The 72,089-nt window shown below is 44.7% G+C and overlaps 1 long non-coding RNA gene across 1 annotated transcript; it reads right to left on the reverse strand.

The window, feature by feature from the left end:
• Nucleotides 1-26,710: 26,710 nt before the first annotated feature.
• Nucleotides 26,711-34,464, reverse strand: LOC146869471 (uncharacterized). The gene is made up of 2 exons (XR_014959822.1): nt 33,077-34,464; nt 26,711-29,854 (listed from the first exon to the last, which is right to left on the reverse strand). It is a non-coding gene; the product is annotated as an uncharacterized LOC146869471 (long non-coding RNA).
• Nucleotides 34,465-72,089: the final 37,625 nt, after the last annotated feature.

Below are 72,089 nucleotides of genomic sequence, written 5' to 3' on the forward strand. Positions count from 1 at the left end.
TTTACCTAATCTGGCTATCGGGCATCCTCTAAGTCATTAGCTTGTCAAAATCAAATTGACTGTCTTTTGGTCAATAGCAGCAAAGCTCTTCACGTAGCACGCTACAGTCCCAAAGACTGGACAGGACCAAAGACGTGCAAGCACTAGTCGGTGCCCATAGATTTAAGAAAGTTCGTAGTTCATCGGTTATTGGGCAGCATTCAGTCCGTCCAAGAATCAGGAACACATCAGTCACCCTAGGCAGTAACGTCACTGTCGTCTTCGTCTCGCAAAAAGGAAGTTTTTTTTCTCTCTATTCTACCATGGAATTTATATTGAAATTAAGGTAAAGAAGATACAAATTATAAAATATGGACAGTCGTGATTGGTGGGTTTAGATCGTCCGGCAGAGTCTTTTCGGAACTTGGTACAGTTCAAAGTCCGTTCTAGTTCCTTCTTAAGAGTCCTTTGTGTTTCAGTTTAGCTGCAATCCCACCGTGGCTTTGTTCAGGAACACTAAGGTACAGGTCATGATGAGGCCACAAGGATGTTTTGTCGCAACTGCGCACTTCACTCCAAACCTCGTGGAGCAGTGACCATTCCCTAGTGTCGCGTCAGCGGCCATAATGGTTTTTAGGCCCAAAGGATAACTTAAGCAAAAACAAGCACAAAAGAGTAATTAATACATGGAAATAATAAATCTAATGTTAACCCCTTACTAATCCTTCTAGGTGTATGTATTTATCTAGCATATAGCAACATTTAAAGCGTTCATATTCACCCATTAGTTGTCATCTCGGGCAACATTATAGAGACATCACAAAAGCAACATATATCATGCGGTATTCCATTTACTACATATGCTACTGTGAATATGTGTACGGATTTTAGTCATAAAGGTTATTTGGCCATGCAAAATGCAAATCCCACGTATAATTTTGTAAATTAATAATGTTGATTAGAAAACATGCAAAACTCATTTAATACTATTCTGTTTAATAGATTATTTAATTAGTATATTCATGCAGAATAGGGGGGGTATACAAATATTTGTGTACTACCCGCTCCATCAATCCCCCCTTTGATGATTTTATCATCACACCATTAATGTTTATGAATTTTTCATGGAGTTGAAATGAATTCTGGCTTTTAATTTACATCTGTTTCCTCAGTTTCTTCTCTTCTGGCTGTCTTATACATATTTTCTTCCATCTCTTCGAATTCTACTTCTTCAAACTCTCTCTTGTCTCTTATTCTGTCTTCTTTTCAAATTTTCTCCTTTTAATTTTTTCTGGATTTTCTTTTTTTTGACATAGACATCCTAATCTTAATATTAATACTATAAAAATCATACATGTTAATGGAAATAAGATTTTACCTAAAAAGGTACTACCTAAGTTTACTGAGAAATCTTTAATAGAAGATATTTTCTTCCCAATATTTTCGCAAACACTTTCAACCTCCAGTGGTGCAATTTCCTCATGCAGATCAGTTATATTTTTAATGTAAATTTTCAAATCTTTACTTTAGTCTGGAATGTAAGTACAACAATGTTGAACTTTCAGCATTCCACAGACTCCACCCTCTTTTACCAATAATATATCAAGGGCAAGTCTATTTTGCATTACCATGGCACGCATGGCAACCATTTCAGTATTTACCAATAAAAATCCTCCAGCGTTGCTTGTTGATAAGCGATCCACTACTGTTAATAGCCTTCTAATTTTGTTTGCATTCAGAGATATTCCCACTGCTGGTATCAATGCTCCAAAGATGTCCCCTACAATTTCTGACCAAGATTCATTCTTTCTACGTGCTAGGTAACTACCTAATTTATGTACACCATCTTCTCCTCTTCCCATGTGGAATATCTTTGGAAAGACCAGACCCACATAACATGTGCCATACCAATGGTCTGGCAAACAATAGTATGCCTTGTTCCCGCAGAAAAAATATAACTCAGGAAAAACTGGATAATTTCCTCTTTTAAATCCCCATCCACCCATGATTCGGTATGTATCATGGCATTCACTGTTACCTACAAAGTAATTATCATATGCAGTTTGATTCCTTCTAATACATAATTTTCCTTTCTGAGGCCAATCTAAAGCCTTAGTTGGACTTGCTTCTCCCTTCAAGTGTTTTTTCATTTCAACATCCCAGACTGTCTTTTCCACTTTTCCCTCAGATGCTTTCTTTTGCATTTTCAATCTCCTTTCTTCAACCATATCCAAGAACGTCTTTTCCTCTTTCTTTAAACTGCAAGTCAGATTATTTCTAAATATATATTCTAATGTTAGTTCTTTTGTCTCTAAGAAAAATTCACCTAATACCTTTGCAGGTTATACCTTATTTAACTTGTTAATTGAAGGTACTTGTGAAAATATGTTATCTACATCTGAAAAATAATATTCTAATTTCCCTGTTTTGTAAAACAGGGTAGCTATTACACTACATGTTATTCCATAAGTTACTGGAAGGTGGTGGTAAGTCACTCCCTCTGATGCAGGTAACTGCATTGAAACGTAGCAGTCCCTTACGTCCATTATCTTTACATATACATACAGTAATTTCGAAAATACATTGTTAGAAAAATCAGTTATAGACCTGTCTTTATGCAAATAATTTCTGTCTATTTTAGTCGGAAATACCTTTTGAAACTTTTCTATATTAATTTTGTTTTCACTATGTCCTTCTATTGTTTCTATGGTAACCTTAAATGAGATAATCTGAGCTAGTACACTCCACAAAAGCATTAATAATCCTGTACAACAACACGTTTTACACCATCGCTTCAAGAATACACATCTATCTTTTCAACTATCTGTGTTTGCCATTTTTGTATGAATGATCAGTGTCTTTTGACTGAGCCTCTTCTACTTCACAACTAGTTTGTCTAAACCAAAGCTCTAAGCACCTACTTGGTCCTTCCAGTTTTGTCTTTTCCCGTATTTTATTGTCTTTTCATTAGCAGCTTTCTTGTCTTATTCAGTTTGGCATTTGAACGTCCTTCCCTTTTCCTTCACAATCTTGATGCAGCACTTCCTGAACATCCGTTTCTTCTCCAATATCAGACAAGATAACTCTCAGGATTTCCGATTCTTTGTCTTCCTCAACCACTTCTGGTAGTCACCTCTGGGTTTTCCTGGCTGTCCGCCTCTTTTATTTCAGGCAGGGCCACATACGTCCATTCCGGTGACTTATACTTCTGGTTAGGTTTTCTTGTTCTTTTGCTTTCCTCTATTACACTTATTTCTTCATCGTTTGATATTTCTTGACTAGATACTTCATTTACCTGTTCAGCTCTTGGTAAGTTTACTCGTGTTAGTCGATATCTCAGCCTTTTTATCTTGTTCGGCCAAATTTCATCTCTTGCCGACCTTTTCAGTTTACTTCCTTGATCATTCTTTTCAGTTCTCCATGCTCTTTCTCAAGACTCAACCTTCTGGTACTTCGTCTTCACTTTCCTCCGATTCTGTTTCAACTTGCTTTTTACTTTCAACAGCTTTTCTTTCCACCACTTCTTTTGTTTTCCCTACTTCTGTCCCTCCTCGGGTTTCTTGCGCCCAATCTTCCTGCTGACTACTTGTCCCTTCCTCTAACTGGATGTTGGAGTTCCCTACACCTCCTCGGGGGGTCTCCCGCAAGAATCTTTCCCTCTCTCTCTGTTACTGGCACCTGTCCATCTACCTTTGTTATTTCATCTGGAACTTCCTTTTCAACAATCTCCTTAATTGTCTTTTCACTGTCTTTTTCTTTTCTCGAACATAAAGTCACTTGTTCAGTCTCGGAGTCTGAGCTGGTTTCAGAAATCTGTAAACTTCTCCTAAAAGAAATACTTCTTGGGGCAAGAGTCAGATCTGGCTCTGTTTCCCCCCCCCCCCCCCTTTCAGGATTTTCCCTTCTCGTTTCTTCATCATCCAATTCAGAACTTGTTTCCGATTCATCGAAATATTCTGTCTCTTGGTTATCCACTGGATTTGGGATCCTCAATGTGTGACTAGCGTGAATTCAGTTCTTTATTCCGGCACACTTCACAGCTGTTGTCGTGGTCAGAATCGCCTGTAGTGGTTTTCCCCACCGTGGGACCAAACCGTTCCTCCTTCTGTGTACTTTGATTCTCACCCAGTCCCCTGGACTCAGATCATGAGCTTGCTTCTTTTCAAGGGTAGTGGCATCCGCTCCAACCTGATGAAACACAGAATGAACTGCGTCAGCCAGGCCCTTACAGTAATCCAACACCAAGTCATCAGTTATAGGCAACAGCTTGTTGACTGGTATGAATACATGACTCATTGCTCTTCCCATGATGATTTCATGGGGACTCAACCCTGTTGTTCTGTCTGGTATTGATCTGATAGTCATGAGTACTAGAGGCAAGGCCATTTCAAACCCGTGGCTAAACACATTTTCCCTATTCTGTTTTTGATGGTACCATTTACTTGTTCCACCACACCAAAAGCCTCTGGGCGATAGGCACGATGTAATTTTTGCTGTACATTCAATGCTTCACAAATTAATTTTTCGATCTCATTATGAAAATGTTTTCCTCTGTCTGACTCAATTGTTACTGGGAACCTGAATCTGGGAATGAATTCCCTCAAAAGCATTTTTGCCACTGATTCCATTGCTTCTTCTTGTTGGGTATGCTTCTACCCATCTAGAAAACAGACCATTACTAGAACATACCTCAACCAGTTACAGGGAGGCATTTCAATGAAATCAATCTGCATTCTGGTGAAAGGCCCTCCTTCGCGACCTATTGTTTCTAGACTTACCAATGTTTTTCTTCCAGGATTGTACTGCTGACATATAAGGCATGTTTGACAAAGACTCTCTACTACAAGTCTGAACTTTGCATTGTACCAGGTTTGTTTAAATTACCTTATTATGGCATCTCTCCCTAGGTGTCCCTGTCCATGATAACATCCGTGCCATGGCAGACACCATGCTATCAGGCATAACTGGTCTTCCATCCCGATAGACCCACACATGAGCCTTCTCCCTTAGTGCACATCCTGCTTTTACCCACTGCTTCATTTCCTCATCTCCTGCTTCTTCCTGCAATTGCCTCACTTCCTCCCAGGTACCCACAATGTTAGTAAACATTAGGGTGCAAGAATTCATATCTCTCTCCGCCTGATTTATAGAATTATGATTTCGTGCACAGTATTGGGCCGTATCGTTGGCATATTTGTTGCCGACTGTAGGGTAATCTTTTGATTGGCTATGTGCAGCACACTTTACAAGAGTCAATTGCTTAGGCAGCTGTATCGCCTCAAGCAACTTCCCAACCACTTCAGCATTCTTTATGGGAGTTCCACTGGAAGTCCGAAATCCTCTCTGTAGCCATATTTGGCCAAAATCGTGCACAACACCAAACCCATACTGGCTATGTTATCACAGTCACTCTCACATTCCTTCCTATCTTGCCTGCTCTAGTCCAAGCAACAAGCTCAGCTACCTGGGATGATTTTACTCCCTTCACGTAGGATGCTTCCATTACTGCTGCAACTGTACATACTGCATATGCTGCACTCAGCATTCCGTCATCTGTTCTCAAGCAAGATCCATCCACGAACATCACAATCACTTTCTGGCAACGGTACATCTTTTATATCAGGACGTGGTTTGGTACAGAAATCGAGTACATCTAGACAATCATGATCTACTTCGTCTGACTTCAACATTCTCAGCATCAGGCAACAACTTTGAAGGATTCACATTCAAGCATCTCACAAGGCTCACATTTGTTGCACCTAATATGACTTTCTCATATTTAGTTAGCCGACTATGGGTCATGAACTGAGTACGACTCCTTGTTAAAAGGATTGCCACATCATGAGGTACGAACACTTTCACAGGATATCCCATCACGATTCCTTCACTCGGTTCCAAACTCCTACAGGTAGCAGCCACTGCTTTCAGACAGAAGTGTGGCTCAATGATTAGAGCGGCAGACCCTGATGCAGAGGTCTAGCCCGGGACCAGGGTTCAATTCCCCGCCTCGGCGGGTCTTGGGCTCAAAAATTCCACGGACCTGATAATTCTCGCCTCGGTGCCTATTCCAATCATGGAGTCCCACTCTGCAACTCTGGGCAATAGCTTGCTTAATCTCCACAACGGCCCCCACAATGCTAAGGATACCTGGCCTCCACCTTGGGGGTGCCCAGGAGTGGACGCCTCACAGGGAAAGCCAGGATGGGTTCCACAGCGGTATTCGTACAAGCGCCGTGAGACCCTTGCGGGTGAGTAGTGCGCTATACAAGTATCAAATTTACATTTTACATTTACATTTACACCCAGGTAAGGCTACAGCTACTGGGTCTAGCATAGATGAAAAGTATGCAATTGGTCTTCTGTTTTCCATGTTTCTGTATTAATACAGAGAGTGCAGATGCATTCCTCTCACTGCAGTACAACTCAAACTCCTTTTCATAATCAGGCATACCTAATGCTGGCCCTTCACACAAACCATCTCTCAATCGGTTAAAGGCTACCAATTCCTCTTTATTCAACTCAATGGGATCTCTCACCACTTCTTGTCAAGCGTACCAAAGGCTTTGCAATTAGGGAAAAACCACTAATCCACTGACGATAATACCCAACCATTCCAAGAAACATTCTCACCTCTATTTGCGTCATGGGGGCTCTCATTCCTTTTATGATTCTGTCTATTGTTATTTTTCTCAGTCCTTTTTCAATGTTATGGCCTAAATGTTCTACCTTTTGACAAAATTGTAACTTTGATGGTGACACTAAGTCCTCCATCAGCCAAATGATTCAGCAAGGCTATGGTGTCCATCACGCAAGCTTCACGAGTTTTCGACGCCACAAGCAGATTGTCGATTATACTGTACTAACACTGGATTTTCGGGCATTTCTAGGTTTTTTTAAGGACTTTTTCAATATCTGATTAAATATTGAGGGACTTTCTGTATACCCTTGTGGGATTCGGCACCAAGCCAAAATACGTTCGCCAAAACGAAACGCAAACATTCGCTGGCTGTTATGGGGCTATGGAATGGAAAAGAAAGCATGCCATAAGTCACTCACTGTATACCATTCTGCATCATGGGGAATCTGATACAAAATCACAGATGGGTTTGGTACAATGGGACAACATGACACAATGATTTTGTTTATCTTTCTCAAATCTTGTACTATCTTGAACTTTCCATTAGGCTTTTTCAGTCCCATGATTGGTTAATTACATGGACTACTCATTATTTCTCTCAAAATGCCTTGTTTTGTCATTTTTTCGATTATGGGAGTAATTCCTTCAATTATCTCATGTGTCAATATTATATTGAGGAACATTTGGATAGCTTATTCCTTCTTTCACTGTTATTTTTACTAGGTCCACATTTCTCATTAGTCCTACATCTTCTCCTGTAAAATCCCAGACGTCTGCTTTTACAGTCTGTTTCAACTCTCTTGGTAATTCATCAGGGTTAAATACAGCATAGGCTTCAGTAATCTGTTTCCCTGGTTGCTATAGTCATTTTATACAGTAAGTCTTCATCAGGGGTCTCGTGCTATACCATCAGGGGTACAAAATATGGTGCAATTCATTTTGCACAACAAATCTCTACCTAACAAATTCACAGGACTTGAATCGCACACAACAAAGCGGTGCATTTTGGAAAATTTCCCTATATTGACCTTTACTGGTTCTGTGAGATACGTTTTGATCTGTCTGATGGATACTCCAACCACTTGGATTGTTTCATCCGAGAGAGGAAGATTCTTAACATCAGCTGACCTAACAGTTGATCGAGTAGCACCAGTATCTACTAGGAAAGTAATATTTTCATTATTCACTTTTCCGTCCACAAATGGGCCTGTCTGGTCTACTTCTAGAGTTGCGCCAAGTACGCACTCTTCTTCCTCTCCTCGGCACCGTCAATAACCTTCTTCTGACTCACTCTCATCGCGTTGTAGCCAGTACTGCGATACAGCGCTAGTGCGCGGCAGCTTAGTTACCTGTTCTTCGTTGTAGGATCCGGTCTCATTACTGTATTTCTGTGAGTTTACGCTCTGTGGAAAAGGCGGTTTTGGCACCTGATTCTGTTGGGTAACAACCTGCTGCTGTCGCTGCGGTTGACCACTCACCTCATTCTGCACCTGTGGATTCAATAATGCATTTTCTTTATTAGTACTTGGGGAAATTTACACTCGGATTTCCAATGCCCTATTCTTCCGTAATTATGACATGGCCATTTCTTTTTAGCTTCTTCTATATTAAAATGGCCCTTGCCTTTCCCAGGAGTTAATTTTGGTCTGGGTCCTGTATTTGTTTGTTCCATTAACTGAGCTTCTTGTCTGTCTGCTACCTTTACTTGTGCCCACATAGCTTTCTCTTTTAATTTACGCTGTTTGGCTTCAATTTCATCACTAAAATATTTTGCATGTCTTAATACTTCATCTATTTTCTTATTTTGCCAATCTACTGTGTGTTGCTTGATCATTTCACTAATTTCTGGACGTGACCATATACAAATCTGTATACAAAATGACTCCAATCCTTTTCACTCAAATTTTCATCACCACTGAACTGCGTAAACGCAAGTATTAATCTCTCGTAATACGCGTGTACGGACTCCTTACTTTCCTGATGAGTTCGGTCAATTTTTACCCAATCTGTTTCTTTAGTAGGTACCTTGTTTTTAAAAAAGGTAATTACTTGTTCATATTTCTTCATTACCACTGGATATGGGGCACCTGTCTTTGGATCTCTAGGGTATTCTTTTGTAGGCCAGTCTTTCACTATTTTAGAATCTGTCCATAAATCTGCTGGTACTGTTATGTCAAAAAGGCTGTTCAAATCAATCCACAAAACCTTTGATAATTTTATAAATCTGTCCACTTGCCTATACCACTCGACTGGCTTTTCGTGTAGTCTAGGGAAATCATTTGTAAACGACAAAATATCTTGCCTAGTCCAAGGAACATGTACATATCCTCCTCCTGGAATTTCTCTCATAGGGCGTACTGTCACTGCTTTTTCTTTCTCTCTCACAGGCAAAGCTGCAAAAGTTTTATCTGAGGCATCATCTTGTTTTCGGTACCACCTGCTCCTCCTTTTATCCACATCTCCCCATTTTCTTAACAAGATAATTATTTCCTTAATCTGACTTATTCGTCCTGTGGTATTCAAATTTTCAATATCTTTTTCAGTGAAATCTATTCGGTACGGTTTTTGTAGAGACTTTACCTTTTCAATATCTATACACATTTCGTTTGCTACTTTCAATCTTTCATGCAAATTTTTTGCTCTCCAAGTTATACTTTTGCACAGAAATAGTAACTCCTCATCCTGATAAGTTTTTAACTTCTCTATGGGGATGGTTCCTACTATTAATTCTTCCAGCACCATTCGTAGCTTGGCCACATCTATCGATTGAGATTCTCTGTCTTTTCTCTGTAAACTCCTCAACCATTCGCCTAATTCTTCCGAAGTAGGACCCACTGGTTTCTCTCCATTACTTCGTTCTAAGTCTTTTGGATTCTCTATTACTGATTCCAAAGTCATTGAATGTCTTTCTGCTATATTTGGACTTAATATCAGGTTACTAGGAACATTTGACTCGATCGTACTCCTTGTTTGTCTCCATGGGTTTTCATCTGAACTTTGCTTTGGCCTCTCAATCTGTTTATTCCTGTTATAAGGGACCGTTAAACAATGTTCTCTATCTTTCTGTTTATCAAAAATAGGCATCACCGGGCCTACTGTCACAGGAACAGCCACAGCTTCTACATTTTTAGTCAATTCCCTTATCTTTTCATTTAACTCTAAAATAGTTTTTGCTAATTTTGCCAAATGTTCGCCACTCACTTTATCATCTGATTTTCTCTCTATCTCTCTAAGGAATTAATTTTCCCTAGTTCTTGAGGTACTGGTTCAGTCTTGATGATTCGCAAAATTTCTCTCATTGGGGCACTTGGAGTCAATATTTCAGATTCTGGTTGATACGGGGTGGATTTTTATAAAACATGTCGTCCAGAACATCATCCTCCGATTCATTCACTCCATACCCTCCTTATTCTATATTAGATCTCTTCTCTGTTCATTTTCTACCACTGTTTTCTTCTGCATGTCTCACAGGAAACAAACCATTAGCCATACTTGCACTTCGCCATCTCCTCATTCTGTCATCATGATTTTCATGCCCATATCTACCAAACATGTATCTATATCTTCCGCCACTCCTCTGTCTCTCTCTGTCATGCATCTCATCTTCACATTCTGTCAGTGCTTCAAACTGTGTTGGTCTAGGTCTTGGTTCTAGATTCATCATTTTCTCTCTCAAATTTCTCAAAACCGCTAAATTAAAGGAACCATGCTCTGGAAATGCCAAAACTCCATCATCCTTTGTGTACTTTACCCAATTATCTAACCAAATACAAGTATGATATCCGTATTTCGCAACCATAAAGGATGCAGGTGTTTTCGGTGGGGGAAGCAACTGTCCCTCCCTAGTTACAATTGGTTTATCCTTTTTAAACAATTTCTTGATTTTCCCAAACCAGGACTTTTTCTCCTTCTCCGGTGGATCGTAATACATCATTTTTGTCTTTCCGTGTATCGCTAGTCTTTCCTTACGACTGTTCTGTTTTAACCAATCGTAGTGCGACTCACACTAACGCACCAATCCGGAGCATCTATGTCACTTCTGCACTTCTCCAATCCCAGCGCGTCTCACACTTATACACCAATCAGCAGTGTCCACGTCACCCTGTAATTCTCCACTCCTAACGCGGCATACACTAGCACATCAATCAGGGGCGTCTGTCTCTTACTGACTATCCAATCCCAGCGCGGCTTTTCTGACGTCAGCTTTTCTCGCTGTCGCAGCTCCTGCTGACCCCTCCTTTACAAAAATGTTATCAGTAACTTTTCTTACGTTCTTTTTACTTACAAATCTGTTAGTAACGACATAAAAACGCCACCATTATCTGTTTCGCTAACCAAAGTATAGTTAGACCTTTTTCACAAGACTTCCGTCTTTCCCGAGAGCAGCGCTTACCTCTGCCCTACTACGGAATCGTTACTTCCGTTGATAAAGTAGCACATCCCTCTACCTTACCCTTCTAGCGAGCATCAGCTAACCGTTTCTCCAGAATTAAGACACTTAGTTGGAGACCCAATGCTCCTGATAAATAAAACCAGAGTTTCACAATTATCCTGAATGCTATTTCATTCACGCACTTTCATACGGAAAATGTAGTTCATTCACACAGAATTCTGTCTTTCCCGAGAACAGCGAACAGTCTGTCCTACTACAGAATTATGACACACGTTAATAAAGTAGCACTTCCCTCTACTTTATCCTTCTAGTAAGCTTAGGGAACACCTATTACCTTTCCAGTGATAAGCGTTATCAGAGCTCCTTCTGGACTCCTAGTACTTAAGACCAAAATTTCACAGGCGACCTTCGCTACCATACACTTCTTTCATACAGAAAATGTCCCTAATGGCAACACACGATGATGTTACCGAATGCGTCGTGCAACTCCAATCGTCACACGTTTTCCCCTGTGTACCTACAGGGCAACCTCAATTCTGTCTTTCTCGAGCAGCGCTTACCTTTGCTCTACTACGGAACCGTTACAAACTTCCGACTTCCTACATCCCAGAACCCATCAAACCACATAGAACTCAACGTGACTCAACATAGTGTTAATACATAAACCAATACTAATCAATAATCAAACAATTTACAAGCAATAATCTCCAAACCAAAACAATACAAACCATAACTCTGCTACCAGGAAAACTGCTGGAGCGCGGAACCTAGATAACGGGGAAATGGACGAGACACGTACCGATATCCTCCCTTCGTCACAGACCAGATATCACACTATCGCTTTCACACATGCAGTCATTGGTGGGGCCCCTAACACCAACATTCACACGTCACTTCACACTGGTCTGTACATACAGGAGAGATGAGCGGTTCAAGCGCTCGACATAAAGGAAATGCCTTATGACCCATAAATAGAAAAATAATTCACATATCTATACATTAACACCCTTTCTCCTTCAGATCTCAATCTTAAAACATCAAGTCGCTCCTCCCATGTGATCGATGGATCAAATTAGCTGGATTGGTTGATGATGATTTTAGAACCAGCTTCAAGATTTCGACCTCACCTCCCTCAATGAATCACAAACGCATTGCTTGTTAATCAATACTTTGTTTATCTATTTTATCGTAAATGTTAGTTAGGCTTGCATTTAGAAAGTTTATATTCAATTTCACATAAATCACAGAACACCATATTTACCTAATCTGGCTATTGGGCGTCCTCTAAGTCATTAGCTTGTCAAAATCAAATTGACTGTCATTCGGTCAATAGCAGCAAAGTTCTTCGTGCAGCACGCTACAGCCCCAACGACTGGACAGGACCAAAGTTCGTAGTTAATCGGTTATTGGGCAGCATTCAGTCCGTTAAAGATTCAGGAACGCTTCAGTCACCGTAGGCAGTAGCGTCACCGTCTTCGTCTCACAAAAAGGAAAAGGAAGAGTTTTTTCTCTCTATTCTACCATGGAATTTATAATTAAATTAAGGTAAAGAAGATACAACTTATAAAATTTGGACAGTCGTGATTGGTCAGTTTAGATCGTCCGGCAGTCTTTTCGGAACTTGGTACAGTTCAAAGATGACATCACAAAGTCAGTCCGTTCTAGTTCCTTGTTAAGATTCCTTTGTTTTTTCAGTTTGGCTGCAATCCCACCGAGGCTTTGTTTGGGAACACTAAGGCACAGGTCATGATGAGGCCACAGGGATGTTTTGTCGCAACTGCGCACTTCACTCCAAACCTCGGAGCAGTGACACACACCTCGTGTCGCATCAGCGGCCATATTGGTTTTTAGGCCCAAAGGATAACTTAAGCAAAAACAAGCACAAAAGAGTAATTAATACAAGGAAATAATGAATCTAATGTTAACCCCTTACTAATCCCTCTGTTTGTATTTATCTAGCATATAGCGACATTTAGAGCGTTCTTAACCCCTTCAGCGCGGCGCGGATTTCCGCGCCGCGCTGAAGATTCCGTGCGCGGGCGGGGCCATGACGGAGCGGTTCCGTCATGCGCACAGCGCAACCGACGCACGTGACGGAACCGCTCCGTCACAAGCGTCGAACGGGATATTCACCCATATGTTGTCGTCTCAGGCAACATTACAGAGACATCACAAAAGCAACATATATCATGCGGTATTCTATTTACAACATATACTACTGTTAATATGCGTACGGATTTTAGTCATAAAGGTTATTTGGCCATGCAAAATGCAAATCCCACGTATAATTTTGTAAATTAATAATGTTGATTTAGTAAACGTGCAAAAACTCATTTAATACTATTCTGTTTAATAGATTATTTAATTAGTATATTCATGCAGAATAGGGGGAGTATACATAATTTTTGTACTACCCGCTCCATCGGAAAAGGGCGTCCATCCTGCCACTACTCAATTAACCTAATCTAGATCCCGATAACCCAGCTAACTATCGCCTTATCTCTAGGCTGCCTTTTCCAGCAAAGATGGTGGAAAGACTCATCAACCTTCAACTGACTCAGATCATTCAGGACAATCAGTTAGTGGACCCCGCCCAATCTGGTTTTAGGGCCGAACATAGCACAGAAACAGCCTTAATAAAAATTACAGATAAACTTAAAATCATTCTCGATACAGGAGGTTCTGCAGCTCTTGTCCTCCTCGACTTGTCGGTGGCGTTCGACAGTCGATCATGCTACTCTTGTTGATCGTCTTAAAAAAAAACTAGCCATTATGGGCAAAGCGCTCGACCTACTTAAATCTTTCTTAATTGACAAGGAGCAGTCGGTTATGATAGAGAATTTTACATCCAAATGTTTCTCCCTCCATTGTGGGGTTCCTCAGGGATCTTGCCCGAGTCCCCTACTTTTTTAATATCTATGTGGTCGAACTCTCCACCCTGATCAGATCCTTTGTGTTCTCCCCTACTTCATATGCAGACGACAGGCAGATTGTCCTGTCAGCCTCAAATAATGTGGATGCTGCCATCCCCCAATTTCCCGACCTGTATGAGAGCAGTCAGCAACTGGATGAGTAAACATTGCCTTAAACCTAACTTGGGAAAAACCGAGGTCATTCTTTTTGGCAACAACCCCCATTTTTGAAACTCAGCTTGCTGGCCTAAAGAGTTAGGAACTCTCCCCATCCCGGTCCAAAAAGCAAAAAACCTGCACGTAATCATTGACAAGCTGAACTTTAACAAGCATATCTGTTACGTTGTCTCTTCCAATTTCAACATGTTGAGAATCATTAAGAAGATTCTCCCTTTCATCCCTTTTTACTTACAGAAAAACAGTAATTTCATTACTAGTTCTTTCGAAACTGGACTACTGCAATGGACTGTATGTCAAGCTCCGGAAGCCGTACAAAATGAAACTAAAGAGTGTTCAAAATACGGCGGCAAGGCTTATTCTTGATCTGCCCAAATTTCATCCAGTCTCCGCTTCCATCAAGAAGCTTCATTGGCTCTCAATAGATAACTGCATCAAATTCAAGGCACTATGCCTTGCCTACAAGGCCATACACGGCTCGGGGCCCAGCAACCTTACATTCCTTCTCCTGGTACATTCCCAATCGAGATCTACGATCAAAAAACTACATTGATGATCTCTCGCCCCAAAATCAAGAGTTAAATGGGGGGGGGTGCGGGAGAGGGAGGTGCAGCTGTTTCTCTTCTGAAACCCCGACACTTTGGAACACTCCGCCTATACATATCAAAGCGGCTCCCACTGTATGGACTTTTAGGAAACTGCTAAAAACCTGGCTTTTCAATGTCTAGCCTCCTTTTGTTTATTTTTTTTTTTGCCTGTTTTTTCCTCACTGCAATACCCAACATAGCGCCAAGGTACCAACGGGTATTTGTGCGATTTACAAGTTCCATAACATAACACTTCAAGCACCACTGCCAGGAGCAGTTCCACCATCACTGCCCCCAGCAGCACCTTCACTTCAAGCACCACCACCAGGACCAGTTCCACCAGTACTGTCCTGGCACAGTTAATAACGCATCCAACACAAGCAACACCCTCACTTCAAGCCCCACCGGCAGGAACGGTTCCACCACCACTGCCCCATCACAGCTAGTAAAGCATCCAACACAAGCAGCAACTTCAGTTCAAGCACCATCGTCAGGACCAGTTTCACCATCACTGCCCCCAGCAGCACCCTCACTTCAAGCACCACCACCAGGACCAGATCCACCACCACTGCCCCAGGTAGCACCATCACTTCAAGCACCACCACCAGGACCAGTTCCACCACCACTGCACCACCACAGTCAATAGCGTATCCAAAAAAGCAGCACCCTCACTTCAAGCCCCACCACCAATTCCACTACAGTTAGTAACGCATCCAACACAAGCAACACCCTCACTTCAAGTGCCACCGCCAGCACCAGATCCAACACCGCTGCCCCAGGCAGCACCCTCACTTCAAGCCCCACCGCCAGGAATGGTTTCACCACCACTGCCCCACCACAGTTAGTAAAGCATCCAACACATGCAGGACCCTCACTTCAAGCACCAGGACCAGTTCCACCACCGCTGCCCCACCACAGTTAATAGCGCATCAAACAAAAGCAGCAGCCTTACTTCAAGCAGCACCACCAGTTCCACTACAGTTAGTTAAAGCATCCAACAAGCAGCACCTTCACTCCAAACATCACCGTTGGTGCTGCCACATCCAACACAAGGAGCACCCTCACTTCAAGCACCACTGCCAGGACCAGATCCTCCACCACTGCCCACCACAGTTAGTAAAGCATCCAGCTCATGCAGGATGCTAACTTCAAGCACCACCACCAGGACCAGTTCTACGACAGCAGCCCCACCACAGTTAATAGTGCATCAAACACAACTCACCCTCACTTCAAGCACCAGTGCCTCCACAGCCAACACAAGGAGCACCCTCACTACAAGCACCACTAACAGGACCAGATCCACCATTGCTACCCCAGGCAGCAGCCTCACTTCAAGCACCACCACCACTGCCCCACTACGGTTTGTAAAGCATCCAACACATGCAGGACCCTCACTTCAATCACCACCGCCAGGACCAGTTCCACCACTGCTGCCCCACCACAGTCAATAGCGCATCCAACACAAGCAGCACCCTCACTTCAAGCACCACCACCAGTTCCACCACAGATAATAGTGCATCAAACACATGCAGCAGCCTCACTTCAAGCACCACCACTGGGACCAGTTCCACCACCGCTGCCCTAAGCATCTGCCTTACTTCAAGCACCACCACCAGGACCAGTTCCACCACAACCCTGGCACAGTTGGTAAAGTATCCAACACATGCTGGACCCTCACTTCAAGCACCACCACGGGACCAGTTCCACCACCACTGCCCTGGCACAGTTAATAGTGCATCCAACACAAGCAGCACCCTCACTTCAAGCACCACCATCAGGACCAGTTCCACCACCACTGCCCCACCACAGTCAATACGGCATCAAACACAAGCAGTAGGATCACTTAAAGCACCACTGCCAGGACCAGTTCCACCATCACTGCCCCCAGCAGCACCCTCACTTCAAGCACCACCACCAGGAACAGTTCCACCAGCACTGGCCGCAAGCAACAGCCTCACTTCAAGCACCACTACCAGTACCAGTTCTACCACCACTGCACCACCACAGTCAATAGCGTATCCAAGACTATCAAAACTCACTTCAATCACCCCCCACCGGGACCAGCTCCACCACCGCTGACCCACCACAGTTAATAGTGCATCAAACACAAGCAGCAGCCTCACTTCAAGCATCGCCACCAGGACTAGTTCCACGACCACTGCACCACCACAGTCAATAACCTATCCAAGACCAGCAGTACCCTCACTTAAATCACAATCACCGGGACCAGCTCCACAACTGCTGCTCCACCACAGTTAATAGTGCATCAAACACTAGCAGCGCCCTCACTTCAAGCTCCACCGCCAGGAACAGTTGCACCACCACAGTTAATAGCGTATCAAACCCAAGCAGCGCCATCACTCCAAACACCACCGCCAGCGCTGCCACACCCAACGCAAGGAGCACCCTCACTTCAAGCACCACCGCCAGGACCAGATACACCTCCGCTGCCCCAGGCAGCACCCTCACTTCAAGCACCACTGCCAGGACCGGTTACACCACCACTGCCCCATCACAGTTAGTAAAGCATCCAACACATGCAGGACCCTCACTTCAAGCACCACTACCGGGGCCAATTCCACCACCATTTAATAGCAGCAGGGCCACTCCCATCACACCCAAAAGCACTACCACACCCTCCGCAAACTAGGAGCTAAAACACTACAACTACAATACTATAGTATTTCACCAGTACAATATCATGTACTTCCTGCCCCACACAGTGGACTTGTGGTGTGCAGTTACAAGTTTCATAAAAAAATAACTACAACAAAGACAAAGAAATTGCATTTTTGTATTTTGTTTGTTAATTTGTTTATAAAGTAAATCCTAGTAAAATCTCTACTTGATACCTACTTCCCCCCTTTTATTTTTCTAATTTGTTTTTAAGCCATAAATGAAACAAACATTATATACATGACATTAGAAGGTTAGACATAAAATTATAAAAGAACAAATAAAACAAGCATTGGCATAGCCAATAGGTCTCGCCTTTGGGACCTTATAAGTGCTTAGCCATGCAACCGTTGATGTTGTTGCACCAAGGATATTGTGCTGCTTAACTAAATACTTATAAGGTCCCAAAAGCGAGACCTGTTGGCTATGCCAATGCTTGTTGGAATAGAAATATGTCAGAAAAATATGGCATTTGCAACTAATGTGTTTCTTTCTTTTTTGGATCCATTTCACAGGGGAACAAATAAAGGAAAGAGGATAAGAGCTGTTTGTTGAAGCCATGGTTTTTAGCACGTGAGCAGGAGCGAGACAGAAAGAAAGAAAGAGAGAAAGTGAGAAAGAGAGTGAGAGAGAGAGGAGGGAGAGAGAGAGAGAGAGAGCGAGGGGGAGAGAGAGAGAGAGAGAGCGAGGGGGAGAGATAGAGAGAGAGAGAGGGAGGGAGAGAGAGAGAGAGAGAGAGGAGAGAGAGGAGAGAGGAGAGAGAGAGAGAAAGAGAGGGGGAGAGAGAGAGAGGAGGGAGGGAGGGAGGGGGAGAGAGAGAGAGGAGGGAGGGAGGGAGGGAGGGAGGGAGGGGGAGAGAGAGAGAGAGAGAGAGAGAGAGAGAGAATATGAATGAGAATGGCTGTGAGCCGCCGAGCAGACGGAACCCTGTAGGGAGGTGGGAGATGCATATGGTGAGGGGTTGAGATTATCATATTTAGAAGGGGGACCCTACACTGTGTTGAGAAAGATTAATCCATGCGATCGGTTGGTTTTATTGCGATTGGACCAAAGACGAGCCACCGTAAACGTTTTCCACTGTACACATCAACAAGGTACGGTGGTACTTCCAGAAATAGTGCACTTTCCCACCGGGGAAATTAATGTTGTTCAAAGAAAGACGAGAAAACCAAAGCAGCACTTCACTAGAAAAACTCTTATAAGTGGCACTAGTGTGAGTTTGTGAATAAAACCAACCTGCCCTCTTTGCCACCACTCTGTCTTGCTTTATTTAGTGTTTTTCGTATTTTAAACCTTTTTTTTTCTCTGCGTGCTGAGGTTGCACTTTCAAATAGAAAAATATCTGACAAAGACGACATTTGCAGCCTAAGTGTTGTTTTTTGTATACATTTCACATCGCAACAAATGAAGGAGAGGAAAGAGGGGGTAGGAGTCATAGTTTTCAACTAGTGAAGAGGAGCGAGACAGAAAGAGAGGGATAACAGAAAGAGAGAGGGGTGGAGGGCAGCAGCAGAGCAGGAAAAGTGAATACTGTTCAAAGAACTTTGCAAAGTAGTGCTAATGTTTTTGGTTGTGAATAAAACCAATCTGGCCAATTTTCGTGTTTTGAACCATTTTTTTTTCTCCTCTCTATTCCGAGTCTCCACTTTGGAATAGAAAACATCTCAGAAAAAGACAACATTTGCAGCCAAAGTCTGTGTTTCTTTTTTGGATCCATTTCACAGGGGTACAGATCGAGGAAAGAGAGGGTAAGAGCCGTTTGTTGGATTCATGGTTTTCAGCAAGTGAGCCAGAGAGCAAACCTAATGCCGTCAGATGTCCTCGTTGTAAAATGTAAGCGCGGCGAGTTGCCGCTTCGGAACTGGAGCTTATGTGAGGAGCTCTAATACCTTCCGTGGGTGTTTGTGCTACAACTATAAAATAGATAACAGCAAATCGGTGCCCCCGTTAGCATGCGTAGATACTGAAACGCTCCCAACTGTGCACCCCGAATTGCAAAGTAAAATGAAACACTCCTTGATATTAGTGCACAGAGCAGTCGCGCTGAATATAAAACAAATGTCCTTGTTGTAAATGTTAGCACAGTGAGCTGACATTTTTGGAACTGGTGCGTACGTAAAGTGCTCCGTTAACTTCCGGTCGTAAAGGTTGTGCCATATGAGGCAACTGGCAGGGTAAAGGATAAAAATTAAAGGATAAATAATAAAGGACTGGAAGCCAGGTAACATGTATTTCTTACTCAGTATAGTGCCAAAAATGGAATACTGCGTTATTTCCAAGTGTTGAACAGAGGAGGGCCATATTCTCGAGTGAGTTGCAAAAGCTTATAAAAGGCCTTTCTCTCGAATGGAGTGCAACTTCGCATTTGTAAGATTTAAACCTGTCAACGAGAAACTCAAGCCTATTAACCCGCAAGACAATTAAGTCTTGTAAAATGCTCAAAGCAGGGCTTCTGTGTTGCCGCTGACAGATAAACGGGCCGGATTTAGATAGACAAACTTTAAAGATACGTGTTTGGCTCCTCAAAATGTCACCGAGATTTGGTCACATAACAAGATGTGTTGTATACATCACTTTACCGAGCACACACTGTATTAGATCCAAAAAGGGAAAAGATGTTTTAATCTAATGGAAGAATAAGTGATTACAATATGTAAGGCGCAATTGCCTGTCCGCATTAGTGGAGGATTAGGTATCACTCGGCAAAGAGGGGACCGAAGCATGCTTTTAAGCCCGTGAGCCAGATATGGTTATGTAAGCACACGGGCGAGGCTTGCTGGTTGGGGTTATACATCTAAGCGCAGACTAAGGGGCAGTGAGTAACGAGAAGGGAGGGGGGAATGCCAGCAACAGAGGAGCCCTCGAAAGTGAAAGTGATCGTGATTACGATCGCTACGGAGGAAAGACACATGGCGCTGCGCGCGTGCACGTTCACGTGCACTGTAGCTTTAGGCCACGGCAGCACTTTGAAAAGCCCAGATATAAAATGTCTCTTCGAGCCTTTGGCTCGCGAGACCTAAAAAGGGAATAAAAATGAAAATCTTAAACCTTTAAAGCTAAGAGTAAAAGACATAAGAGAAAATAAAACACCATCATGGGTTGATAACGCCTCATTGCTCCCATAACAGGTCAGTCTAAATCCGATTAAATTTCAACCAAGAACGCGGTCCTCTAGTTTTGGCCAAAGCAAGTTCCATTTCATGAACCTGTCTAAGTAGGACCCATAATTCATTAACAATAGGACTGATATAATCTACCCAAGCTCTAGCAATACATAAATGAGCACACAAAATAATAATAGTTGCCAGGAAATTTCAGTTACTAGCAACCCCCTTCTGATCCTCCCAAAAATTATTTTGCAGTGAGCTGATAATTAGGGCCCAGGAGTGGACTGAATACTGGTGACCCTCCTCCAGAATATGTCGAGTTTAGGACAATCAATAAACATATGTCCAAGGTCTGCCGCATGCAGCTGACGTTTCGGACAGTATGATTTTTCCAGATTACCAGAAGCCCACTTAGATCTAACCGCTGGAGTGTAGTAGAGCATGTATACAGCCCGATGCTGTTGCAACTTTAAATGACCTGATGTTACCTCTTGATCAAGTACTTGCATGCTCTCCCAAATGTCCTCGGCAGTTATTTCAACCTTGAGGATCCGTCTGAATTCAGCCGCGATTTGTAAGCAATCATCGGTAGCCTGAGCCAATTACCCCCCGACCGATGCGTGTATATATTCCAATTAGTCTTTTCGAAGAGTTTGGCAATGTTAATAACTTCATGCCTCGTATAAAATAATCCCTTGCCTGTAGGTATTTAAAGAATGTTTTTTGTGAAAGTCCAAATTCGTCCTTAAGTGCAATAAAAGAAGGAAACCCCTGTCCATCATAAAGTTGGCCGAGTCGGGGGATGCCCTTAGATTGCCAGTACGATCCTGGAATATGTTGGTCATCATTGGATTGCCCCTAGCACAGTGTATTGATGCTGTGCCGGGAAAGAATATTTCTTACAGATTTCAAGCCAAATCTGGTTTATGTCCATAATTACCTTAAATGTTTCCAGCTTGAAGTAATTGGGGTCAGCGGTTTTATACAATACAAACCCCACTATTTGGCCACAAGCAAGCTGATACGGTATCAATGTTGGGCCGGCATCCAGTCCGCAGAGCAGACCCTGGAGCTGACTGACAAAAGAAGCCCAAAAATAGAACTGAAAATCTGGGAGCTTAAAATCTCCCTGTGCACATTATAATCTCATAAATTTGAGAGCCCGTTTATACGCCCATATGAAAGTACCTATAACACTGTTCAATTTATTTAAAAAGGGCTAAGGGACGCGTAATGGTATAGAGAGAAACCAGTATAGGAATTTAGGGCTGATACTCATTCTTATAACGTTACACCTCCCATAAATACTTAGTGGTAGTCAATGCCAGCTACGCAATGCCAGCTACGCAATTCGGCTGCAACACTTTGCAAAAGAGGATCGTAATTTAATGTAATATCATTAACCTGGCTACAGATGCCCTCAGGTTCCCCGTTGGACCCGCTACCTCATAAATTATGGAAAGCTTTCGGAGCAGAGCTTCTTCCGGCACTCAGGCTGATCTGTAAGCAATCTCTTGAGTGTAGAACGGTGCCAGCATGCTGGAAAAAAGCGCTAATTACACCTATCCTGAAAAAAGCTTCATTAGATCCAGCCTGTCCTAAGAATTATAGGCCTATTTCATTGCTGCCCTACCCAGTGAAGATTATAGAAAAACTGGTCAGCAGAGAAAACTCTGTTTCTCGAAGCTAACGATAAATTGGAGGATGTGCAGTTTGGCTTTCGCCCAGGACATGGGACAGAGACTGCCTTGGTAACCGTACTGGATGTTCTTCGAATGCGGGCTGCATTTGATAAGGTTAACCACGAGGTACTCTTAGCCAGGCTCGCCAAAGGTGACAGCCCCTCTGACCTCGGCAAAGGTAGTATACGCAATCTAGGAATCAGCTTTGATTGCAATCTGAGCCTGGAGTCCCAAGTAAACCAGACAGTCAGTAGTTGCTTCGCTCTGAGTGCTACGAAGGATTCTCCCATTACTCCCTAAACAGACTAGGCTGCTAATAGTAAGGAGTATTATCCTTAGCCGACTGGATTATTGTAATGCCTTGCTGCTGGAGTTTCCTAAATATTTGATGGGGAAACTCCTGAGAATCCAGTCAATGGCAGCCAAGCCGGCACTAATGAGACCTCGCCAGTCGTCATCTCAGGCCTTGGCCAAGCTCCATTTGCTCCCAGTTGTGCAGAAGGTAAAATTCAAATCAATGTGCATAGTTTTTAAGGCTCTACATGGGATTGGGCCCAAGCCTTTACAGAGCAGATTTGAATGGTATGCTCCCCCACGTAATCTTACCTCCTCCTCAGCCAAATTGGTGAGAGTACCCAGGTTTAGTAGAGTTAGATCTGGCAGAAGAGCTTTTAGCATTGCAGAAGCTTCGGCCTGGAACAAACTCCCAGTCGAGCTCAGACAGATGTGTTATGTTAATTAGTCTTCTAACTCGCACAGCTACTCCAAGGAGTGTCCCGGCGCGAGCATAGAGAAACTGAAAGCATAACCAGAACTCAGACATAAAGATACGTTTTTAACAATTTTTTAAAAGCCACTGGATCTTCCACACAGCGAAGCTCCAGTGGTAGGACATTCCAAGCCCGGGCCGCCAGAACGTCGAGGGAACCACCACCTAATCGGTGCCGGTAGAAGCTAGGATCCTTTGCCAACCTAAGAGCGGAGGAACGCAGTAGCCTCACTGGGACATAAAAGGAGAGCCGTTTTTGCAAATAGAGTGGCCCCAGACCATGAAGAGCACGGTGGGCAATAGTGAGAGATTTAAACTTCACCCGAGCCCCCCATAGGAAGCCAGTGGAGAGAGCGTAGATAACCTCGCACGCTATTCCTTAAGGGAATCTCTCCCAGAAGGTGAGCAGCCGCATTCTGCACCACTTGAAGTTTGTTAAGGGAATATGCCGGGATCCCCACATACAGCGCATTGGCATAGTCCAGGCGGGAGAGAATGAGCGCACGGACCACTGACTCTTTCGCCACCTGAGGAAGGAATGGTAGAAAACTTCTCAGGACTCTAAGGAGGCCAAAACAGCATCCCGCGAGTCTCTTTACTTGAGTTGCAAAAGAGAGATTATCTTCAAAACACACTCCGAGGTTCTTAGCCACGCAGCTGCTGGACGATGGAGGCGGGAACTCAGATGGCCAAATCGTATCTCTAAAACCAGGGGAGAAATTACCGTACAAAAGTATGTGACTGATCTTCATTACATTTTAATTGGGCATTCGCAAGCCACTTGAATACAGAAGACAGGCAGAACTGAACAGATGCCACAGCTTCCTCATTTTTATTCCAGGTAAATGGTAGCTGGGTGTCATCGGCATATGCGATCACCTTATCCCCCAAATCCTCCGCCAATGTGACTAGAGAAGTCAGATGTTAAACAAAAGGGGGCTAAGAGATGATCCCTGTGGCACCCCCGTGGAGACCAACCGAGGTGAAGATGCAGCTGGAGGAAGCCATACTTGCTGAACCGGCCCTCCAAAAAGGACTTAATCCAACCCCAGGCTGATCCAGAGACTCCAATCTCCGCAAGTCAGTTAAGCAATAAAGAATGGGGCACCGTATCAAATGCAGCCGACAGGTCGAGCAGCACTAAGGCTGCTCTCCCGCCGGTATCAAGGCATTCTCGAATCGCCTCAGTCACTTCTACCAACGCCCCTTCAGTACTGTAAGAGAAACGAAAACCCGACTGAGCTGGATGCAAGATAGATGGCCTGCTGCCATTTAGAAAGAAGCTGAAGACCTGGCTCTTTCCCAGGGTGTAGTTTATAGTCTTTATCCCTGTAATCATCACCACACTCTAGGATAACTGATTTCACGTGTTCAAGCACCAAGATACCCGTAGGGTCACAGTGTCCTCTATAAATCCCGAATACAATGTGTGTAATGGCTTCGGCCGGATTAGTAGAGCAGACTGCAATATCGTCGGCATACCCAGTAACCTTGAGTTCAATCCATTAATCTCAAATACAATGACAGGGGCCCCTTTAACCACCAAAGGAGTAGGGCACCAAGTAGACCTCAGTCCGAGAATAATCCCCTTTGGGTAACTTAGAACATCATATATCTAACAACCAACTAAATAGACGTATCACCAGAATATAACACCACCACCATCAAAGGGCCAAGTGCTCAAAAAATGTAAGTACAAATGTTTTATTAAAAATAACCAAACATGTGGTCACACATAGAAAATATTTCATACAATGTTAAAAACATTCCATCAGAATAAAAACATGATACATAACAAGGAACACCAAACAATTCAGTGCAATGTTGAGAGAACCTGCAAGAAAGTTCTTCCTTGTCAAAAAGAGGCCAAATCATCGGACATAGATCATTTGTCTAAACTCATTCTCTAAGCAATTAATTTGATATTTACAACACATGTCCTCAATCTCAAATCCATGATCATACGGGGTGAGAAACGCCCCCAATTAAGATGGGAGTGTGTTTGAATCCCCGTGATTTTTTTATGTACGGCTATACCTGCCCACCACAGAGAAGGATACTAGGATTATAGAAAAGATTTGTATTTAGATTTGGGAGATATTGTCTCATGTCCTGAAGATGGAGGTCTAACATTAGCAGCCACTGAAATGCGTCGATGCTCATTTAAAGAGCCACATTGAGACTGTGAGGACATGTGTCGTAAATAACAAATTAATTGCTTAGAGAATGAACAAAAATAGTCAGTGTCCTATTTGACAGGAGATGAAGGGCACGCCTTAGTATAAATTGCTGGGCGCAGCAAGAAGTTACCTAAAAAAATCACAATGGGACGTGGTCGAGGTGGTTTGTCACGATTCCCTCGTGGAGTAGTAAAGGGTATACGATGCGCCCGTTGAACTTGGGAGTCCATTTCCCAATCTGAGAGATCAGGAAATGCTTTTTGAAGCAAACTAACGATATACTCTCATGGACCCGACCCCTCTCTCCCCTCTGGTATGCCGAAAATACGTCGATTGTGGTGCGTTGGCAGTTCCCAAGATCCTCAACCTTGGATTGCAAGAAAGCCATCTGAGTTTTGCATGCTTTCGCAACCCCAACCGTTTGTGTATTAGTTTTTTCAACTAGCACCACCCGTTCCTTTAATTCCGTAATGTCAGTAAACAGTCAACTGTACAGGTGTTCTGCTTGGGTTTTTCCTCCTGATAGAACCTGCTCCACAGAGCCTTTTTAACCCAAACCAGAACGTTACCCCCTCCCTAGGGCCTTTTTACACCTAAATAACCACATATATGCGTACCACCTAAGGACAGGGAATTCCTATTATAATTATATATGGAGGCCTCACAGCCTCGCAATCTCAGACCCAAAATCTCCTACCCATTCGGCAGTGACACCCACAGTCTCGCGGCCCTTGTTAGACCCAGAACCTCCTACCCATTCGGCAGCGACACTCAAAGTCTCGCGGCCTTTGTTAGACCCAGAACCTCCTACCCATTCGGCAGCGACACTCAAAGTCTCGCGGCCTTTGTTAGACCCAGAATCTCCTACCCATTCGGCAGCGACACTCAAAGTCCTCGCGGTCCCAGACGGACCCAGGTACTCCTGCCCAGACGGCAGCCTGCAAAGTTCTCGCGGTCCCAGACGGACCCAGATACTCCTACCCAGGCGGCAGCCTGCAAAGCTCTCGCGGTCCCAGACGGACCCAGATACTCCTACCTCGGCGGCAGCTACAAAGTCCTCGCGGTCCCAGACAGACCCAGATACTCCTACCTCGGCGGCAGCTCCAAAGTCCTCGCGGTCCCAGACGGACCCAGATACTCCTACCCAGGCGGCAGCCTGCAAAGTTCTCGCGGTCCCAGACGGACCCAGATACTCCTACCTCGGCGGCAGCTACAAAGTCCTCGCGGTCCCAGACGGACCCAGATACTCCTACCCAGGCGGCAGCCTGCAAAGTTCTCGCGGTCCCAGACGGACCCAGATACTCCTACCTCGGCGGCAGCTACAAAGTCCTCGCGGTCCCAGACGGACCCAGGTACTCCTGCCTAGACAGCAGCCTCACACGTGCTCATCCTATGGTTACCACGACATGCAACAGGGGAATCGGTACCACTATGTATCAGATCACACAAGGACTGTTAGTTGAGCACAACCTGTTCTCCAGTTTGAGGAGCTCCCTTCTCCCTTGTTCAGTTACCACTTACCTGTCCAGGATCGTCCTCTGTACAGATCAAACTACAACTGACTAGAAGAATAGGCCATCCTCTCATACAAGAACACGCAGCACATGTTGGTTCATTACAATCGGGACACTTTATTAGTCATTACATACGCAGTCACATAACATTGCATCATAGCACACGACCTACAAAGAAAAGTAAAAGGTCAAGTTGTATACTCTAATAGTAATACATTATATATATAGACAACCTGCAAGGAAAGTAAAAGGTCAAGTTGTATACTCTAATAGTAAAGGGTTAACGTCACCTGGTTATATACTCAAAGGTCATCTAGGTTCCCTTTCCGTCTGCGCCTTGGCTTCGCCTGGAAGTCACACCTCTGCAGTCACAGATTTACTCCCTTCTCTTTTTCCTCCGAGTCACTGGAACCTCCTCCTCATCAGCTGATCTCTCCTCTTTAGATTCAGGTTCATCATCTGTCTTCCCTGGAATAAGTAGTAGCTTTACTGCTAACGGCCAGATGCCGCCTATGGTCTAGAAGCAAGTGCCAGTCTCTGCCTCAGACTTTCACTAATATAGATGTGCATTCTCTCATGGAAATTTCCAGCTCGAAACCTGCCGCCCACCAAATTCCTGTACCTCCCCGTGCCAAGGACACGTTCCCAGCCGGCCGGCCTGTTGTAGTGTCTTCAGCATGAAGGAGAATACAATCCTTCGATAAGGGCCGGCCTGAACCGGTTCTCTCCAAGCGAATAACACCTCCTAACTAAAACACTGCCTATGACCTAGAAACTTCCCAAGCTGCTAGAGCAGGAGGAAAGATGGAGTCTCTCCCATTTAAGGCCTACCAGGCCTGAATGCAGCACAGCTCCATTAGATACCCTTACTACAGAACATATTACCCCTAATGCTAACAAATCTATCCCCTAGGATATGTATGCAAACCCTGATCTATGGGGAAGAACACAGGGTCATGTTGAAGTGCCTAATAAATAGGCTCTATACACTACTCTAACCCTTAGACTTGAATGGAAAGAGACTGAAGTCACATAGACTGCCCTGCAACACCGGAAGGCCGGGAAAATCGAGCAGTACATTCCACCCTTGACTTCAGTCTATTATACATTCAATAAACATGCTTTCCCGTTTAAGGCCTACCAGGCCTGAATTCAGCTCCATGAAATACCCTTACTATAGGGCAAGTTATCCTCAAGGCTACCGAACCTATCCCCTAGGCTATGTGTGTAGGCCCTGAGCTATGGGTAGGAGCACGGGATTGTGTCACAAATGTCTAATAGCTAGGCCCTATTCACTACTCCAGTCCTTAGACTCGGATGGAAAGAGACTGAAGTCATATGGATTGCCCTGCAACACCGGAAGGCCGGGAAAATCGAGCAGTACATTCCACCCTTGACTTCAGTCTATTATACATTCAATAAACATGCTTTCCCGTTTAAGGCCTACCAGGCCTGAATTCAGCTCCATGAAATACCCTTACTATAGGGCAAGTTATCCTCAAGGCTACCGAACCTATCCCCTAGGCTATGTGTGTAGGCCCTGAGCTATGGGTAGGAGCACGGGATTGTGTCACAAATGTCTAATAGCTAGGCCCTATTCACTACTCCAGTCCTTAGACTCGGATGGAAAGAGACTGAAGTCATATGGATTGCCCTGCAACACCGGAAGGCCGGGAAAATCGAGCAGTACATTCCACCCTTGACTTCAGTCTATTATAAAAAAAAACGAACTGATCTATGTCTAGTACCAAGTGTGCAGAATTGAAGCATTGAAGGAATACACGTGAATAAAGCAACAGATAGAAATCAAAATGCCGATAATAATCAGAATACCTAACAATCGTGTCCATGTTTAAGCAAAAGATAATCAATGGCTGCTCTATTTTGCAAAATGGCTCTACGTTCACCCTGGGCGTCTAATAGTAAGTCGGATAAGACTGTAGAAGTATGATTAATAGATTTGACCATCCAGCAGGCCATTTTCTAAATAGATTTGGCATTATAGACTGCCAAAGCAGAAACACCAATAATTCTCATCCACACAACTTTACACCCACAGAGAAATTTGAAGCAAGGTAGAGTCAAAAGGCAGAATCACATTAGACCACGTCAAAGCCAATAGGTCGAAATCATAATTCACCTAACCTAAATAACATTATACGCTAAATCCCTCAGTATACATCATTGAGCACATGTGTGCACCACCACCCACAAGACTGCACCTCATCATACCATACCTTCTATTCTTGGAAAGACTATTTCACTAAAAGGCAGAACACACTTAGGTCAGTACAGAATGGTGGTGGTTGAGGGTCACCATAGAGTGTCAGACCACAAGAGGCTGATTCACTACTTTGCACCCCATGACCCTTGATCATCACCATTCGCATATGTCAAAAACAAAATCTAGCAAATAGCAACTGTATTACATAAGTGAAAAGCAAAATGATCATGAAAGTACTGCATATCGCAGTTGAAAGCAACTAAATTAAAAGTCACAACTACTAAAAAGCACATGTCGAAACAGCAACTCATATTGTGAAGCTGCTACACAAAAATACATAGCTCAAAACAAAGCATGACTTGAAAAGCAGCAAAAAACTCATCAAAGGTATGTGATAATCACTGTAGAGCAAATAAAGTTCGCATTCTCCAAACACATGTAGTAGCCACAACTACAGGAGCAGCTAGAAATAGCTCATAGACATCCGGATACATGTGGAATGGATACAGAAAATAAATCAAGCAAGCTGTTGAACGCACCTAATGCTTCTAATGATTAAAGTGGAGACTCCACTGTCAAACTCAGATATAGTAGCAATAGCCACAAGTTATCACCGTTCACTAACTCAAAAAAAGTATCTACTCAGAGTGCTGCAGAGCGTCTCTATTCATGTCCATCCCTAAAAAAAAAAAAACAGTCCTGCAGCATGAAAAAACACACCGCCTTCATGCAAACAACGTTGGCCGCACGTGAAGGAAAAAGTTCCATACTTCGACGATCCCATGTCGCTTGGAAAGAAGCAGGCCATCATGCTCTCCGGTACACATCAGCAGCTGTATCTTCTTGATAAGGGAGGACCCCATGCAGTCTGGATAGCCACCGGCATCAGCCGCCACCGTCTCGTATTACTCCAGGCTTGGGGGGGGAGGGAAGGGAAGGGGGGAGGGGAGGGGAGAGGGAGGGCCCCACTCACACGGGAGAAGGGAGTCCCACTCACACGCGGAGAACTGGGCGAATCTGGAAAAGAAACAAGAATCACTTTTCTTGCAAAGAACATTTTCAAAAGTACAATATTTTAATTTCTGTCTATATAGGTCTCCTCCAGCTCTGGGGAATCGGGTAATAATACCACTAACACTTTAGCCTCTAAAGTCTTGATAAAATCCCTCTGTTTCAATACACAGCAAGAAGGGCTGGGGCAGTCTCCTTCTCAGACTTCTCTCACTGCACCCCTCACAGGTTCAGCCCCCCTTCTCAAATCTCCGCGGACTCTAAATGGCCTCTTGCCAAAGATAACAAGCAGGGACTACTCCGCCTTCAAGGTTGGAGAGAATTGCACGCCTGCCAACTCACTTGGACTGTCTGCGACTCTGCTCATGGGGGGGGGGGCCTGCGCCTGTGCAAGCCTCCCAGACAGTTATGCCCAGGAAGCCGTCCCTACCCACGGAGGAGAGGAGCTGAGATGAGATGACCCCTCCCGTAGGAATTCCTTCCCGGACTTCACAGAAAGCCTGAGCTCTGCCCAGCGTTGCTGGACGATCTCAATGCAAGTCTCCCAAACAGCAATCTGAAAGACGCTGTCAAATGACCCACTGCCAGAACAGCTATTTTACAGGTCTGAGAGGAAAAATAGCTGTAACTCCTGCTTACCTCAAACAAGACTGCACATGTCTTAAACTGAAAATGCTCTCCCATAGGTAAATCACATAGCCTCTAACCCAGCTTTGTTCAGTATTTGTTGGGGCGCAAAAGCACAATATGTGCCCAGCATCTGAAATAAAAGGGACCTATTAATTCCCTGCACTTTCCTGTGACTAAAAAGGGCACATTGCTCTAGAAGCACCTTAGGAAATAAATGTACATGTTAATGAAGAGACCACATATCAGACTTATTGTACAGAATCAGCTGTGCACATCCAAAATCACATTGTTGCAATCATCTTGTAAAGCAAAATATATCATACAGAGTCAAGTGTAATTTATGTCCGCAACCGGTGATCGAGAAGCTTACAACATTAGTCTGTTTACTTTTATGCACATTCCATGCAGGCTGAGAAAACTCCCTAGAGGAATTAATTAAAACCGCCTGCGTAGCTCATAGCCTGCCAGCATTCTCTGTAACACTTATCACACCTGAATCATTCTGGCATGGAAAAGTGAACAACTTCACAGCCTGGTACACGTTTAATTGTGACGTCAAAGATATATTAGCAAACTGGGCATCAACCAGCTCTGTGTTCAACTTACTACGTTCTCATTGCAAATGCCCACATGTGTAATGCATGGTAACCAACACATGAAAATAACACCGCTGTCTCTCTCCAAGATGCCATCAATCACCTGCTGAATAACACCCTTCCTTGCAACTACGGAGACTGGAATTTCAAGGGAGTCCCACGTTTCAGAGCCACGGTTTGAGATCTTACATGCACTTTACAACTGAAAACAGTAGATATGCATTCCTTAACTAACACTGGAAAGGGATCCAGCCCTCTCTGCCTCACGTAGCAAGCTATTTACAAGCACCCTTCAGAAGACACGCTGAAATATACACATACCAATTCTAAAGCAGCACAATGAGCTCACTGCACGAGCCAGCACATCATACCGTCTGCCCCCATTCAAATAAATCAAGTGATGTTCAAAAGTCTGTCTCCAATTACTCAGCCCACTCCCGGGCTAGGGCTTCACAAGGCATTGTATCCCAGCCGGGAATATCAATGGGCAACTTAAAAGCATATGTACAATGTTAAGAACAGATTGCAAAAAAAAAAAAAAAAGAGAGAGAAGAAGAGAAAGAAAAGAAAGAAGAAGAAAGGCTAGACACAGCAGTATATCACAAAGAACATACAAACAAAGTCACGCACACACTAGAAGCAAACACGGGACCACACAACGCACACAGAATACGTAAACTGTTCGTGACGCCAAATGTTCTGCTTGGGTTTTTCCTCCTGATAGAACCTGCTCCACAGAGCCTTTTTAACCCAAACCAGAACGTTACCCCCTCCCTAGGGCCTTTTTACACCTAAATAACCACATATATGCGTACCACCTAAGGACAGGGAATTCCTATTATAATTATATATGGAGGCCTCACAGCCTCGCAATCTCAGACCCAAAATCTCCTACCCATTCGGCAGTGACACCCACAGTCTCGCGGCCCTTGTTAGACCCAGAACCTCCTACCCATTCGGCAGCGACACTCAAAGTCTCGCGGCCTTTGTTAGACCCAGAACCTCCTACCCATTCGGCAGCGACACTCAAAGTCTCGCGGCCTTTGTTAGACCCAGAATCTCCTACCCATTCGGCAGCGACACTCAAAGTCCTCGCGGTCCCAGACGGACCCAGGTACTCCTGCCCAGACGGCAGCCTGCAAAGTTCTCGCGGTCCCAGACGGACCCAGATACTCCTACCCAGGCGGCAGCCTGCAAAGCTCTCGCGGTCCCAGACGGACCCAGATACTCCTACCTCGGCGGCAGCTACAAAGTCCTCGCGGTCCCAGACAGACCCAGATACTCCTACCTCGGCGGCAGCTCCAAAGTCCTCGCGGTCCCAGACGGACCCAGATACTCCTACCCAGGCGGCAGCCTGCAAAGTTCTCGCGGTCCCAGACGGACCCAGATACTCCTACCTCGGCGGCAGCTACAAAGTCCTCGCGGTCCCAGACGGACCCAGATACTCCTACCCAGGCGGCAGCCTGCAAAGTTCTCGCGGTCCCAGACGGACCCAGATACTCCTACCTCGGCGGCAGCTACAAAGTCCTCGCGGTCCCAGACGGACCCAGGTACTCCTGCCTAGACAGCAGCCTCACACGTGCTCATCCTATGGTTACCACGACATGCAACAGGGGAATCGGTACCACTATGTATCAGATCACACAAGGACTGTTAGTTGAGCACAACCTGTTCTCCAGTTTGAGGAGCTCCCTTCTCCCTTGTTCAGTTACCACTTACCTGTCCAGGATCGTCCTCTGTACAGATCAAACTACAACTGACTAGAAGAATAGGCCATCCTCTCATACAAGAACACGCAGCACATGTTGGTTCATTACAATCGGGACACTTTATTAGTCATTACATACGCAGTCACATAACATTGCATCATAGCACACGACCTACAAAGAAAAGTAAAAGGTCAAGTTGTATACTCTAATAGTAATACATTATATATATAGACAACCTGCAAGGAAAGTAAAAGGTCAAGTTGTATACTCTAATAGTAAAGGGTTAACGTCACCTGGTTATATACTCAAAGGTCATCTAGGTTCCCTTTCCGTCTGCGCCTTGGCTTCGCCTGGAAGTCACACCTCTGCAGTCACAGATTTACTCCCTTCTCTTTTTCCTCCGAGTCACTGGAACCTCCTCCTCATCAGCTGATCTCTCCTCTTTAGATTCAGGTTCATCATCTGTCTTCCCTGGAATAAGTAGTAGCTTTACTGCTAACGGCCAGATGCCGCCTATGGTCTAGAAGCAAGTGCCAGTCTCTGCCTCAGACTTTCACTAATATAGATGTGCATTCTCTCATGGAAATTTCCAGCTCGAAACCTGCCGCCCACCAAATTCCTGTACCTCCCCGTGCCAAGGACACGTTCCCAGCCGGCCGGCCTGTTGTAGTGTCTTCAGCATGAAGGAGAATACAATCCTTCGATAAGGGCCGGCCTGAACCGGTTCTCTCCAAGCGAATAACACCTCCTAACTAAAACACTGCCTATGACCTAGAAACTTCCCAAGCTGCTAGAGCAGGAGGAAAGATGGAGTCTCTCCCATTTAAGGCCTACCAGGCCTGAATGCAGCACAGCTCCATTAGATACCCTTACTACAGAACATATTACCCCTAATGCTAACAAATCTATCCCCTAGGATATGTATGCAAACCCTGATCTATGGGGAAGAACACAGGGTCATGTTGAAGTGCCTAATAAATAGGCTCTATACACTACTCTAACCCTTAGACTTGAATGGAAAGAGACTGAAGTCACATAGACTGCCCTGCAACACCGGAAGGCCGGGAAAATCGAGCAGTACATTCCACCCTTGACTTCAGTCTATTATACATTCAATAAACATGCTTTCCCGTTTAAGGCCTACCAGGCCTGAATTCAGCTCCATGAAATACCCTTACTATAGGGCAAGTTATCCTCAAGGCTACCGAACCTATCCCCTAGGCTATGTGTGTAGGCCCTGAGCTATGGGTAGGAGCACGGGATTGTGTCACAAATGTCTAATAGCTAGGCCCTATTCACTACTCCAGTCCTTAGACTCGGATGGAAAGAGACTGAAGTCATATGGATTGCCCTGCAACACCGGAAGGCCGGGAAAATCGAGCAGTACATTCCACCCTTGACTTCAGTCTATTATACATTCAATAAACATGCTTTCCCGTTTAAGGCCTACCAGGCCTGAATTCAGCTCCATGAAATACCCTTACTATAGGGCAAGTTATCCTCAAGGCTACCGAACCTATCCCCTAGGCTATGTGTGTAGGCCCTGAGCTATGGGTAGGAGCACGGGATTGTGTCACAAATGTCTAATAGCTAGGCCCTATTCACTACTCCAGTCCTTAGACTCGGATGGAAAGAGACTGAAGTCATATGGATTGCCCTGCAACACCGGAAGGCCGGGAAAATCGAGCAGTACAACAGGTAACTTCAGTAAGCGCCGCCTTGATGTCGGGACTATCCGCTTTTGCTTGACTGTAATATTCCCGAGCCTAAGTTCTTTGAAGAGACAGCGCCTTTAGGATAGTAGTTAGAGTGGGTATGTCTGACTCCTAGTGCTCCAAGTGACATACTTCAGGGTTTGACGTGCTATCCTTTCTTGTACCTGAAGTTCCGGGGACTGATGTAATCCTCGTCTCAGCCAATTCTTCGCCGTTCGCCTCAGATTCACAATGCAGACTGAAAGCTACTGGCAAACCATTTGAGGCCGCCGCAGGAGAAGGTTTGTGGCCATTCTCATCCCTCATCAGTGAATCAGAGGTCATGCGATCAGGATTGAAGAGTCTCGAAACAATAGCCTTGACTTCCCTTTTCGAAGCCACCCATTTTCACAGAGGACTAAAATTGGCATCCGTCTTCACTTTATTTGAAACATCACTTTTATGTCGTCCCGCAATAGTAGTAGTGGGGATTAAACCCCCCCCCCCCCCCCCCCCCACACACACACCACCATGGCCTCTTGCGCCTTTGCCCGTTCTGGCTCGTCTGGTGGTTTTAGGACCATTCCCCCATAATGATTTCGCCTCAACCTCCTCCACCGCCGCCGCTGCTAGCGTGCATTCGACGACGGGGGGTTCAATCGTTTCATCATTGCTCCCATTACCCCCGGTCCCTCATGCCACATCTCCTGATAATCCCGGCATGTCATCGGGTACATCCTGAAGAGCTTGATCCACAGAAGCAAACATAAGGCCATCGGATACCACTGATCCGCCACTACAGCAAGTAGAAGATTATGGTGTTAGTTAACTGAGCCACAGGACCGAAGTACCCCCCCGGCCCTGCCAGAGCGAAGTAGTCTCAGGATAGATCGCTCGCGGTATAGATCCCTCCAACCACCTACAAGTGAAGTGGCAAGGGTTTGGAGATTCAGGTCTCAATATCCATTAGGTTATAGTTGATCAATCAAGGTCCGGGCAATCCTTGAGTCCGAAAAAAGAAAATACACCCTGTTGGAAAAATACTGTACATATCAAATGCAAGGCTTTCATTAAGGGTAGTACTGGGAACAGTACACACAACAAACTATGGACAGTCTTTTGTGATGCGCATCGGTGGTTCCCCCTAGGTGGGTATCTCAGTGGAATTTTTAAGGGTCCCTCTCCCTCTCCCTCTCCCTCTCCCTCCCCCTCCCCCTCCCCCTCTCCCTCTCCCTCTCCCTCTGCCTCTGCCTCTCCCTCTCCCTCTGCCTCCCCCTCTCCCTCATTACTCAAAATCAGTGCCAGATTAAACCCTTTGGAGGCTCCTAGTCAGTTGAAATTTCACCCTCCCACACAAATGATTATCTAATAAATTTACCAATCATCAATTTTAATAAACCAATTTTATTACACAAAACTAAACCTTAACAAGTATTAATGTTATCAAACAAATTAATTTGAAACAATAAGCTTGATTTAAATTTTCTTTCAAGATCAAATCAATATTATTTTGATCCGCTTTCGCAAGGCCCCTAAAAGGAGTGGGGCCCATAGGTCGGTGCCTAGTTTCCCTATTTGGTGGTCTGGAACTGCTCCAAATAGACGTGCACTCTTCCTCTCCGTACCAAGCCTTTGTGCCTCACTGTCCTTGGTGAACGGTTTGCAAAGGGCTTTTAAAGTGGGCCACTGCTGCAGACCTGTCCCATGAGGTGTGCGCGCCATGTGGCCCACAGGAATGGGATGTTGCTGTCCTTACTCTGGCCCAGCTGCTTGGGTTGCACTTCCCTCTATGAGCACTAGTCCCAACAATCTCCAGTACGTCACGGTCACTCTGTGACTTCACTACTTTCTTCCCTTCAAAAATCACAAATTTTCAATATTACTTTATTTCCCTCTAAATCCCTCACTTATGCCCATTTTCTGAACATACTTTCCCCAGTTTTTCACTGAGATTTACTTGCTATCCTGATCAAGTCGCCCCACTGCTGCACCTTCTGACTTTCCTGTTGCATCCATGTCTCTTTCTAGCCTTCTTTTGGTCCATTTCCAGCCCTTGATCGCTTTCATCTCTCTCGTATGTCTTTATTGAAGCACACCACTGTTCTTCCTATTTCAAAGAAACTCACTCTTAAAACCACTTGTCTCCCACAAATTACACATGCCTTCAACAATTGTCACTCGATGCACTAAATAGTTTCTCCTTTACTTCTGAAGATTTAAGTCTCTAATGTCAGGAGGGTTGGCTTCATGGCACCACAATATGTCCCCATAATTTGAGAAGGCACTCAATCAAGATGGCTGCCACCACTGCCTTCAGAACCCTTTGTGAACCCTGCCAGTTGCGCTGGGTCTCTGGCCCTGCAGTGGAGTAATTCCTTCTTACCTCACTCATCCCTCCTGTGCTGTGCCTTGGGCAGGACACATCTCTGCCCCAGGTGGCATCCCATGGGCCCTGCCGCGGGACCCCTTTTCTGTTTCTCTGTCACTAACATGACTCCTCCAATCTCTTCTAATTCTATAGAGATGATACACAGATCATTCTCCTCCGTTGACTCCTCCTTTAGAAAGACTACATCAGGATGTTCTCTCACTCCCTCCACTTACTCGTCTCCGAACTGAGGTCTTCTTCCTTCCCGAAACCCCTTCCCATCTTTCTATTATTAGAACCTCCCAACCCTCTGTTTTCCTCTCCTTGTAATATTTGCCTCAGTCCTTTCTCTAAGAATATTTCCTTCACTACCTCTATTGTGGCATTTCCAACAATGTAATTTTCATAAAACCCAACCCTTTATAAACCATCTGTGGGGAAAATGCCCCTTTTGAATGATCTCCTCCATTTTTTGTAGTGATGCTGCTGTTTTTTTGACTCTGTGCACTGGGACTCTGCCTACCCTGTGCAGTGTTCTGACCCCTAAACCATATTGAAACTGGCTACACTACTTGTTGGCACATTTAATATACCTGTAAGGCCCTAGTATAATGGTACCCCATGCTACCAGGGCTTGTAGGTAAATGTTGCTAGTAGACTGCAACACGTATTGTGCCACCACTAAACTGACCAGGTAAAACACGTCTCCAGAGCTGCCACTGCAGCCATGTAGTGCAATTTTAGATTGCAAACCCGACCTGTCTCAATAACCCCTTTTGACAGGCCTAAATACTCATTTTAAATATTAAGTCACCCCTGAGTTGGCCTTAATGCCCAATAAGGTAGGGTGATGGCATTTAAAAGTAGGACATGTATAGGTTTAATCTAAAACATCTGCTTACAGTGACAAGTACTCAGAACTATTTTCACTGTAGCAGTATTAGCTGTTCCATTGGAATACATTCAGAGTTAATATTAAATCTGAATAATGTTATCTCCATCTAGGAACCAGATAAAAAGTTCATTCTTGGACTTTTTAAAATAGTTATTACAAATCCAATTGACCAGTAAATTTGGATTAATGCTAAATATTTTCCAAAAGGTACTTTTAAAAGTCACCTCTTGCCTGCCTAAAGCCTGTATAAGCCCACTTGCATGAAAATCCTCCTATCAACCAGGAGCTGAGAGATTGGCCTTGGGTGTGTGGAGATTGACCTTCCTTCGACAAGATTGCTTCCCCCTTGCATAGCTTCAACGGCGGCCTACTCTGCCACTAGCAGATGTGGCTTATACCTCACTTGCCTTTGTTTTGTCCTCCTAGCCAGTCGGGCTTCAATCCCAGTGGGAGAGGAGCTGCCCACAGAACTGGTCTTGAGTGACCACAGTGGAGAGGCTTCCCCCCCCCATCGGTTTTTAACTCGTCAGTCTAATTCGTATTTTGTCTTTCTTTCTTACTATTTCAATCTAACACTCTTTTACCTACTCTGTAATATTTTATACATGTTCATTAGATTTTACTCCCCTGCTTTCTTCCACCACTACTCTGTGCTCCCCCTCTTAATTTCTGCCTCCTAATCTCTACCTGTCCTCTCTATGCTCACTCTCCCCTTCAATCATCTTTACTCACATACCACAATTTATATTTTTCTATTCAAATCTTGGGTGATTTAAGGTTTAGTGAACTGCTGAACTCATCTGAGTATTGAGGATAGGTTCTCATCGTTCATTACCTGTGATATGGTCCGTAGATTAACAAAAAGGTTAATATGGTCAGTAGATTTAAAAAAAGGTTAATAGAGATGTTGGGGCGACAGAGACCCTAGTTCTAGTTTATCAGTCTAAGTGGCAAGAGTGACGATTGGTTGAACAGGCCGCCATAGTTAGTCAGATCGGTCCTTAAGGATGTTTTCATGAAGGAAGCCTATTCTGAAGAGAACATTATAGTGTCCAGTTATGGAAAGTTATTTTAAAAAGTAATTTACAGGCACTTAATCCTTGTGTGTTAAAATTTCCTTCAAAACATGCGGATGTATTTTCCTAGTGGTTTGTTTTTGAGCTTGAATCATTGGGCCCCTTTAAATTCACTCTAGATCTTCCTGAGTTCTCCAGAAAACATCGCAGCCTTAAAGGGCTCCCGAATTCTGGGTAAAATCTCCTCCCTGCATTAGTCAGCTGACCAAGAGCTCCTCAAGGTGTGCAGCATTCATCAGTGCAGTACTGCATTTTTAATTCCACATTTAATTCCAATTTGTAAAGTGCAAACATATCACCCCTAAGGGTATCCAGGTGCTGGGGGGCTGCCGGGGAGCTTAAGTGAGCAATTGTCCAGAGTCACATGATACTGAGCTGAGCTGCCGCAAGCAATCAAACCGTGAGCCCTGCGCTCCGGAATCAGCCACTCTGGCCACACCTCACCCACATTTGATCAGTCTTTTCCTCGTCAACTGACCCATTGACAAATAGTGGTCCTCTAACCCAAATCAATGCCTTCTTTTTTAATAATAAAGTTTATTTGCATTTGAAAAACAGACCGACAAAAGGACAGCATACAATTGCATAGTAGATCAGAGACCATCTCTAACAGACAACAAAAGCCACAGTCCTGATTGAGGTAATTCTAGCAGACCACCCCAGTTGAAAGACAGTAGAGCGATGTGCGAGAAAAGCAGAGCCAATAATTCAAAACAGTAAGTTCAGCCATTTGCCCCATACCTTGTGGAACTTCCCAGGACAACTCCGGGCCTCAAAGAGAGTCTCTTCCTGGGCCGTGCAACAGTCCACCCCCTGTCGCCACTCTAGCAGGGTAGGGGGTTTGGCCTGAGCCCAGGCCGCCGCGATGTCTCGCTTGCCCAGCGATGTGCCCAGAAAATGTTTGTCGGCTCTTGTGCAGTCCAGGCCATCAAATACCCCTAGGAGAAGGCGTATGGGATCATGGGGAACCTGCCAACCCAAGTTCAGATTCCACCCTAGAGCAGGGCAAGACCAGGGCACAACCAAACCCTGTGGTACAAGTCGGCCGGGGCTTGGCCACATCGTGTGCAATCTGGGATGGGGCGCAGTCCTGCCTTATGTAGGCACACAGGGGTGAGGTAGGCAATGTATAGATAACAACATTGGAAAAGACAGAGTTTAGAGGAGGTCATAAGAGTTTTGGGAGCCATAATGGTTTCTTCTAGGGGACCCAGCCACCCTTCCCAGCGGGTTCACAGTGAATCCAAGGTAGTGGGGCCAATATTCACTGGGAGCGGTATATCTGTGACACCCCTCCTCTGCCCAAGTTTCCCATCATAAACTGGGCCTCCAACGGGCTAAACTCTGGAATCGACGTGACCCAGCGGTTCAACAACAGATACTCCACTACCATATACTCACCTGGGACCAAAAACCCAGTGCATAAAATCGCTGGTTGTCAAGTTTGTGATTTTCACAATATTCAGGATTAGTTATTTAACACTTCTGTTCACCTTATAACTAACCCTTCACGGATCAAAAAGTCATTTCCTCTGGTCGATGGACCAATAGTTGAACTAGTTGATGGTGAGAATAGCATAAAACTAACTTACTCATACTTTAAATGTGATAAATAAACCAAAGACTCAGGAAATTTTGAATCTTTATATAAATTAAACGCATGTGAACCATCTCAATTACAGTGCAGTCACCAACATTCATGGGTGAGAAAATTTGATTAATAAACACCATGAATTTGTATCAGACTCCTGCAATAATCAATGCTCAGAAAGGGAGATGACAGAGAAAAGAACATTTGCAAATAACGAGAACTTGTATTTACCAAGAATGGTGTAGAAGACCAACCCCCTGGCCAAAGGGCTGGCAAGGGTCCCCTGGGATAGGTCAGGAGACAAAGACTTCAGGACAGAATAGTAGACCTCTCTAGAATACCGACGGTTGCGCCGCACCCCTCTCTGACGCACTCTTCCTCCTCGAGATTCTTCCGCGATCTTCTGATCGAACCCAATGAAATTAGGATAGAAAGTTCTGCTGCAGGCTCTGCAATCAGCTCCCTCCACCCAGTTCTGCCCTTCTTCAATTCTTCATCAGCGTCTCTCTCTCTCAGCATCATCTGCGTACTCCGCATCCCAGCATCTGTGCTAACTAACCAACTAAAGCTATCTTAATTATACCTTTGGTTTCTCCATGTTCACCCATTAAAGTTTCAATATCCGGAAAATACGAAATTTGATTGGACAGGCAACGGGGTTCTTCATCACACCCTGCTTGCATGTCACAAAATTCAGTTAAACCATTGTTCGTAACCCATCCCCTTACCTTTTTTATTCATAAATTCTATTCCCATACGCTAAATGTAACGATGTTGATACAAATTAGAATTATTGTCTTCATAGTTGAACTGTACATCCTCTTTCTCACGCCGTAGCATCTTATCTTGGCTCCCATTCAACTGCTTTGTCATGACTTTCCTGGTTTCACTCAGTGGGCATGCGCGGACTTCGCGTCACTCAGCTCCTTAAGTTATGTGAGAGATACCCAAATACGCACTAATGATGGTCAGAAGACCAATATGAGTTTCTCAAATAAAGTGGTTGCACTGTATACCCCCCACTTCTTCTCTATCCCATTATATTTATTAATTCTTTTCCCCACATTAGCATTAGTGAATAGCTTGTCATTTCAGCTAAGCAGGTGCCATGCATGTGAGCCTTCAAGACTCCATTTTTAAAGCTTCTGCACCAGAATTTCCCTCCAAGCGTTACTTCGTCATCCTACGTAGATGTAGTTGATGCATGCGCAAAACAGATTTCCCATTTAAATCGGTATTAGTCCTTTCTCAATGTTCTCTGTGTTATTATATACATACGCAAGCTTCACTAACCCACGTATTCATGTGGTGTGTATTAGTTTTCACAACACTCCATTAATAACTTTGTTAGTGAGTTACACAAGTGGATTGCTTCCAAGCAAGTCTCTTTTCTACGAGTCCTTGCTCTATCAGACGTACCTGGGGGAATATGTGCGGTAAGAGCTTGGCGGAGTTGTAGATATTTATAAAATTGGGAGGCGTGAAGGGAGTGACGTTGTAGATCGGTGAAGGCCCTGACGTGGTCCCCCACCCAGACATCTCCAAGGAGCAAGATCCTGACATGATCCCATTGCTGAAAGCCTGCAAGGTCCGATGCCTCCCGCAGCTACGTTCCTTGCCACAGAGGTGTATGTTGAGTAAGTTGAGTGTCTCAGCGCATATATCGCAGGGCAGAGCGTCCGGCTACTAGGTCCACTCTGGTGATAAGTGGGATCGCCTGTGGAATGGGAGCCTCGTATAAGTAGGCTTGGATTTGCGGGAAGTCCATGGTTCTTAGCTCAGTCCAATAGACTGGGTCAGACCACCCCCAGTGAACCAATCGTGGACGACAAGGAGTCTGGTAGCCAAGTAATAGAGATGAAGATTTGTCATACCCATGCCTCCATCAAAGGGCAGGATCTGGCAGCGGGCCAGGGCTATTTGCGGCCTCCCATCACCCCCTCATCCCCCCCCCCCCCCCCCCCACAGGAACCTAGTAATTACCCTATCAAAATCTCAGAACCAGATACCCGGGAGATGAAGTGATATTCTGAATGATATATAGGAAGCGGGGGAGGATCATCATTTTAAATAGTGCCACTCTTCCAAGGGGGTTAAGTGGAAGGGTTTGCCAGCGCTTAAGGTTGTTTTGGGCTTTTGTGACCAGGGGTGTAATATTGAGTCACCCAGAACCCAAGATATTTAAACGATTGCCTCCTGATAGGGATATTAGATTGCCAGACAAAGCAAGCCCTTGAGATATGGAGGGGGATCAGAGTGGACTTCGCCGTGTTGAGCTGCAGGTCCGAGATGTTCTCAAAGGCCTGGAGCACCTCCAGGCAGCGTGGGCCGGAGCACTCCGGGTCAGCCAAGAAAAGCAGGACATTTTGCCCACCTGGTGGGGATCCCAGTACCACCCTCTGATTTGGGAGTCATTACGTATGAGGCAGGCCAGGGGTTTCATTGCCAGAGCGAATAAGAGTAGTGAGAGGGGGCACCCCTGGCATGTGCCTCTTCGGATTTGAAAGGCCTCCGAGAAGGCACCGTTGGTCAGGACCTTGGTTTTGGTGTTGGAATAGAGGACACGGATAAGGCGTCGGAAATGAAGGCTGAATCCCATAGTCATGAGGACATCCTCCAGGTACTTCCAGTCAACTGTGTCAAAGGCCTTCTCAAAATCTATAAGTAGCAGGGCCAGGTATGGTGTGAGGTTGTGGCGATGGGCCAGGGTGAGGTGGAGGCGCTGTATGCAGTGCCGAGTGCTGGCATGAAATCACATTGGTCCGGATGGACCAGTTTGTGCAACAGGGGATGGAGGCCCTTGGCCAGGGCTGTGGTGAAAATTTTCATTTCAGTGTTGATTAAAGAGATCGGACGGGAGTCCGCACAGGAGGAAGAAGGTGGTTGGGTCTTTAGGATGAGCACTATAGTAGCCATGTCAGTCTCATTGGGGGGGGGGGGGAGGAGCCCTCCTCGGCCACATGTTGGAAGAGGTCCACTAAATGGGACACCAATATGTCTCTATAGGCCGCATAATACTCTTATGGGAAGACATCAGGCGCTGCTGTCTTCCCAGAATTCAGCAGGAGATAGCCCCATGTATCTCCTCTGGGGTAAAGGGGAGATCGAGTTCTGTCGACTCCACCTGGGCAAGGCAGGGGAGCCGAACCACCGCCTGCCCCAACAAGTCGACCAGAGAGGCCCCAGGGGGGTGGGCTGAATACAGCTGGGCGTAGTAGCCCACGAAAGCCTGGGCAATGGCCCCTGAGGTCAAGTGGCGGGTTCCAGCGGCATCTCGTATTTCGGGGATAATTCTATTAGCCTTGGGGTATGAGACGAAGTTGTGAAGAAACTTTCCATTCTTGTCACCCCACCCGTAAACACGGGCCACAGAGGAGTGCCACAACATCTTGGCAGAGTCAAGGGCGATCTGACGGATCTCATCCCGGATCGCTGCAAGCTGTCTGGCGGGTTGGGCTTTGGCCGTAGTTGCGAGGGTCCGTTCCAGTCGCCCGGCTTGTGCCTCCAGCTGGGTCAGGCGAACAGTCTGTGCCGCACTTTTCGTGGAAACTAGGCCCCTGGCTACGCTGCGTAAGGTGGCCTTACTAGCTTCCCAGAGTGTGCCCGGCTGATAAGGAAATAATGATGCAACTCCACTACAAGCGCGTCCTTAATCTGTGTCTTGCAAAAACCACGCGTTCAGCTGCCAAACCGTCCGTGGACCATCAGAGGTGCCTCCCAAGCGTAACGAAATGGCGTACTGGTCTGAGATTCTGCGGGGGAGAGTAGAGATGTTAGACACATGTTGACAATTAGTGGCAGGCAAGACGAGCAAATCGATGCGAGAGTGAGTATGGTGGGCCGCCAAAGTGTGGGTATATTGTTTCCCCCGGGGATTCCAAATCCACCAGGCGTCACATAGACCAAGGGTAGCTGACCAATCTGAGAGCCTCTTGGAGTGTGATAGGTGCGATGAGGATGGTTCTCCAGTTGTGTCAAGTGACGGTTGCATAACTGCATTAAAGTCACCCACGATTACTGTCTGACCCAGGGGCAGGGCGGAGATTGCAGCTGTAGGGTGATGGAGAGTAGAGGGGGGAGTGTAGCTGGTGGGATATACATTGAGATTAGGTTCAGGGCGTGACCTTCAAGCCTACTGGATATGGCCACATAGCGGCCCTACGCGTTGGTCATCACCTGTGCCGGGATGAAGGGAAGGTCCCTCCGGATTAGTATGGTCACCCCCACCCCCACCCCCCACACGAGCCCCGCGTGATACCGGAGTGCCACACCCTGTCAAACCCGTATCTTGCTAGAAATGGACAATGGGTTACCTGGAGATGAGTGTCCTGTAGGAGGAGGACATCGGGAGCATGGCATTGGGTGTATTTTTAGGACTGCTGCACGTTTGATGCAATCCAGCAAGCCATTCACGTTCCATGACAGAACGTGGAGAGATCTACCGCTTGCGGGCATCTGGATAGTATGTGAAATGTGGGCAGAGAGGATCAAAGGAGCACGGATCCTAGGGGGAGCGGAGTATCGTGGCAAGGATGGAAAGGTGTGGCATGTGCAAAGTGATATGCTGTCTGTCAAGGGTGATATTGTGTACAACTAGCAGGCTGTCGCTAAAAAAGTAAAGCAATGGCTCAAACTAAGACAGGGCAAAAACAATTTGGAGGAAAAGGGCCCTCACCCCTCCCATCCCCCCTACTGCCCCCCACCCTATACTTCCAGAACTGAAGCATCTGTCGCCCTGAAAAAAAAATAAGATAAAAATAACAAATCGCTAAGCTAAACGTTTAGCAGGGTAGTTTGTGGCAATAATGGACCCCTCCATAGCCACAGATGGCATAGTGTAATCAGCTACTTATTAACACAAGATATCCCAAGAGTTCTGTCTCAGTTCAGCCTTATGGGACTCTACAAATCCGATTCCTGTGTCTTCACCGGATCCTTGGACCACAGGACTTCTAGACAGATCGGAGTCTGGCAAGGCGGGATGTACTGCCCCAGATGGGTCCGGACCATGGCTCAGATCATTCAGCGAACTGGCTCAGCTGTGGTTGTCGAAAGCCACAGGAGCCTCGGAAGAGATCAACAACTGGGACCCGAGGCCCGGCGACCGTGCCGTCCCCTTCCCGCCGATCCCCCTTCCTGCGGGACCAGGTGTATCTCCGCTGTGGCGGAGATGAGCGTGTTTGTGGAGGATCATTCAAGGTGAGCCAAGTCCAGGCAGCCTGCGGATGTCAAACAATATTGTCTTGCCCTGAAAGACGAATCTGAGATGAGTCAGGAATGGGAGACCATAACGCAGTCCTAGATTAGAGTTTTTGTTTGACGTCTGCATACGTGCGATGCTGAGCCTGCACCTCTCGTATAGTCTGGGAACAGCATAATAGTGTTGTTTTTGATATTCCAGGGGACCCTGGACCCGGGCCTCTCTAAGGATAGCATCTCTGTCCCGGAAGTTGAGGATCCTGATGATGATGGGACAGGATGGGGCCCCAGGAGGACGCTTAGGCGCCAGGGAGAGATGACTGCAAACCACACAGAGCGTCTTTGGGTATCCATGACTTCACCCAAGTCTCCACAAAGGTGTACGCCTGTCCCTGCTCGCCCTTTTCGGGGAAACCTATCAGGCGTAAATTGTTTCGCCATGAGCGGTTTTCTGCATCTTCTGACCGACTGTGTCGTTCCGAGTTTTGATTCTGTAGGCAGGCCACTCGGGTATTCAACTATCCCAGTTCGTCTTCAGCCGTGGAGGGACGCGACTCCGCCTCTGAAATTCTCACCGTGGCATTACGAAGGTCCTGGCAGATAAGGGCCATGTCCACCCGCACCTCGCCAATCTTACTTTCCACCGAGGCCTTGGGAGGTGCCGATAGCTTGCAGGATGGTCTAAAGGTCTCTCCCGGCAGGGGAGGAACCGCCAGATGCCCCTGCCGCTGGGTTACGCTCGGCGGTGGTGTACTGGTCCATTTTAGTTTGAGTCTGGAGCGGGTGTCTTCGGGGCTGTTGTATCTACATTTCTTGCTGCTTAGCCAGTATGCATGGGTATGTGAATGGAATGATGGAATGCATGATGATTGTATGGAATGTTGGTGTGCCTGGCTGACTGGGAGGTATGACAGTTGGAGAGAGTGGGCTGAGCAGCAGAGATGCAGTTCCTGGTGGGACCATATATCTACCTGATCTAACTCATCTACTATGTAACTACCATCCTGTAATCAACTAATAAACATCAACTTGGATCTACCACCTCAATATCATCTTTGATTGCAACATTGGCGACGATCTGGATAAAAAAACCCTGCGTGCACTGTTTCCTGCATACCTGAAGTGAAGATTTTGAATTTACAAGCAAAAGACTAATTCTACAAAAATTTGAAGGAAATTGAACTTGAAAAAGAGGAGAAGAACACCCAACTTTGTCCCACCAGTGTCCTCCATCAACCGGACAGCCTACTTTGGGTGCTCACTCCTCAAGGAAATTCATTTAAGCAGTTTAAAATTACTAATTGACATTTGCTGGAGAGACACAGCATTAACAACGCGAAGCCTGTCAGCTAATGCCTTTAAGAAGAGATGTATTCTGCTGCCACGAACGAATGAAACTCTAAGAAATTGTTCAAGAATATCAAAGGAGCACTCCTGCCAGAAACAAGTAATTCACCATAATTAGCTCAGCTGATGCCATCCAGCGTTCTGAAGAATCGTTCTGTTCTGAAGAAAATCGGCAATAAGAACTAACCTATGCCTAGTACTCTTGAAGTCCTCATATTTAACCGTGAGTAAATTGCTGGTTGCCTGTGCGCGTGTCCTCACTCACCGTTTGCCAGCTGAGCGATCCTTCTTCGACGCGGTCATCCTCACACTGATGACGTCGTCGAATCTCCATGTGTTACAGCGGAGAACCAATGCGTCATCAGCATCCAGCGTGTTTGTGTTCTTCAATTTCTGACTCCTGAAGGATTTTGAGGACGTCACTGCGCAAGGTCACGCAACATTAAGCAGCCATTTTGTTGTTGTGTTCCCATGGTTACGGGAACACAACGGAGTGCAAATAAACAGTGATATGAGGATTTCCGCATAGTGAAGGTGTTCTCTGCCGAACTGGTGTTCCCCATGAGATCAGAATATCACAATTTCGGCAGCCTATACTACTTACAACTATTGACATTTTTTTTGAGTGTGATGAACATGTTTGCATACCGGTACTACATTTGAGCACAGAGACCGGTCATAATTTCTGGAATCAACACGGAAACAGGGACAAGCACTAACAAGTTCGAGTTAAGGCTTTTAATACTTTCACAAGAGTGCCATCTTGTGGTTGTTTTTTGTATTTCTTTTGTCAACACTTTTGTAGTTGAAGGCTATACTTGATCATTAATTTATAGTAATATTAAATCTACTGCTGTTTTGTTTCATATCTATGCTAAAAAAAAAAACTGAAGTTTTCACAGCGTATTTCAAGGAAAATGACTGCAGTATAAAAGATCTTTATTTTTTTATTGAACGTTACTTAGTGAGTTACAGTTAATAAGTTTCTCAATGATATATTGGCTTATTACAGTTATTCTCTTTTTAATTATCTGCTGTTTAGCCAAGTTTTAAGAATAACGTGCCTCTAAGTTGTTTTGCCAGATATTGTGTTTCCCTATATTGAGTGTATCATCAATAATACTACACTTAAAGGTACAATTGACATAGTTCCTTCATGGTTATGTACCTAACTTGTAGCCTGATATTTATTTATTTATACATGCGCAATGGGCAGTGTTCCCTATATCTGAAGTTTGATGCGCAATGGGCAGTGTTCCCTATATTTGAAGGGTTTGATGCGCAATGGGCAGTGTTCCCTATATTTGAAGGTTTGATGCGCAATGGGCAGCGTTCCCTATATTTGAAGTTTTGATGCGCAATGGGCAGAGTTCCCTATATTTGAAGTTTTGATGCGCAATGGGCAGTGTTCCCTAAATTTGAAGTTTTGATGCGCAATGGGCAGTGTTCCCTATATCTGAAGTTTGATGCGCAATGGGCAGTGTTCCCTATATTTGAAGGTTTGATGCGCAATGGGCAGTGTTCCCTATATTTGAAGGTTTGATGCGCAATGGGCAGTGTTCCCTATATTTGAAGTTTTGATGCGCAATGGGCAGTGTTCCCTATATTTGAAGGTTTGATGTGCAATGGGCAGTGTTCCAGATACTTAAATTATAATTGAAATTGTTGAAATATTGAAGTGTTCAATGCACTATGACAATTTATTATTGAATGCTTGAATTGTCAAAATGTTGAGTGCTTATTGGACATGTTATTATTTAATTTAATATGGTGGTTTTGTCATATTCTCATTTTCAGGGTGAAATTTTCTTTCCATGCGAATTTCTTTCTTTTCCTCAATTCTTTGTGTCATATTTTTCCATTCTTACCTTTTCTAATTTTCTGTATTGTTCTTGAGGTTATTTTTTCCAAGGAAAGGGGATGGGTGCTGTGTAAAATTGTTATATTCTCTTTTGCACTCAATTCTTCTCTATATATATCTTCACTCACTTCGCATTCTCACTATCTTTAATTCTTTTCTATATATATCTTCACTCACTTAGCATTCTCACTATCTTTTGTCATTATACATAATTTCTTCAATTATGATGTATATTTTGAATGTAATGTTTTAACGAGCTTTCTGCATATTGAGGCTACTCTCATTTAGGCTTGTTTATATTAGTTTTGTTTTTGATTTTGTAAAGGAAGAGGATGTGTTGTATCTACATTTCTTGCTGCTTGGCCAGTATGCATGGGTATGTGAATGGAATGATGGAATGCATGATGATTGTATGGAATGTTGGTGTGCCTGGCTGACTGGGAGGTATGACAGTTGGAGAGAGTGGGCTGAGCAGCAGAGATGCAGTTCCTGGTGGGACCATATATCTACCTGATCTAACTCATCTACTATGTAACTACCATCCTGTAATCAACTAATAAACATCAACTTGGATCTACCACCTCGCTATCATCTTTGATTGCAACAGGGGCGTGGTCTCTACCCATCTCGGCTGTGAGTGTAGGAATCTGAATATCTGGTTGGCTGGGGGGGTATAGGCTCATGGGGCAGACGTTCCCCGGTGGGAGAGGCCCAGGCCCAAGCCGTCGATGCACGGGCACCAAACCCACCCCCGCGCAAGCCCACCAATGCCGAGGTACCGGCTAAAGCAGGTCCGGACACCTCTTCCCCCGCCGCCCGAAGTGGAGGCCGATCCAAGAAGAACAATGTCTCACCCAGGCCAGTGAGGGCGCCGCCAGGCCAAAGGGAGGAGGGGAGGCCGGCGGAGGACCACGGGCCTCGCCCCGCTCGATGGATGCGGCTGGTTCCCGCCTCCCTCCGCGGGACCTCTGCAAAGTGTAAACACCTAGGTCAATACTCCTGCGTCAGAAGCAAGGGAGCAGGCGTCCGGGACCAGCAGGGCCCCGTCCGGACTCTCTAGGTGCAGCACTGACACCCCATACCGTCTCCCTCCGCACACATCCGGGTTCTCAGGGCATCGTCCTGAGGTTGGCCGGATAGGGAAAGGCAGCCCCACCTCACCATGGGGGACCACGGAGACCAGTTCTTCAGGTCTTGCCCTTTTCAGCCAGGTATGCCCACAGTAACATCCCAAGAGCGTGCCATCGGAGTGACCCCAGCAAAGGGAACGTGACAATCCCAAGAGTCCTGGGTGGCTGCAGAGGGGCGAGTGATTCAGGCCAGTGAACAACTCGGGTGTGTGAAGGGCCAGGACATATTCAATGCGTAATGCGTTGATAGAGCAGGCCGGGGTGGGTCAGGCCTCAATGGGATGTCCTCACAGTGGCCAGCGGCAAGGCAGGGTGTGGTAACTCGGGCCCAGACTGGGAGAGAAGGGTTATTCAGGCCAGAAATACCCCCGCGCACCCCCACCACAAATGCAGCACTCACCCACCTTCACACTGGTGCGCCAGACAGCGGCCGGGGATCCACCACCGGTCATGAGGCAGGAAACCAGACGACCACTGCGCAAATCCTCTCCATGGTGCAGCCGATGGATGAGCAGACCCAGGATTATGGCTGCAAGGGTGGAGATCCGAGTCGATGATCCCACCGGCAGCCTGGGAGAGGCCCCATGCACCCAGGCCCCGGAAGCCTCAGAGGACAGTTCAGGCAGGTCCCGCTCTCTCGGCCCCCAATGCAGCCAATTCCAATCCCACCTCCAGGGTACATCAATCAGAGCTCTCCCGTCAAAATGGTAGGCGGAGGGCCGGGCAGAAACCAAACCCGGATTGGGAGAGGGACTCCAGAACTGGAGGTCCCCACCGCTCGATATAGCGGCCGATCCTCCGGTCACAGGATAGCTCAGTCCCCAGCAGTCACTTGCCGCCCTCAGGCCAAGCCAATGAAGGCAGGTATGCGGCCGGGTGGGGGGAGGGACGTCTCCTGGATCACAGCGCCAGACGCCCCGATCCTGACCAGGGCAGAGCGCCGTTCAATCCGGGAGGGCACAGCAGCGAGGGTCGGAACAGGAGGTTTGGGCTAGAGCAGTAAGGCTCGAAGAACCGGCGCCGCCCTCTTGGGAGCCAGCAGGCCGGAGATCAGGGCAGAAAACACCTGCAGCAGGTAGCCCCGCGAGGAGTTTTGAGCACGTGGGTTACCATCAACCGCAGTAAGTTCGGGAGAGACTCAGAGGGGGTCTGTAGAGGCACTGATGGTGGCGGATTTTGACGCAGATGATGGAGGGTTCTGGAGCACTCTTAAAGTGTGACCGCCATCTTGACGCGTCAGGCCACGCCCCCTCAATTCCTTTTTAAGGCAGAGAAAGCAGACCCAGGGGTATGGTGAGGGGGATCTGTAATCAATGTGTGTACTTCCATCAGACTCCAGGAACTGAAACAAACCAGTCTCATTACTGGTGGCAGTGGTGCCCCAGCTAGGGGTAGAAAGGATACTGGGGCCACACTGTAGGGCCTGCAGAGAGTTCAGGAAAATAAAGGACAAAGATGAGGGTTTTCAAGTTTTTTTTTTTTTACAAGTATTAGCCTGTTCTGAGGCAGTCAAAGCTGAGTTTTAATTAAGTAGTTCAGAGAATAACTTACTAAGCACTTCTTGCTGATTTATCAGTAGATCCACCTTCCTACAAACTGCCCAAAAAACAGATGCAAAACGCACAATGCCCGCGTTCTTTCTAAAGTTTGCAAAGAATAAAAAGAAGCCACAAAAGTCCTCTTAATCCTAGAATTTTCTTGGAACAAAGTTTTTATGTGAGGTGACCTACATACCAATGCTCATTAACTGTCATAACTATCCCACTGACAAGACAAATGCATTATATTTGCTTTATTCAGAGTATTATGGAGCAGCAGTTTTACCTTTTATAAAAATGTAGAAATGCATGAAATTGCCACAAAATGATATGTACGTGGAGTCCTCAATACAAACGATAAAATGGGAATAGTAGTTGTAAACGGGACTTCATCTTTAATGCATTTATATGTCGCTGCCCAGTGGATATCATACAGGTATTCAGGCCACTGTGTTAGGTTGTTCCATGGTTGGTGGAAGTAGCAGGGAAGGCCTTGAGTGGCTCCAGTGTCTGAATCTGATTGGTCAGATACACACACATCACAAACGGGCATATCCTGCCACTAGCATCAAAGACAGAGAGGCACGTTATTTACAAGTGGGTGTAGTAGGTAGAATGGTGGAAGTGGGTCTAATAGGCACACAGCTCAGACAGGAGGCAGCACAGCGTGGTTTGGGTGTGTCCGAAAGTTGTGATCCTAGCATAATACTTGTTGTTAGACCTTATTATTTAATACAAGTATGTGTTTGCATTTTTGATGCAGTGTTCCTTTGCATGACCAGAATTATAGTGCTTTTACATACTTCTGCAGATGATCCTCCAAGTAAGCGCTTGTTTGTCACGCATCATGCTTTGCTTCTAGTGGGGGAAGCAGTCTTGTAGTGGAGAAGTCCTCGCTGGTAACCGCTGCTCCTAAAACGAGCCTCCATTGCAGCGCATTGAAGCCTCGCACTCGATGTATTGTATTGCATTTATATAGCGCTTACTACCCCTGCTGAGGCGTCGAAGCGCCTTTTTGGCGAGTAGCACGCTACTCCGGAACCCATAAAGGACTACTGTTGAATTTAGTATAGTGAAATATGAAAGTAATTTGAGTGGTGGATATCTTAGTCAGTTATTTGGATTGAGAAGGATAGCATAGGGATGGAAGAGGGAAGAGGTTTGCATTTATATAGCGCTTGTTACCCCTGATGGGGTGTTGGAGCGCTTTTTTGGCGATTAGCATGCTACTCCGGAAACCATAAAGGATTAGTGTTGAAATAGTATCGTGAAATATGAGAAGTGGACTTGTTAGTCTGTTATTTTGATTGAAAAGGATAGTGGAGGGATAGAAGAGTGAACAATTTAGACTTTTGTTTTAGGTCCTAGCAGTAGGAGGAGGCATGGGATGAGTAAAAAGGGATGTGGAGTGGAAGAGTCAGAGGGAAGAGTTTAGTAAGGCTTGTTTTGCGGGATCGGTTTAGTAAAAGAGGAAGATGGAAGGAGGGGTAGAGTAGTGGTATGGGGTTTGAAATGAATGAGCGAGTGGATGTAGAGGATATATTGATAGAGGTATAGGTTTAGAAATAGTGTAGTATATTGGAAAGAGAAGTAGAGGTTTGGGATGAGTCAAATTGTTGAGGTAGAAGATATATTGAGAGAGACCTAGGGTGAGAAATAGGATAGGCCATTGGATATGCTGAATTAGAAGAAAGTAATAAATACATAGATCCATAAGTACATGGAAAGTATATAGATGCGTAAAGGGAGTAAGTATATGTAGATTAAAGAAGCATTGGATGAATTCCGATTTTCAAGTGTTTTTGTACTGAAAAACACAAACATTTTAAACATAATTATTCTACATGCTTGTACAAAGCAATACACATATATAGGTAGATATCGATAGTACAAATAAATGCTTAGGTACGGAGGGATATGCTGTATAGTTCTGTTTGCGTATGGTGCTTATGTGGGCGAAGAGCCAATGCTTGAGTAGTTTTCTGAAGATAAGGTGGTTGTCTATGGATCTTATGTTGGGCGTAAAGAGTTCCATAGATTGGCTGCTTGAACAGAGCAGGATGTACCACCCATGGTTTTTATTTTGTATCTTGGGATTTTGAGGCGAGGTGCCACTCTAGAGCAGAGGTTCCTTTGCTGAATGCGTTTGGTGATTTTATTCCTGATGATGGTCCCATTCCATGTATGGCTTTGTGGGTGATACAAAGCAGCTTGAACGTGGATCTTCTGGCAACCGGTAATCAATGCAGGGCTTTCAAGGCAGGGGAGATGTGGTCTCGCAGTTTGATGTGCAACCGAGTTCTGAATCCGTTGTAGTCTTTTCATGGTTGTTAAAGCTCATCTGTGGTAGACTATTGGCGGAATCGAGTTTGGACATAACAAGCGAGATAGTAGTTTGGACCGTGTGTGGAAATCCCAAATGGGGTAAGATTTGTCGCAGACTTTAGTTTAGCTTGACTGCTCTGAGCCAAGCTACCAGAGGGTAAGAACTGTACACTTAGTGTGTACTACACTTATCCTGACCCTGACTACACCCTCAGAGCACCTCTCAAAAAGAATAGTGACTTCATAAATTAAAGCCTGTACATGGCTCCTAACAGCCTTTACATTTGGTGATTAACCAATAGCAAACATTTTACCTTTTATTTCAGTTTGTAGGTACTCTGGTGAGAAGGCCTGTGTATTCTTTAGTTCTCTGTTCATGAATAACCTTAAGGTGATGGCCCAGAGGAAGGGGTGCTGGGTGAGGGCAAATGTATTTCTTTACAAGTGGACAGACACAGCTCTCTCAGGGAGAGCCCCTGAGGAAGGTGGAAATGTATTTAAATGGCCATTACGAACATTAGTGCAGCAGGTGCAGTGGCACTAAGGCAGTGCACCCCAATTGAGACTGTTACTAGCAAAATGGTGAGTGGGAACCCCTTTTTCCTTGTTAGGATTAGTGCTCAGGTTACCCTTGCTCTGCAGGGAGCTGGTCCAAAGTAACAGGTGGCGAGATTAGGGCTTTACTCCTTTTTTTTTTTTTTTTTTTTTTCTTTACACAAAAGGGGCAGACAACCTGCTTTGGGCTTTGTCTAGGAGTAATGGGCCAGTGGATAGAGTGGGCTGAGTAGTAGGTATCATTTGTGCTGCAGATGCAGTGTTACAGGGGCCCAGGAGTGTGATGCGCCAATGAAACCCCCAATTAGTATTTTTTTACTATCTTTTCTTGCTTTTGTTATGGCTCAGTGTTGATTTGGGCCAGACACCAATGGTCCAGAAGAAGGCAAAATTGAAGCAGAGGAGACACATTACCTTAGCAGTGGTGGCTGGTGACATTTGAAAGTGGTGAGGCGTAAAATTATCGCAGTACTGCACGTAGGCGAGCGAGCCTAAACAACCCTAAACTACCCAGAGGAAAATTTTGAAAAAATAGTGGATAAATGGAGCATTTTCAAGCAAATATGACTCAGGCCTCAGATGACAGAGCAGGGAAGGGGGTGAGATGGGAGCCCATTTTTTTCAATAAAGGGCAGAGAAGACCGCCACTCTGCAAGGCAGCCGATCTCATTATTGAATCGGGTGCAATGGCACTGGAGTGATTGCACTGGAAGGACTTCGTAGGTGCATTAATACATCTAATACCCAATCAAATAGAAGTGCAGCCTTCAAAGAGGAAATGGTCCAAGCCCTTTTATGTATATCGGTTCATTTTTTGTTGATGAATTAAACCCAGGCATACAGCTGAAGCTGCCTCTAGCGAGGCCTAATATGCAAGGGTGGACAAACATAAGCCATTCAGTCTCCCAGGTGCCACTGCACAAGCTGGTGACATTGCCATAGCAGTCCGAGAGGGAAATTCCCCCGTGCCAGCTGACTCAGAATCTGGACCACTGCCTTCAGTCTTGGCAGCAGAATGATGCTCAGGGTGTCAAAGGCTGTAGGCAAATGCAGCAGTATCAAAAGCCAGGTCCCTTTTATCCAATAACTTGGCACTGGTTCTGCTTCGGCGCTTCTGCTGGGTTTCAACCCTGATTGGAACTTTCCCAGATGTGATTTTTTCCAAGTTGGTTCTGCAGCTTGAGGCCTTGTCTGGAATAAGAAAGGGATATTGGTGATAAACCTATAGTTTAAGGCTTTATGTGGGATCTGTGCTGCATGTTTAATTAAAGACTTTGTCAAGAATTATTTGAACACTTATGGGAGTCCCTTGTAGCGGCCATCTGCCAGCTTCTTCCTGGTCCTTGAACTATCCAAGGATAGCCAACATAGGCCAAACTGGTAGAGATGGGGGTTAGATTAAACTCTTCTATTACTATGATTCCACCAGAGAAAGATCCATGGATCGTATGAGACGCTTTCAAGGCAAAAAAAACAAACTGAAGGAATGATTGTTTAAACTCCATGGGTGTTGAGTTGACTTTACACAGGCTTCATGAATGTTCAAACACTTGTTCTGTTTCAAAATAACCCCAGCAGCTGTTTGATATCCCGTTTAGCCCCTCCAGGGCCTCTCCTTAAGAATGAATCTTTGTGAGGCAAGTGAAATGGCGCCAGTGCTCTGTGGTTGGGTTGTAAAAGATAACCATAGTGGCGGGCCCCTCAGATCCCATTCCCCCAGGGCCACAGACCATGCGGTGTTCATGACAGCTATGCTCCTGGGAAGGACCCAAACAGGTACTCTCTATCACAATGTGCAAAGTTGTGCTTTTCTTCTTCTAGTTGAAATGCCGATCTGTAAAAAAGCTTTAATGGTGCAAAACGATGCCAGAAATATTCTAAGAAGCATTCCTATTTTTTTTTATACCCAACATGTTTAGTGTCGATGGTGATTTCGCAGAATGCCACAGATGTACCCTCTGTGACATCACTCGCAACCACTGTGGTAGCAAGCAGCTCATCACCTGGGTGGAAGACTGATGGTGCCACAGCAGACCCCAGAGCCACAAATCCAGGAAGAACAACCACAAGAACCACAGCAGAGACCTTGAAAGGAGCTACCACAGCAGAGAATGTTACACTAAGCACCAGAGAAGGGACTCCCTCCCTAACCAGCATAGCAGGGACTACCACACTGGGCACCAGAGTAGGGACAACCTCCCCAAGGGCTGAAGCAGGGACTACCAAACTAACCACCGTAGCAGGGACTACCACACTAAGCACTGTAGCAGAGACTACCCCACCAAGCACTGAAGTAGGGACAACCACCCGAACCAGTGTAGCAGGGACTACCACACAAAGCACTGAAGTAGGGACAAACGCCCGAACCAGTGTAGCAGGGACTACCACACAAAGCACTGAAGTAGGGACTACTGCCAAAACCACCGTAGAAGGGACTACCACACAAAGCAGTGTAGCAGAGACTACCCCACCAATCACTGAAGTGGGGACAACCACCCGAACCAGTGTAGCAGGGACTACCACACAACACCCTGTTGCAGAGACCACTCCACCAATCACTGAAGTGGGGACAACCGCCGGAACCAGTGTAGCGGGGACTACCACACAAAGCACTGTAGCAGAGACTACCCCACCAAGCACTGAAGTAGGGACAACCGCCCGAACCAGTGTAGCAGGGACTACCACACAAAGCACTGAAGTGGGGACTATCGCCCAAACCACTGCAGCAGAGACTACCCCACCAAGCACTGAAGTAGGGACAACTGCCGTAACCAGTGTAGCAGGGGCTATCCCACCAAGCACAGAAGTAGGGACAACCGCCCGAACCAGTGTAGCAGGGACTACCACACAAAGCACTGAAGTAGGGACTACTGCCAAAACCACCGTAGAAGGGACTACCACACAAAGCAGTGTAGCAGAGACTACCCCACCAATCACTGAAGTGGGGACAACCACCCGAACCAGTGTAGCAGGGACTACCACACAACACCCTGTCGCAGAGACTACTCCACCAATCACTGAAGTGGGGATAACCGCCAGAACCAGTGTAGCGGGGACTACCACACAAAGCACTGTAGCAGAGACTACCCCACCAAGCACTGAAGTAGGGACAACCGCCCGAACCAGTGTAGCAGGGACTACCACACAAAGCACTGAAGTGGGGACTACCGCCCAAACCACTGCAGCAGAGACTACCCCACCAAGCACTGAAGTAGGGACAACTGCCGTAACCAGTGTAGCAGGGGCTATCCCACCAAGCACAGAAGTAGGGACAACCGCCCGAACCAGTGTAGCAGGGACTACCACACAAAGCACTGAAGTAGGGACTACTGCCAAAACCACCGTAGAAGGGACTACCACACAAAGCAGTGTAGCAGAGACTACCCCACCAATCACTGAAGTGGGGACAACCACCCGAACCAGTGTAGCAGGGACTACCACACAACACCCTGTCGCAGAGACTACTCCACCAATCACTGAAGTGGGGATAACCGCCAGAACCAGTGTAGCGGGGACTACCACACAAAGCACTGTAGCAGAGACTACCCCACCAAGCACTGAAGTAGGGACTACCGCCAAAACCACTGCAGCAGAGACTACCCCACCAAGCACTGAAGTAGGGACAACCGCCCGAACCAGTGTAGCAGAGACTACCACACAAAGCACTGAAGTAGGGACTACCGCCAAAACCACCGTAGCAGGGATTACCACACAAAGCACTGAAGTAGGGACTACCGCCCAAACCACTGCAGCAGAGACTACCCCACCAAGCATTGAAGTAGGGACAACTGCCGTAACCAGTGTAGCAGGGACTACCCCACCAAGCACAGAAGTAGGGACAAACGCCCGAACCAGTGTAGCAGGGACTACCACACAAAGCACTGAAGTAGGGACTACTGCCAAAACCACCGTAGAAGGGACTACCACACAAAGCAGTGTAGCAGAGACTACCCCACCAATCACTGAAGTGGGGACAACCACCCGAACCAGTGTAGCAGGGACTACCACACAACACCCTGTTGCAGAGACCACCCCACCAATCACTGAAGTGGGGACAACCGCCGGAACCAGTGTAGCGGGGACTACCACACAAAGCACTGTAGCAGAGACTACCCCACCAAGCACTGAAGTAGGGACAACCGCCCGAACCAGCGTAGCAGGGACTACCACAAAAAGCACTGAAGTAGGGACTACCGCCAAAACCACTGCAGCAGAGACTACCCCACCAAGCACTGAAGTAGGGACAACCGCCCGAACCAGTGTAGCAGAGACTACCACACAAAGCACTGAAGTAGGGACTACCGCCAAAACCACCGTAGCAGGGATTACCACACAAAGCACTGAAGTAGGGACTACCGCCCAAACCACTGCAGCAGAGACTACCCCACCAAGCACTGAAGTGGGGACTACTGCCCAAACCAGTGTAGCAGGGACTACCACACAAAGCACTGTAGCAGTGACTACCCCACCAATCACTGAAGTGTGGACAACCGCCCGAACCACCATAGGAGGGACTACCACACCAATCACTGAAGTGGGGACAACTGCCCGAACCACCGTAGCAGGGACTAGCACACAAAGCACTGTAGCAGAGACTACCCCACCAAGCACTGAAGTAGGGACACCCGCCCGAACCACCTTAGCAGGGACTACCACACAAAGCATTGTAGCAGAGACTACCCCACCAAGCACTGAAGTAGGGACTACTGTCCGAACCTCCTTAGTAGGGATTACCACACTAAGCAGTGTAGGAGAGACTGCCACACCAAGCACTGAAGTAGGTACGACATCTCCAAACCCCACAGAGAATAACACGTCATCAGTCCCTACAACACAGATCACAACAGAAAAATCCACAACAGGTAACACAACAATAAGCACAAAACCGTCGGAACCAATACAGAATGAAACCACCTTGGCACCCATTCTTCTTACGAATGCAACCGGATTACCCTCCACAACATCTGCCCCTATGGCAACAGGTGAGACTGATATCCCAAACCTTGTGGCACATTCTTTGAACAAGTTAACAAAGTACTGCTTTCATTACAAATATTGTCATTTCGTCCAAACTGATCCGGCGCCTGAAGTTAATTACAGCTGAGTTTTGTTGTGTTCTTAGCTTTCTTTGCGTGAAGTCCGTCATAAATTCGGATATGCGGAGTATATGAAGGCCACTTTTAATCTGAGTTTAACTCTGGATTCACTCCACTAATGAATCCGGATTTCTAACCCTGAACTCTTGGTTTTTGTGATACATTTCTCTGGCTCCTTCCCTCAGACTTTAACCTTTACCAGAGCCCTGATCTCTAACCCCTGTTTTAATCCATGACCCTAATCTCACTTCATGACTTTAATCCTTAATCCCTTTTTTATATCGTAATCTCCCTCCCTTACACCTGTACCCCGCCTTGATCCCTTATTCTTAATTTGATCACTTTCTGTGATCCCTTTTTGGGGTAGATGCTGGCTAAAGCTAGGTGACTGGACCATCCTCTAATCCCACATTGAACTGCTGTCACACCCTGGGACATTTTAAGGATTTTGGAGGACCCAGGTGGAACATAATTTGGGGCACCCTGCTCGGATAAACTCTGAATTTATTTATTTCCCTCTCATTCACTATGCTCTGATCATTGACAGCCCTCTCTGTTGGTCCCCAAACCTTTAAAGGATCCCCAATCCTCCAGCAGGCCTCCATTCAGTGCAAAGCCTTTGAATATTTATGAGATATTGGAGACCTGGGAGCCCCTTTTCATATTGTGCAGGGGGCCCCGTCGTTCATAGGTTATGCCACTCTCTGGTACGTTCCAGAAAGCTTAATGATGAGGCCCCTAGAAAGGTGGGGGCCCTGGGCCAGAGCTCACTTTGCCCATGCCTTAAAACCACTCTGACCACACCTGCCACCTTGGATGTGATAGAGATCCTGCAAAATGCAAGCAGCAGCGCAGGCCACTCCCTGGCTGGTATTAAATCACTTCCCGGCTCACCCACCGAACAGATACCACACTCCCAGCCCAGGAATGCACAATGTACTTTAAACACCATTGTCCTCTGGGTTCCTGCCTGCTACTCACAGGCTTCATGCAGGGCTGGTTCTAGGGTGGTGCGCCCGGGGCGGCCGCATGGGCACTGACTTTGCGTTAAAAGTATATTATGCATTTAAAAGCACCTGCTGCCGTGTTATTTCCTGGCCTTCAGCAATTTTCAGGCAACCATAAAAATGTGAAGATAACTCCTTTGAATAATGTTCTTCCTGGAGAGTTGGGGTTTGTCTAGTGGAAGTTTTGACTCATGGTAAGTTAGTGCAGAGGGTTAATATGCCTGCTGCAAAGAACGTGTACCAGGCAGACCACAAAGTGCATATAATGTAAATAGGTCCGTGCGTTGCTGCTTTTGTCAGAGAGATCCTTTGTTACTTGCCGTTTATAAGTTAAAATCCTAACCTAGAACAGTGAGCTATTAACTGTCATCAAAGATCTGCATGCAAACTGCAAGGTATAGATTAGAGCATTATGACTTTTTTCCCCCAGTCTCTCGTTATCCTAATATTGGAAAAAGGGTTCATTTGGAAATAAATCAATTTTGATTATTGAAGAGAAGCCCCAACCATGGTGTTAGTTTTAAATTCTTAGTTTGTGCTTCTCCAGACTAAGCACTATTAAACCATACTGTCTACCAGTATGGATGACGTGACTCCTACACCTTGTAGTCCTCTGTCATATGTAACATTTCCTATACACTGATTCACACACCTATGATTGATTGTCTCTCTGCAGTGTGTGTGATGTAAAGTGCTCTGACACCCTACACTGCTATGAGTAGTGGTGGCGCTATAACATGAATTAAATGAATCTGAGAGAGCACGGTTATGGGGACTTGAGGGGCACTGTTAAAGGGTGGTAGAGAGGGAATCCGTGGTGGAGATGGTTGTTGGGGACACCAACAAACATTGTCCCACCGGGTGCCGCCAGCGCCTAAGCCGGCCTTGGGTTCATGAACACATTAGTTAACCTAGATGGACTACACGGCACTCTGCAATCAACCATACAGGTTATTTAGTTGAGCCTACTGCCTTCCTGGTTGGATGCCAGCACATACACATGGGAACCACAACCAGAAATGATAATGGGCCTCTGCGCTTCTGGCCTTAGATCCAGGCAGCCATCATCCGTTTGTTAGCCAACATCCAGGCGTTCTGATGAAACATGATCACGTAGGCGCAGACGCGCCTAGATGACATTCTGTCCCCTAAAAGTACACCTGAGCCAAGTGCATGCCCAGCTGCGATCTGGCCAACTCACCATCTCTCAGGGGTTACCCTCTCCCGCTATGGGTGGCTGGACCAATATTACCTTTTCTTCAGGTCGGAAAAGGGGGCTTTGGAGAATGATGCCACAATTTGTCTCAAAACTCAAGCTGACGTGATCAAACAAGGCAACATTCTAGCATGCCTACTGTTGGTGTTTGTTGGTGATACGCGGTGGCCCCTTTAAGGGCCATCTGCACTCAACACGTGAATGACAGATCCAGACCACTATAAGAACCCCCAGGCTTCGAGGACACTGCTACAAACACAGCCTACCACAAGGACTCCAACCACCAACGAGCCCGACCATACTCTGGAGACACCACTAGACATGGAAGCGATGGCTGACAGGCCACCCTGGGTGCATCTGGATGGGATGCATGTGAGGTGCCCATGAATGTGTAGTTTTCTCTTCCGTGCACAATCATGCCAAGGAGCAGTGTTATGATAATAAAGCAACAAATTATGCTGTGTTATGTTGAAATGTATAGAGAGCACAATTACCTGGAAGGCATCCAATGGCTAAGACTGCCATAACTACAAACAGATGAGTTGTGAACGTCTTCCTACAGGCCAGACGCAAAACTGTGTGGCTCCTGTTTCAGAATTTGTCGAAGCGGGACCATTTTTGCTTTATAACTATATATCCAGGTTACTCTCTGCTACTGGGTCCCTGTCTACTTATATGTACATTACGTGCATCGTTTAGCAGACCTATTTTCAATGTTCCTGTCTATTGCTAACAATATACATAGTGTGCTTTGGGTCCGCCCCTTTTCAGCGATTGGCTTTCTTGATCTAAACGCTTTCACTGATTGGCATGAGACTTGTTAACCATGGATCAGCTCAGTGGACTATGCATCTCTTACCTGATGTTATTTGTTATCTGAGTGTATCCTTTCACCTCCATTTCAGTGCCTGCATTGAACTTCATGAGGAAATATTTTACAACTGTAGCACTTGCTGTCTGCTGGGTTCTTCTTCTGTGTCTCTAATGTGCTAACTCTGCATGCAGTAGCATATTGAGCCCAGACCTATTGCTTTTCCCAATACTTTTTAGGTTTCGCCTTCACAGCACTTGCGCTGTGTTTGAAATCTATTCAGATTCAGATTCAGATTCAAAACTTTATTTGGTTATTAAGACAAAATAACCATAAAAGTACAAAAGACAAAATTACATATATAAAAATAAGTCATTGGCACCACACATAGAAAAAAACTGCATAAGTTCAGATCTCAATTGTTTTCCGTAGTTTAAAACCATTTTTAAGGAATGAGGAAATAAATACGACTGTTAAAATACTATCCAATTTCTGTACAGCTAAAAAAGCCGGACAGCGATTAATTTCCATAATTTTTAGCAAAGGAACAACATACATTCGCCTAGGTCTAATATAAAACTTACAGAAAAAAAGTATATGCATGTCAGATTGGACTGATAAATCATCACAGGGACATTTACTCAAAATTTTTGACCAATTATTCATTGCTGGAAAGCTGAGTGATCTGAATAATAAGTTAAATCCGAAGCGTGTTAGCAAAAACCTTTCTTTTTTTTTAAAATATTTTTATTTTCATCAGCATAGTAGGCACAAAGATACAATAAGACAGAAGCATATATAAAAATATACATCAACCATATGATGAATTCAGAAAAGAAAAGAAGAGAAGGGGAAGTAAATAAGTAAGTAAATAACGTATGACCTATGGAGGAGGAAAGCAGCAGTAATAAAGTAAACAGGTAATCATGAAGGACCATATAAACACAAGTTAAGGTGATCGCCAAATGATATAGAGTAATATGATCACGAGGGCTCTGAAAAACCTTTACAACTCAAATTACATAATCCCAGAGTCAATATAAAATATATAATATATAATCAATCAAAAGGACATTGGTCGCCAAAGTGCTTCTAATTTGACCAGGGAGCGAAGTCCCCTTGTATTTGCCAGGGCAGCCTCTAAATCATAAGTTTCTTTAATTATCACCCAAAAATCCTCAGCCTGAGGAGGTGTGGGAGAAATCCAAGCCCTAGCAATAGCTAATCTAGCAGCCGCCATTAAGATTGAAAAGAGACGTGATAAGCCTGAATTATTTTCTTTGCAGCCCAACATAATTTCAAGATCAGTCAATGGTTGATTCAGACCAAGTTTTAACTGAAGTAACTGTTCGATTTTCTGCCAAAAGACCGTCAGTGAAGGGCATGAAATAAACATATGTACCAAATCGGCAGCGTACAATCCGCATTTAGGGCAGTACTTTTTATCTCCCACCGTATTGCCTTGATCCCATCTAGCGATTCTAGCCGGCGTGTAATATAGCATACAAGTAATACGTAATTGCTGGAGTTGCAAGTTAACAGAGCGCACCGAGTCCTTTACATTAGCTAGTGCTTGTTTGATCATACCAGGGGAGACCACTATACCCAGAGTTTGACTCCAACGTTCGGCTAATTTTACGCTACCGTCTAGTTTAAAGCTAGATAAATGAATGTACATCATACCTATTAGAGACTTGGTCTTTCCTCCATATATACAATCCCAAACATTTGACTGAGTGAACTCAGTTGCGACAAAACTTGTAGTTAAATAGTCTCTTATTTGCAAATATTTGAAAAAAAAATTTACAGGTAGCTTATACCTTATACGCAAATTTTCAAATGATATGATTCCTCTCTCATTATAAATTTCGCCCAAGCATGAGATCCCATATTGACTCCAAGATTTGCCTGCCTGATCCTGAAAAATCTCAGGGAGCAATGGATTCCCCCACAATGGAAATTTAGTATGGATTTTTGGCAATTTACACTTAAGAGACATATCTCTCCATATAGCCACGATATCCCTCAAAGTCTTAAACTTGACTCTCTTAAAATAATTTGGATCATTTATTCCATACAAAAACATGTCCCTCTGATTACCTAAGATAAGCTTGAATAATGGGTTAGACTGGTCCAGACCCAACAAGCAACGGAAACGACCAATAAATGAAGCCCAAAAATATATTTTAAAATCCGGGAAGCCCAATCCTCCTTGTTCATACGAAGATTTAAGTAGCTCAATTGCTCTCCTAGGTTTTTTATAACCCCATAGAAAGCTACTACAAATGCCCTCAAGTTTTTTGAACAAATTATTAGGAATTTTCAACGGGATGGAACGAAACAAATATAGGAATTTGGGAAGTATTTTCATTTTTATTAAGTTAGATCTACCCAGTAATCCCAAAGGAAGCCTGTGCCAAAATTTAAACAGCTTAGTAGTTGCCTGCAAAAGTGGTAGATAATTGATGTCTATGATCTGTTTAACATTAGCAGTTATTTTTACCCCCAGATAGGTTACAGTAATGCACGCCCCAGGCATAGCATTTTGAATCCCTGCTGTAGTAAGTACTTGAGTTTTGTTCACATTCAACTTGTACCCTGAGACATTGCCGTATTTCTCAGCTTCGTCTGTAATCATATTCACGGCCTCTCTTGGGTTAGTAGCATAAACCGCTATGTCGTCAGCATATGCTGTGAGTTTAAGTTGAGAAGTGCCGGAAACCAACGGGTCAATATATGCACAGGATTGAAGGATACGTAAAAATGGCTCTATATATAGAGCAAAAAGTAGTGGAGACAACGGACAACCTTGCCTGGTCCCGCACAATATCCTGAATGATACTGACCTAGAACCCATATAAGAAATATTGGCTTGTGGGTTACTATATAAAGCTTTTACACAGGACTGGAACTGCTTACCGATACCTATCTTTGATAGAATAGCCCATAAAAATTCCCATCTGACACGATCGAATGCTTTTTCAGCATCTAATAAGATCATACCAAAATCAATTTTCTTTTGCTCTGCATAGTCGAATGAGCTAATAGCCATGTTAACGTGGGCAGTAGTATCCCTCCCTAATATGAATCCGTGTTGACTTTTAGAAACTAAGTCCGGCATGAGCGGGGCTAAACGATTTGCCAAGATCTTAGAAAATATCTTCGCGTCCGCGTTAATGAGAGAAATTGGCCGGTATGAGCCACATTCAGTTGGTGGTTTACCCTTTTTTAAGAAGAACACAATCTGTGTCTTATTCCATGATGCCGGCACCTCTCCATTAATAGCTACATATTGAATCACACTAGTGAGAGGTAAGAGTATAATCTGTTTGAAAGATTTATAAAACTCTAATGGTATTGAGTCAAAACCAGCCGCTTTCCCATTAGGCAGTGATGACAATGCAGATTCAACCTCTTCTGACAAAACCGTTTCTTCTAATGTAGTAATTTTCTCGTTTGAAAGGGGTTTGGGGTGGTGCACCACCAAGTAAGTTTGTCAGTAAATTACACCAAGTGGTCTGTAGTTGATATACAAACAAAGTCTTTATTTTAATTCAGTTGTTGAAACAAAGCCTCAGCCAACGCGTTTCGTTCAGAATGAACTTCGTCAGGGCTGGAAAGATGCAGAGAAACATAACATAAGTAGACGCACCATACACAACATTTAAAAATACATATAAAAGACATCAATTAAAAAACTTTTTTGCAATAGTTTTCTTACACAAACTAAAAGTGAATGCACAGGACACATCAGGAATATACATTGTCTTGTTGATATGTCAAACAAAACACTACCATGAGAAAATGGCGTATAACCTAACACAAAAGAATATTTTGTTTTGCATTAGTAACGAAAGATGCACAGTTGTAACGCCATGGTTCTGATGCGGGTAAGCTTTTGATTTACTAAAAACGAATGGTTTAATCAGGGTGTCCCTATCTGAAACATCCTGATTCTCATGGTAGTGTTTTGTTTGACATATCAACAAGACAATGTATATTCCTGATGTGTCCTGTGCATTCACTTTTAGTTTGTGTAAGAAAACTATTGCAAAAAAGTTTTTTAATTGATGTCTTTTATATGTATTTTTAAATGTTGTGTATGGTGCGTCTACTTATGTTATGTTTCTCTGCATCTTTCCAGCCCTGACGAAGTTCATTCTGAACGAAACGCGTTGGCTGAGGCTTTGTTTCAACAACTGAATTAAAATAAAGACTTTGTTTGTATATCAACTACAGACCACTTGGTGTAATTTACTGACAAACTTACTTGGTGGTGCACCACCCCAAACCCCTTTCAAATTCTCATTGATCTGCTTGGCAGTTGGCATCCAGTAACGGCGGATGCAGGGGTGTTAGTATGCACACCGTCAACTAATACTATTCTATACACATTGGGAACTCAGTAAGGAGGTGCAGTCATTGGAGTCCGCCGTTAATCCTGCTTGCTTCTAATTTTCTCGTTGTCTGCAGGCTGGAGGCCGCAGTTATTAATATAACCTAGTATCTCGTCTTGATTAGAGGGCCATGTCAAAGAATATAACTGTTGATAGAACTGCAAGAATTGGTCTAAGATATCCGATGTTTCCGTATACAGTATCCCATTTGTTCCCTTAATAGCATCAATCTTAGTTCTAGCTTTTGCCTCTGCAGTCTGATATGCCAATACATGTCCTATATGCTCCCCATACTCATACTTCTCTAACCGATGCTTACTGTAATTTGCGGCCATCTTTTCTCTTAAGTTTTTTTTAACTGCAACTCTTGCATCAATTAAAGAAAGAAGCATACTTTCCTGAGCCTTTAAATCCTTACTCTTAACCACCTTCACATGTTCTCTCTCAATGTTACGCAAATTAAGTAATAAATTCCCCATTTCGATTTTTCGTTTTTTATTCTGTAAGAGAATATATTTCTGTGTAATGCCGCGAACAAACGCTTTCATAGTATCCCAGACATTTATTGGGGATGCGGAACCTGTATTTATTCTAAAAAATTCCTCTAATTGCTGTGTAGTACTCAACAGATATTCAGTATCAGTCAGCAAGTACCTAGGGAAGGAGAATTGCCTGATCTCCTTATCTTCGATTTTAACCTGAAAAGAGAAAATAGGGTTGTGGTCGGAGGTCACCCGGGGGCATATTTCCATTTTTGATGCTATGAGTACGCTATCAGACACCAGGGCCATGTCAATCCTGGAGTATGACTTATGAGGAGCCGAATAGTAAGTATAGCCCGGTATTAAAGGATATATATGTCTCCAAGCGTCCTTAATGGACTGAAGCCTCATCATTTGTATGATTGCTCTGCGAGTTTTACACATTCTTAAGTTGCGCCTATTCCCCGTAGAGTCTATATGATAATCTATGACGCAGTTGAAATCCCCCAAGATTAATTTTTCCCCCTCCCAGTTTAGTAATTCCAAATTGAGGAATTCGAAGATAGCAGGATCGTCCACATTAGGGCCATATATGGCACAGATCACATATTTCTTACGCCCTATAATCAGCTGAGCTATTGCCCAGCGCCCCCATTGATCTGCCTGTTTGTTAATAACTTCGCAAGCAAACTTTTTATCTTTTAAGATAGCTACTCCTTTAATAGATACAGTTTGAGTAGTACTAATGATTACATCTAACCCCAGATCCACCAATAAATTCCGGTCTTTGTAAGACAAATGTGTTTCTGTCAGGACCAATAATTGAGACTGATACATTCGTAGCTCCTCTCGGACTAGCCTTCGTTTAACTGTACTATTAAGGCCAGCGACATTACAGACCAGACACTTGATCCAATTCATGATTAAGTTTTATCTTTTGTGTTAATCCTCCTCCTACAATAATAATTGTCAAGAAAATTGAATGAACTATGACATATAGTTTATTATTTATACTGCGCAAAACTAAGAAAAACCTTCCCCATACTTTAAAACCATAGTGCCCCAATGATGACGATTTTCTCCCCCCCTTTAACCTCAAACACCCTCCCTGACCCTCACCGAACATGATTCAAATCTAAGGGTGACACCCCACCCCGTCTCCTAGAAGAACCCCCCTTATTAACAGCTGCCGCTGGAAATGGCAGCGCTACAGAGCCACAGCCCAGTAGGTCAACCCTACCCTCCCTTGTTTCTAATTATAATGATAGTCATAATCATAATCCTAAATCATAATTCACAGTTACTACAAGTTTCTACAAGTTTTCTACAAATACTGCAAGAAAAAAAAAAAAGGGAGGTAAACGAGAGAAGAAGAACCAAAGTCCACAGACGCCATAGAGCAGACCCCCCTTCTATCCCTTCTATCCCTGTTCGGCAGCTTCTGCCCGCCATTTGGCAATCGCCGCACTTGTTTCCTTTTCTTCCAAAAAAATATAGGTATGACTACCCTTAAGAACTTTCAGACGTGCAGGTTCTTGTAAAAAAGCCTGAGCGCCGAGAGCTTTTATAGGATCGATAAATTGGCGCAGTCTCCGTCTGTCCATTGTAGCCTTACTCAAATCTGATCTAACGAAAAAATAAAAAGAGTCTACTAAGACTGGAGCATTAGGTCGTGCTTTTGTTGACACTGCTTGTCTTAATAAAAAGTTCCCAAAATAGATCAAAAAAGGGCGAGGATATTGCCCTCCCTTATTCCTCTGAGTTAACGGCAGTCTATGTTCCCTTTGGAGTTGAGAGTCCCAGTCCCAGTCAGAGAGATCAGGGAAAGCTTTTTGAAATAATTTAACCAAGAACCCCCTCGGGTCTGACCCCTCCGCTCCTTCTGAAATACCAAAAAGTCTAAGGTTCTGTCTTCGCTGGCGATTTTCAATATCCTCCAACTTAATTTGCATATCCGAGATCTGCCCCTCATGCTTTCTGGCAGAGACAAAAACCTTTCATAATCACTCATCACTAACTTTAGATATGGCTGTAAATACTTGCAAAAAACAATTTGCTCATGGGCTACCACCGTGGTTTTCTTAATCTCTATTCTAGTTCTGGTCTCATGCAAATAGGTCATACATCTTTCTTTTAGACATTTCCTAGATATATTACATAGAGTAGATGGATCTGTGTAGTAGTTCCCCATCCCTAATAGTGTGAAAAAATAATTAATCTAGTTCAACCATCTAATTTTTCCACACTTCTCTAGACCCATTGCATCTTCCATAATCATTCTGTTTAAACCAGACTCCTCTGCAGTCCATATTCTATGCCATAGTAGAACTGGTGCAGTTTTTATTATGTCTTCCAAATATGGCTCCCCAAGTTCTACATGGCAAACATATGTCGAGACACTCTGTGGGACCCCTAGGAGATATTTCATAAAATTATTTTCAACCACTTGTAGAGTGCTGACGTTTGCATGCCCCCACAGGCCTGCCCCATAAGTAACAATAGCTACGCAAGTCGCTTTGTAAACAGTCAACATTTCTTTAATTGGTTTCCTCCCTATTTTTCGACTAAAATTTTTTAAAGCCATAATAGATTTACAGTACAACAATTTCCTTGTCTTGATTGTATTGTTCCATAGGCCCGTACTGTCAATTAAAACCCCTAAATAGGGGAATGTTAAAGTATCCTCTACTGGGGTAGATCCAATATAAATTGTTTTTTTCTTTCTCTGTGCACCCGGCCCACAGTGCATGGTAAATGTCTTAGAGCAATTTATACTTAAATCAAGCTGGTTCATAAAATCAGCAAAGGATGTAACTACTCTTTGCATGGCCTGCGGTGTTCTAGCCATCAGGACCGCGTCGTCTGCATATAGCAGAATTGGGATTGATCTTCCTACCATCGGTACGTCCCTACACTCAGTTATCAAAGTTTTTTCCACATTGTTAATATAGAGTGTAAATAGGAACGGTGCCAGGACGCAGACCTGTCGTACACCCCTTTTGATTGCAAAAGATCTAGTACATTCACCATTTTTTCCGTATCGAACTCTGGCCGATGCTCCTGCATAGAGATCTCTAAGAAAATTAATAATTTGTTTGTCTACTCCCAAATTATTCATAACTAACCAAAGTTTACAATGTGTTACAGAGTCGAATGCAGAGGTAAGATCCACAAAAGTTAAACATTCGTCCCTCTTTAGCTTTGGTATATTTTTCAGTTAAGATATGCAAATTCAAACACTGTTCTATAATTCCGAGCCCTTTCATAAAACCATACTGTAGGTCACTTAAAATATTAGCTTCGTCTGCCCATACATGTAATCTATTTAAAATTATCCTTCCTAGAATTTTAATAGTAGAGTCCAGGAGTGATATTGGGCGATAACACTGACAGTTTTCACGATCGCCCTTTTTAAAAATAGGGACTATCAGGGATTCACACCACGATGGAAGGAGGCCTTTATCCAAAGTAGCGTTAAATAGATGTGTAAGAATTGGGGCCCATAGTTCCCTGTTGTTTTTAAATAGATTGACAGGAACCCCATCAGGGCCGGGTGCTTTCCCCGCCAGACATGCATCAATACAATTTTGCACTTCTATTACTGTTATTTCGGGTTCGAATGGGCTACTAATCTGATTAGTCTCATTTGGGTGTTGTCATTAATACATTCCATCTTATCTTGTACAATGGAATACAGCTTGGCAAAATATTCAGCCCACTCACACTCTGTAATTGCCACCTCTAATGGGTCTGCATGACTAAAATTTAAAAAAGGGGCATTGACAACTTTCCAGAATAAGGCAGAGTCTTTACTTAAAGAGGCGTCACATAAAGCATCCCATGCTTCAAACTTTAAAGCATTTTTCCTATTTTTAAGGGTTTGCTTATAGACATTCCTACAGTTTCTAATTAAATCCATATCTTTCTCCGTAGCATGTATAGCATGCTTTAGACTTTTATATGCCTTGGTACATTCTGAATCAAACCACCCCTTCTGCCTTGTATTCCCACCACTAGTACTACCAACCCACAATAACTTTCTTGTTTGGGCAATAATCAATAAAAAAAATTTAATTATATCAGAATCATTGGCATTCTCATCTGTACATACATAAAATTGGGGCAACATACTTTTTATTAGTTTCTCCTGGAAGTCAACTGGGCACATTTTTGTCCACTTTAGAGCATATCCATTTTTACGGGCCATGGTGATATTATCTATTATAACTTTAGATTTGGCCCTACCACGATGTTTCTTAAATCTCATACTAATTTTAAAACTTAAAGGAAAATGGTCGCTAAGCGGGCAATCCATAATGCTATAGCTCTGTAACATATGCCTGTGACTAGAAGTCATTAAGACATAATCAATGGTTGTGTTTGCCCCTCTGCCATTGAACGTTGGTAAAAAGGGGATTTATGGACTAATCAACCTGTTTACAAAGTCCAAATCATTCTCAAATATTAATTCATTTAAATAATCCCCTCGTCCAGAATGTTCAAAATGACTAAAGCCAATGTCTCTATCTAATTTTACCCCACATAACCCACTCTATGCGCTCCTGCATATTTGGCAGTTAAAATCTCCTACCCAAATAATACAAGTGTCCTCGGTCCTTCTCCCTATAGCCGAAGTGATATTACTACCTAATAGTCTGAAGACATCCACTTGGTCTTCTCCTTGAATATTATCATAAAAATTAATCAACACTAAAGAA

The sequence above is a fragment of the Triturus cristatus genome, chromosome 1_1, assembly GCF_964204655.1.
Source record: "Triturus cristatus chromosome 1_1, aTriCri1.1, whole genome shotgun sequence".
Lineage (NCBI taxonomy): Eukaryota > Metazoa > Chordata > Amphibia > Caudata > Salamandridae > Triturus > Triturus cristatus.